Raw genomic sequence first — 72,089 nt, forward strand, 5'->3', positions numbered from 1 at the left:
GATATAGATCCCTAAGATATCCTACTCAGAAAAAAAGTAAGGTACGGCTACTGTACTATGTATAGTATATGTGATGTTTCATGTAAATATGTGGCAAGGAGGATAAAAATAAATCGTCATATTTGCTTGTATATTCTTAAGGAAATGTAGAAGACTATAACAAGCTAACAACATTGGTTGTTTGTTTGGAAGAGTTAGAAATTGGGTGGATTGGGACAAGGTGAGAAGAAGATTTTCACTTTTCTACAATTTGTTTTCATTGTTGAACTTTGTGAATGTATTACCTATTGAAAAATTTTTAAATGACTTAATCTTTTCTTATCTTACATTATTTTGACATTGCAAATAGTTAAAGATTGTAATACAGATGTGCGTATATATTCTGATATATATATATGGTATTCCATCTGTGTGTATATATATATACTATATATATGCAGTATATATATACAGTATATACAGTATATATATATATATAAACTGCTCAGCCTAAGATACAGACTACTATATATAGTTTTAAATTCTCTTGCATGTCTCTGATTTCCCCTTGAGGACCTCTGATTTCCACTTAAAGCTAACTATCCCAAATTACGTTGATTATTATTTTTATTTTTTGTATAGCTTACCACTTACATGTATATCTCTAAAAAATACCTATGCATGCTTGAACTTTACATAAATGTCTTATTATATGCATTTTTCCACAACTTCCTATATTCGCTCAATAGTATGTTTTTGAGTTTCATTCATGATGCTGCACTGAAGATTATACATTTTCACTCCCGTAAATTTGATTATCCAAAAGAGTTCATGTAAGATTGGAATGATCACTTCTTTGAATGTTCGACAGAACTCAGTTAAATTACCTGGGATTGGTGTCTTCCTTATGGAAATATTTGAATTATTAATCTCATACCCTCCATGATTTTAGGACTAGTATTATTTTCAGTTTCTTGTTGAGTACATTTTGTTATTGTATTTAATTTTCTAAGAATTTGACTATATTCACTGAATTTTAAAGTTATTGCTTGCATTTTATAATATTCTCTACCTTTGAAAATATAAATGCTGCATTTGTCTTTATTGCTCCTTTCTATTCTTCATATTATTAAATTTTTAAATTAATATTTTAATTAATTGAAGCCTTCTCTATATAACTTAGTTGAAATTCTTGTACCTTTGCTTCCTATTCACTAATTCCACTATAATCTTTATTATTTGCTTCTTTCTTGTGTAAAATTTTGTGAATCTTGTTTTTTTTTTATAATTTCCTAATTTGGTTCTAAACTATTAAATTTAAGTCTTTCCTATTTTCTAATAAAAATTTTTTGAAAGCAATGGATTTTCCCTTGGGAAATGATTTTTTTTCAAAGTATTTTACATTTTTGCCTTTCATATTTAATTCCAGACCTATGTGGAATTGATATTTGTATGCAGTGAATGGTACAGATCAAATACTGCTTTTCCCCCTACTGACCAGAAGATAGTGTAGCCTGAGGTAATCATTTATTGTTCTGTGTTTCAAATGACCCAGCCCTGCTTTATTCTGTACCTTCAGTAACTATTCAAACCAAAACTTTAGATGAAACAAAGTCAGCAGAAGATCCAGCTCTGTGGCTGTCATTGGTCTCTGATATCCTTCCTTGGATTCTTAAACCTCTCTTGTATTTATAAAGTGAAGATTTCCCTTATTTTCTTGCCAGTTAAGCTTTATTTAAATAGTGTGGGGTTTTTGTTGTTGTTTGTATGATAGCATTTCTACTTGTGTTGTTGAAGGAGAAGTTGATAGTGTATTACATATGAGTAGTACAAGAAATCTATTAAATTGATTGTCATTATAAGAACTTGGAACTCCCACAGAATAAAGCCTTTGGGATAATGAATGTAACTTAGTTTTAAAGAAATTTACATTAATGTTGCTAATCCCTTTATGTGTTTTTTTAATCATCAACACTTTTGACGTATGTCTCAAAACAATGTGTTCCAATATTGTTCATTCAAGAAAAGAAAATTATGGGAGTAGGATGCGAAATAGCCACTGATTTAAAAACATATATTCTAGACATTGTAGGTGCACATTAAGTAAGGTATTCCATATTGGTTGTAATTGACAGTAAGTTTTCTTGGAATCACAATTGCTTCATCATTTATTTTTCTCTTACAGACAATTTATGTATTGGCATAGGCAAAAAGCTTTGTCACCTGGTGCCTGTGTACTCTTCCATAATATTAGGCAGCACTTTCTGAGGGCATGGATACACAAAAAATATTCAACAAAGAGTCTGTCATTTCTGGATTTCTTCTTTTTAAACAATCACGTATGAGAAATGAATTAATTTTGGGGTTATAGGAGGCAATGTTAAGATAACCAAAATAATTGGGTAGGCTTCTTTCTACTTCTAATTTTTCAGAACCAGGTTGTCTCTAAAGCAGTTTATTAACAAAATTATTTTATACCTTCTAGAATGAGTGGTCCAGAATTACACAATTCTCTTACAAAATTTTTGCCTTATAAGATTTATGATGGTCTCTTACAAGATTTGTTATTTGTGGACCAACATGAAACCTATCAAACATTGCTCAGAACCTAGGGTGACTCTTAGATTCCTAGTTTTCTACAATTGTCTGGATATAAAGGTTCACAGTGGGTATTAATAATATGAATAGACTAAAACAACTGATACTTATGAAAAAATCAGGGACAAACTAAGATAACCATGAGAGTAAGCCCTGATACCCTAGAATGGTGGTTAGGTGGTCGCTCAGATCAGACTCTTGAGTTTAAGTCCTTTGTATTAGCTTACAAGGGCAGCCATAACAAAATGCTAAGGACCAGGTGACTTAGACAACAGAAATGAATGTCCTTACAGTTCTGGAGTCTGGAACCTAAGATCGAGGTGGTTTATTCTGAGGGTTGTCTCCTTGGTTGCAGATGATGCCTTCTCAATTCCTTCACATGGTTCTCCCTAGTGTTTTCTGTGTGTTCAAATCTCCTCTTATAAGGATACTGGTCAGTTTGCATTAGGGCCCATCCTTATTGCTTCATTTTAGCTTAAATACCACTTAAAGGCCCTATCTCCATGTCTTAGTTCATTTTCACAGGCTGCTGATGAAGACATACCCAAAATTGGGAACAAAAAAATGTTTAATTGGACTTACAGTTCCACATGGCTGGGAAGGCCTCAGAATCATGATGGGAAATGAAAGGCACTTCCTACATGGTGGCAGCAAGAGAAAAATGAGGAAGAAGCGAATGTGGAAACTCCTGATTAACTCATCAGGTCTCATGAGACTTATTCACTATCATGAGAATAGCATGGGAAAGGCCAGCCCCCATGATTCAATTACCTCCCCCTGGGTCCCTCCCACAGACATGTGGAAATTCTGGGAAACACAATTCAAGTTGAGATTTGGGTGGGGACACAGCCAAATCATATTATTCTGCCCCTGGCTCCTCCAAATCTTATGTTTTCACATTCAAAACCAATCACGCCTTCACAACAGTCCCCCAAAGTCTGAACTCATTTCAGCATTAATGCAAAAGTCCACAGTCCAAAGTCTCATTTGGGACAAGGCAAGTTCCTTCTGCCTATGAGTCTGTAAAATCAAAAGAAAACTAGTTACTTCCTAGATACAATGGGGGTACAGGTATTGGGTAAATACAGAAGTTCCCAATGGGAGAAAATGGCCACAACAAAGGGGTTTCAGGGCCCATGCAAGTGCAAAATCCAGTGGGGAAGTCAAATTTTCAAACTCCAAAATGATTGCCTTTGACTCCAGGTCTCACATCTAGGTCACACTGATGCAAAAGATGGGTTCCCATCGTCTTGGGAAGCTCTGTCCCTGTGGCTTTGCAAGGTATAGCCTCAATCCTGGCTGCTTTCATGGGCTGCTGTTGAGTGTCTGTGGCTCTTCCAGTATAAGCTGCCAGTGGATCTGTCATTACAGGATCTGGAAGACTGTGGCCGTCTTCTCACAGTTCCAGTAGGCAGTGCCCCAGTAGGGATTCTCTTTGGGGGCTCTGACCCCACATTTCCTTTCTGCACTGCCCTAGCAGAGGTTCTCCATGAGGGCTCTGCCCCTGCAGCAAACTTTTGCCTAGGCATCCAGGCATGTCCATGCATCTTCTGAAATCTAGGTGGAGGTTCTCAAATCTCAATTGTTGCCTTCTGTGCACCCACAGGTTCAACACCAAGTGGAAACTGCCAAAGCTTAGGGCTTCCACCCTTTTACACCCAAGCTATACATTGGCCCCTTTCAGCCATGGCTGGAGCATCTGGGACACAGGACACCAAGTCCCTAGTTTGCACGCAGCACAGGGACCCTGGGTCCATCCCACAAAATCACTTTTTCCTCCTGGCCTCCGGGCCTGTGATGGGAGGGGCTGCTGTGAAGGTCTCTAACATGGCCTGGAGACATTTTCCCATGGTCTTGGAGATTAACATTAGGCTCCTTGCTACTTATGAAATTTCTGCAGCCAGCTTGAATTTCTTCTCAAAAAATGGGTTTTTCTTTTCTACTGCATCACAAGGCTGCAAATTTTCTGAACTTTTATGCTCTGTTTCCTTTTTAAAACCGAATGCTTTTAACAGCACCCAGGTAAACTTTTGAATGCTTCACTGCTTAGAAATTCCTTCTGCCAGATCCCCTAAATCATCTCTCTCAAGTTCAAAGTTCCACAAATCTCTAGGCAGGGGCAAAATGCTGCCAGTCTCTTTGCTAAAACATAACAAGCATCACCTTTGCTCTAGTTCCCAACAAGTTCCTCATCTCTGTCTGGGACCACTTCAGTCTGGACCTTATTGTTCATATCACTAACAGCATTTTCGTCAAAGCCATTCAACAAGTCTCTAGGAGGTTCCAAACTTTCTCATATTTTCCTGTCTTCTTCTGAGCCCTCCAAACTGTTCCAACCTCTTCCTGTTACCCAGTTCCAAAGTTGCTTCCACATTTTCTGGTATCTTTTCAGCAGCGCCCCACTCTGCTGGTACCAATTTACTGTATTAGTTCATTTTCATGCTGCTGATAAAGACATACCCAAAACTGGAAATAAAAAGAGGTTTAATTGGACTTACAGTTCCATATGACCCGGCGGACCTCAAAATCATGGCAGTAGGCGAATGGCACTTCTTACATGGCAGCAGCAAGAGAAAAATGAGGAAGAAGCAAAAGCGAAAACCCCTGATGAACCCATCAGATTTCGTGAGACTTATTCATTATCATGAGAATAGCACAGGAAAGACTGGCCCCCATCATTCAATTACTTCCCCCAGGTCCCTCTCACAACATGTGGCAATTCTGGGAGATACAATTGAAGTTGAAATTTGGGTGGGGACACAGCCAGATCATATCACTCCAAATATATTCACAGTCTGAAGTCCTGCGGGTTAGGGCTTCAATATATGAATTTTAAGGGAACACAGTTCAGCCCATAACATCCGTCCTTGTCATTTAGCAGCTGGAGAGACATCAGGCCATTTTTTTTCCTCCTTCGTATTTCTTAGGATTGTTGTGACTATTAAAGGAAAAGGCACATGCTGAGCACTTAGCTTAATGCCAGGTAAAAGCAAATGTTGGTGACTGGTTTTAATTATGATGTAATAGAAACTTCACATTTTTACATTTAGGTGAAAAATTATAATATACAAAGAAATAAGATAATAGTGTGAAGTGTCTTGTTAATGTAAAGGAGGGCATCTAAAACTGGAGGTCATAAGCCTAGTGCCTCTTTTGCTCCAAATTAGTCTTTTATATTTATAAGTGTAGTAGGTTTTTCCCAGGTCCTCAAACCCCATTTGAAGACAGAAGAAACAAAAAGTGTTTCTGACCTGTGTCTCTTGCCTTGTAGACCACCCATTTCTATCTTCTCTTACCAGAGTAATTCTTGCCCCTACCCCCCATCAATGGGAGGTTGCAGCTTACAAAGGGCAAATGGGAAATGGAAAAATGTCAGCAGAGTCATGAAGTTGAACTAGAAGATGGGGAGACAAGCCTTTTCAGTTTGAGATGAGTATTCTTAAGCAATATTGAAAACTATGTCAAAGAAAAGTCTCAATAATAAATGTTGAGATAATATTGGTCATTATGTTCACTAAGCGTTGTTAACAGTACAGACAACGTAACTAATGATTATTGAATTATTAAGTCACTAAACACTGAATTATTTTACTTTATTATTGAATATACAACAGCCTACTTTTTAAAAATTTTTAATAAGCATGAAATAATGGAGGCCATATTATGTGCCATGTACTTTTTAAATGAAAGGTCGTTATTTTTATACTTTATTTTGATGAAAGTAAAGATTTTCTGAATATGAGTTCAGAGTAATAAGTGATAGAAGCAGGATTTTTTAAAAAGCACTTAGTCATCTAATACCTAAGATATTTCCACTACAGCTTTCTGCTACCTACATGTACCTTGATGTTACCAGAAAGTTAATTTAATCAGGATATTCTGCTTTTTAAAGAATTCTAATTCATAGAGATTTTGCAATATGTGTTATACTGTGCAGCATATCAAGCATGTTATATATAACATGTTTTGTGTAATCTACACAGATTAGTTGTTTAACTGCTAATGGAAATGATCTTAAGTCATTTTATAGTAATAAAAAATTTCTCTCTGTTGTGTTTATTTACAGCAATTTGGCTTTCACTATTGATATATTTGTAAAATGTGTCAATAAAAGCAAGATCTAAAATACACAGAAGATCTTTCCCATAAAAACAGTTCTATCTACATATTTTGACAGATTTTTAGTGCAATGTAATGACTAGTAATGTGAAAATTATGGTGTGTGAATGCCATTATTTCTATATCAAAGGCAAAGCTGAATGAAATATATGAATTGAAAATAAGAATGGACATTCTCAAAAAGGAGATTCATTATTGGAAGTGCATATTAAATATAAGCCTCTTGGAAATAATCACCAGGAAGTGGCTTCTAGTGTTCTGTGAAAATAGTACAAATGTGGCATGTGCATTACATGTGTTAGAATTTTTTAAAGTTTACTTTTTAAGCAAAATCACTTTATAGGCTGGGCATGGTGGCTCATACCTGTAATCCCAGAACTTTGGGAGGCCGAGGTAGGCGGATCACTTGATGTCAGGAGTGTGAGAACAGCCTGGTCAATATGGTGAAACCCTATCTCTACTAAAAATACAAGAATTAGCTTGGCATGGTGGTGCACACCTGTAATTCCAGCTACTCAGGAGGCTGAAGCAGGAGAATCCCGTGAACCCTGGAGGCGGAGGTTGCAGTGAGCCGAAATCGTGCCACTGCACTCCAGCCTGGGTGACAGAGCAAGACTCCATCTAAAAAAAGTTTTAAAAGTCACTGTAAAAAGAAGAAAAGCGTGAGAAAACTATCTCTAATGTTTTGTTATTTGCAAACAAGTGAGTTTTATTAAGGTATACATGATCTCCATTGCATGGGGCGTGGCTCTCCTTTCTCCGGACAGGCTTGGCAAGTGAAACGGACAAAACACATGGCATAAGGAGCATTAAAATGCTCATCTTCATCCTTATCTCTGTTAACTAAAAAAAATCTCTTATGCTGGCTCTGTTTGTCTGATCTTATCGTATTACTTATTCTTCGAGACGACATAGTGAAAGAGACGTTGAATAGATTTCTGGGAACTCTAACAACTAAAGCCTACCGTTACTTGGTTGATTAGATTAACCATATGCCTCCTACCAGTTTCCCATAATAAATAGCAACAGACGTTTTGAAAAAATTAAAGAAGTATAAAGAGAGAGATGAGAAATATATAAAATAAAATTTTAGTTGGTTAAATTTCTGGATGAAGCCTTCTGGAATGAGAAACAAAAAATTGCATAAAGTGAATCATTTGATTCTTTCTATAGCTAGATAGGTGATATAAAGGATCTTTATAGGACACAGAATGTTCTTTATGGAACAGGGAAACATTGACATATTTTGAAAAAAATTAAATTGGCCCAGCTCTCACTCCCAAGTGGTGGGGGTGGAGAACATTGCTTGATAGCACAATATCTCAGTTGGGTATTGCAATTTACATGACAAAAGTGATTTGGCTGCCAGTCACAGTCGATGGAAATTCTGAAAACTAATAATTCATAGTGCAGTGCTGTTTATGGGGCATTATTCCTAATTTAAAACTCTTTAATTTGCCTCCCATGTGATTCCCAATTAGAAAGAAAATGCACAAAAACACTGAAAAGAAAACAGAAACCATAGGATACAGAGTTTTTGCTAATTGTTTTTATAACATAAATCCTGCTTTTCCCAATTATAGTAAATCAGTGAGTCACTTGATATATAATATTTATAAATAGAAAAACAGGATATTCATTTATAGCAACACGTACAAGCAACACAACTAGAATGGGTACGATACTTAAATTTTTTAAAATGAATACCTGAGCAAACAAGAAAATAAAGGAAATATTCAACATAAAATGAAAGTACTGAAACACTTGCATTAAACTGGGTGGTGGGTGTATGGAATGGAGAGGTGGGAAGTTGATAGAGAACTTTGCTTTTTTTGGGTGAAAGAAAAGGGTGACAAATCAGAACTGAGATCCTACACTAAGGTAGGTCCCACAAAGAGGTGTACTCTCAGTAAAAGGTCAGAATAGAAAGAGCCCACTCACCCACAAAGGTAAACCCACCCTCATACGGAGCCTGGTAAGCCTCAGTCTGGCTTCTTGTGTCAAATATAAGTCTCCTTTGAGAATTCATAACCATCCACCTCCTTCTCGCTCGTGTGGACTACAGGTTCCAATTTATACTACATGAGTGGTCCAGAAAACCATAATCAGAAATCCTATTTAAAAAGTAGTCCCAACTGGCAGCACCCCTGGAAGGCCTGTCAAAAACAAAAGCACCATTCTGGAGACATGGCCAACCCATGTTCTCAGGATTTCCCCAGAGAAAAGCTTCCTGAAGAGAAGTTCACCATCCAGTTTTAAAATCTAGGAGGAATAAATTTACCATGAACAAGAATCATCAGATATAAGAAACTGTAAAAAGCACATCATCTCCCTGAAAGTTTTAGATATTAAACTATCAAAGATTATAAAATAGGTAAGTGTGCCTACTGACTTATTTATTCAACATTCTTAATAGATTCACACACTTGTTTTTGCATTCAATAAATTGAGGACTTGAATATGAGAATAAAACAAAAATTTTAGAAGAAAGTACAGAATATCTAATGCTAGAATAGGAAAGAATTTATTAAATCCTCCTTCCAAATAATTGTAAAGTGAGAGATAAGTTTGATTATATTAAAATTAAAATCCCCTATACAGAAAAAGATACCACAAATAAATGATAAGCTAGAGACTAGCGAAGGCTTTTTGTGAAGAACATATCCAACAAAGATTTGAATCTGGAATATATAAATAACTTCTGAAAATAAAAAAGAAGAGGTAGATAATGCAGTAGAAAAGTGAGCAAAGATTGGCCAGGCGCAGTGGCTCACGCCTGTAATCCCAGCACTTTGGGAGGCTGAGGTGGGTGGATCACGAGGTCAGGAGATTGAGACCATCCTGGCTAACACAGTGAAACCCTGTCTCTACTAAAAATACAAAAAATTAGCCGGGCGTGGTGGCAGGTGCCTGTAGTCCCAGCTAATCGGGAGGCTGAGGCAGGAGAATGAAGTAAACCCGGGAAAATGGTCCACTGCACTCACCTGGAGACAGACGAGACTCCCAAAAAGTGATTGAGAGAAAAAAAAGAAATCTAAATTGCCAAAAAAAATACATAGAAGATTCTCACTAGATATTAGAGAAATATGAGTTAAAGTAACGTCATGATACTATAGCACACCTGAATATTAGGAAATTTCAAAATATTTTATAATACCAAGTTTTGCTGAGGTTTCTGGAGAGAGTATAATTAGTGTCACTTTTTTGGAGAGCAATTTGGCAATATCTGATAAAATTGGAAATGTGGAATCCTTTCACTCTCAGGGGTATATTCTAGAGAATTTCAACATGCACACAATGAGATTAGGTACAACAATTCTCCTTGTATGATTTGTAGTAGCTAACAAATTAAAAACAATCTCAACATTCATCAAGGGAAGAACAAATAGTTACATTGTGATATATTTCATCCTGGAGTGCTACAATTATAAAAAATTTTGAAATGATACCTATATTATTATGCAACTTATGTAAAATTTAATAATAAGAAAAAGAGTATTCTATTCATATAAAGCAAAGCTATAACAACATAACAAAGTCAAAAAATTGATTACCTGTGGGAAAGTAAAAAAGGAAGTATGATCAAGCAGGAATTTAAAGTAGCTTTAAATAGATGTATTTTTAAAAAAGAAATGCATATTTTAAAAATACGTATTTTTAAAAAGAATTATCTTAATTTCTTTTAAGTTTTGATCAAGAAGCATGGTGGGGTATGTGAGATTTATTATTCTTTAAAATTTCTTGGATGTTTGAAATATTTCACTATAAAAAGGAATGTGATAATTTTGGCCTACTCCACCACTATATAAATATTGTCCTGACAATTACATAATTTTGATGAAGTGCCATTCTGTTAACCTGCCCAAAAGGCCCACATGTGTCCATGTTTTCCAGGCCCTGTAAAATGTGGTTAAATTAGGTCCAGGTGCCATTTAAGGTGAACACTGTTCTCTGTGCAAGCTGCTTATAGGGTAGTGTTTACCTATCTCAGTTCCACTAAAGAGAGTCAGAGAGATTGATCCAAATTAAATGAATAGTCTGCAAGACTGTTTTTATGGACTGAATTGTGTTCCATAACCCCCAATATGACTGTGGTTGGAAATAGGGCCTCTAAAAAGATAATTAAAGTTAAATGAGGTCATAATGTGTCCGGAATTGGTGGGTTCTTGGTCTCACTGACTTCAAGAATGAAACCGCTGACCCTCGCCGTGAGTGTTACAGTTCTAAAGGCGGCGTGTCGGGAGTTTGTTCCTTCTGATGTTCGGATGTGTTCAGAGTTTCTTGCTTCTGGTAGGTTCGTGGTCTCGCTGGTCCAGGAGTGAAGCTGCAGACCTTCGCAGTGAGTGTTACAGCTCTTAAGGTGGCGCGTCTGGAGTTTGTTCCTTCTGATGTTCGGATGTGTTCGCAGTTTCTTCCTTCTAGTGGGTTCGTGGTCTCGCTGGCTCAGGAGTGAAGCTGCGGACCTTCGCGGTGAGTGTTACAGCTCTTAAGGCGGCGCGTCTGGAGTTGTTCCTTCCTCCTGGTGGGCTCATGGTCTCGCTGGCTTCAGGAGTGAAGGTGCAGACCTTTGTGGTGAGTGTTACAGCTCATAAAAGCAGCATGGACCCAAAGAGTGAGCAGTAGCAAGATTTATTGCAAACAGCGAAAGAACAAAGCTTCCACAGTGTGGAAGGGGACCTGAGCGGGTTCCCACTGCTGGCTGGGGCAGCCTGCTTTTATTCTCTTATCTGGCCCCACCCACGTCCTGCTGATTGGTAGAGCCCAGTGGTCTGTTTTGACAGGGGGCTGATTGGTGCGTTTACCATCCCTGAGCTAGACATAAAAGTCCTCCACGTCCCCATCAGATCAGTTAGATACAGAGTATGGACACAAAGGTTCTCCAAGGCCCCACCAGAGCAGCCAGACACAGAGTGTCGATTGGCGCATCCACAAACCTCGAGCTAGACACAGGGTGCTGATTGGTGTGTTTACAATCCCTGAGCTAGACATAAAGGTTCTCCACATCTCCACCACACTCAGAAGCCCAGCTGGCTTCACCCAGTGGATCCCCCACCGGGGCTGCAGGTGGAGCTGCCCGCCAGTCCCGCACCGCGGGCTCACGCTCCTCAGCCCTTGGGTGGTTGATGGGACTGGGCGCCGTGGAGCAGGGGGTGGCGCTCGTCTGGGAGGCTCGGGCAGCACAGGAGCCCATGGAGGGGGTGGGAGGCTCAGGCATGGCGGGCTGCAGGTCCTGAGCCCTGCCCCGCGGGAAGGCAGCTAAGGTCCGGTGAGAAATCGAGTGCAGTGCCGATGGGTCGGCACTGCTGGGGGACCCAGTACACCCTCCGCAGCCGCTGGCCTGGGTGCTAAGCCCCTCACTGCCCAGGGCTGGCAGGGCCGGCCGGCTGCTCCGAATGGGGGGGGGGCACCAAGCCCACGCCCACCCGGAACTCCAGCTGGCCCGCAAGCACCGGGCACAGCCCGGTTCCCGCTTGCGCCTCTCCCTCCACACCTCCCTGCAAGCTGAGGGAGCCGGCTCTCGCCTTGGCCAGCCCAGAAAGGGGCTCCCACAGTGCAGCGGTGGGCTGAAGGTCTCCTCAAGTGCCACCAAAGTGGGAGCCCCGGCAGAGGAGGCACCGAGAGCGAGCTAGGGCTGTGAGGACTGCCAGCACGCTGTCACCTCTCAATAAGGGTGGGGCCCTGATCTAATATGACTGCTGTCCTTATAAGATCTTCTTATAAGGGACATGAGAGATGTGCATATGCAGAGGAAAAAGTCACAGCAAGAAAGAGACTGTCATAGGAGAGAGAGCTCAGGAGCAACCAAACCTCCCAACACCTTGATCTTAGACTTCCAGGCCTTAGAGCTGTGGAAAAAAATGCATTTTTGTTGTTTAAGTCAATGAGGTTGTGGTATTTTGTGGGATGGAATTTTGTGGCATGAAATTTTATGATTTGGAAGCCCTAGCAAATAAATACAGCTATTATAGCATGAAAAGATATGAGATTGAAAGCCCAGAAATAGATGAAAGACCAGAAGTAGACAGGTTAATTAGGCTATGAAACTGAAGACATTAAAGGAATACCAAATGGCCTTTTCAGCAAAGTTGCTGGCAGTATCAGATTTCCTAATATAAACATTTCCTAGCAGCATCAGGTGGGCCATGGCCTTATTCTAACATCAGGTGATTGTCAGCATGGCTGAACACCCAAGTATAAGTCATGTCTGCAAGTAGAAATTGATTTTTTTTTAGCTATTGTTACAAATAGCTTTCTTTGTTTTGAGTTTTATACTTTGTTTATATTATTTCTCACACAATACCCTATAAATTCTGGCATATTAGTAATTACTCCAAGGTTTAGTGCCCAACTGCCTAATTTAAGTCCATTTCTGTTGTTAAAAATTAGAAACTATAGGAAAAAAAAACAAATTAACAGAAACAAAAGCACAACCAGGTCTTACGTGGGCTTTGGGTTACATTTTAATGATATGTTAGTCTTCGAGTGTTTTTGTTTGTTTGTTTTTTGTTTTTTTTTTTTGAGATGGACTCTCACCCTGTCACCCAGGCTGGAGTGCAGTGGCGCGATCTCGGCTCACTGCAAGCTCTGCCTTCCGGGTTCACGCCATTCTCCGACCTCAGCCTCCCGAGTAGCTGGGACTACAGGCGCCCACCACCATGCCCAGCTTATTTTTTTGTGTTTTTAGTAGAAACAGGGTTTCATCATGTTAGCCAGGATGGTCTTGATCTCCTGACCTTGTGATCTGTCCACCTTGGCCTCCCAAAGTGCTGGGATTACAGGCGTGAGCCACCGCGCCTGGCCTAGTTTTTGAGTTTTAAAAAATAACGTTAGTGTTACCCATTACTGCTTCTTCTCAGACATGAGAAAATTTTGTCTTTATTCCTTTTGGATAAATGGATTGTTTCGAACAGAAAGAGAAGATTTGAGATAAAGGGGCATGCTGAAGAGAGTTAAGCCTAAGGGAATGACTAAATAAGAAGAATGAATGAAGATAGTGACAGCTAAAAGAACATTGGATTACTATGGAAATAAGACAATTAATATAACACTCATAATGATATCTACCAGTTTTTGAGCCCTTATATTACACCTGGGTCTATGCTCTGCCTTTTATATATTTTATTCAATTTAATCTTTAAAACCACCCTATAGAGTGGATACTAAGATTAGCCAAAATTCTCAGATGAGAAAACTGCCATTCAGTGACATCAATTAATCTGCTCAAGGACAGTGTCAGGATCTGAATCCAATTCTTTCTGATTCATAAATCTAGGACTTTGTCTTAGTCCATTTGGAATGCCATAACAAAATACAACAGATGGGGTGTCTTATAAACAACAGCAATTTATTTCTCACAGTTCTGGAGGTTGAGAATTACAAAATCAAGGCACCAGCATATTCAGTGACTGATGATGGCAAGCTTTCTCATGGACAGCTCTTCTCACTCTAACTTTACATGGCAATCCATAGAGGAGTCTCTCTAAGGCCTCTTCTATGAAGGCCCTAATCCCATTCATGAGTTATCTGCCCATATGACTTAATAACCTCCCAAAGACCCCAGTTTCTAATACCATCATTTTAGGGGTGAAGATTTGAACATACAAATTTTGAGGACACATAAACATTCAGATCATAGCAGCATCTTTAACCACTGCAACATACTGCTACACAAAAGACAGATACTTCTTTTAAGAAATTACAGAAGTCAACGTAAAGCGTTATAATTGAAATCTTGTACATTATCAGCAGTCAGAAGACAGCAAAGCTGAAGACTGACTCTGTTTCGCCCTGCATAGTTTCAGGACACCTTGTACTTCAAATCATGTTTGCTGATGACTCAGTGTGGCTGACATCTCCATGACACACAAATTAGACCAGAGAAGCAAGCCTCTCCCTGAGCTGGAGCTGGCCCTCAAGGTAGTGTATACCAATCAGATATATCCTTGGAGGACTCCATAATCAGATTTGGGAGGTCTGGAGGGAGCCCAAACTTTCTGTTCAGCAGGAGTGGGCTGAGATTCAGCTGTAAATAGAAGAGAAACGCTGCCATAGCAGTGGAAAATAACTATGTAGCCCTGGCTTGTCCATTTCGCATAAATGCCGCAATGATTCATCTTTGAGTTGATAAACATGTTTTCCTAAGTGAAAGTGAGACAGACAGGATGTGATTCCCAGCTAGAAGGGCTTCATTACTAAAGGATTATAGAGAGAAGCTGCTCAGCCTATGCCTTTGCCATGCTGGAAATTGATTTTTGCTAGGGGCACAGTTTTTCCTTTCAGTGAAATGCAGATAAGGGGAAATTCTGGCAGTTTATTGTAGTGAGTCTTTAGTCTTACTTTCCTTTTAGTTCTCATAGTGACACAGGTCCGGTGTCATATTCAGGGCTCAAGTTAAGAATATAAGCAATGCTCACTGACTTCATTGACATAGTCACCAATGTATTTCCAAACCTCAGGGGGAAAAAAAACACCACAGATTCAGGATTTGAAATATAGATGACACTGTTAGACTCAGGATCTATGTTTAGAAAGAAATTAGGCACATAGCCACCAGATAGATGCAAGGAAAATACCACACCTCAGTTATTAAGGCATCAAGTTTACTTACAGGCTCTTGTTTACAAGTACAACCCAAGTTCACCACCATCACCCCACACCACCCCAGACTTTCAAAAACCACTTTATAATTCCCAGGGGAGAATTATAAATCAATGATGATTGATTGCTCTGTAGGATATGTAAACAAATAAAACCAATGGGCATGGGGAGCCCAATTCACTGCTTCCCTTGTGAGAAGATTCATTTCAAGTCAACCCAGCACTGAACAAACATATATTGGGCATGTAATATTTGGTGGACTCCATCTGGTTGCTGGGATAGGAGTATGAATAAGAAACAGCTTTTACTTTTGAGGGCCTTACAACCCAATAAGGGAGACAGAAGCACAAACATAAGTCAGTGTAATGTGGCATGAGAAATTGTAGAATTAGAAAGTATGTTGAGAAGAATAATGAAAGAATAATTTTTTCCTGACTGAAAGTAGAGTTAGGAATGAAAACAGAATACAGAAAGCTGGAGCTAGGATCTCGATAAGGTGTAAATGTGTGTCCCCTCCAAATCTCAAGTTGATATGTGATCCTAAATGTTGGTGGAGGGGCCTGCTGGGAGGTATTTGGATCATTGGGGCAGATGGCTCTTAAATGTCTTGGTGCCCTCTCCGTGGCAATGAGTTCACTTGAAAGCTGGTTGTTTAAAGACCCAGTACCTCCCTGCTCTCTCTTGCTCCCTCTCTGACCGTCTGACACAATTTCTTCCCTTCCCTTCTGATTTGACCAAAAGCTTCCTGAAGCTTCACCAGAAGCTGAGCAGATTGCAGTGTACAGCCTGTGCGGCCTGCAGAACTGTGAGCTGAATAAACCTCTTTTCTTTATAAATTACTCAGTCTCAGGTATTCCTTTATAGCAACACAAAATGCACTAAAACAGAGATGATATTGTGATAGGTTTTAAAGCCTGAGAAAATCATTTTTCAGGTAGACTAGTGAAATAATGTATTCTAAGCCTGGGGAAGAATATGGGCAAAATCATAGCAGAGGGCCTGTTTGTGGTATATTTTAGGAATGGTGACACATCAGGCATGGCTGTAGAGTGAGATTTTGTGAGGACAGTGTGGAGGCAAAACTAGAAAGGCACATTTCAAGTAGGTTGTGGGGTAAGTAGGGCAGGTTGTGAGTGGGAGTGGGGAGGTGGGGAGTAACATTGTTGCCTTTTTTGCTGTAGAAGGTGGAATACCAGCAGAGGCCTTTAAACAAGAATCTGACAGGATCTGCGTTCAGATATAGATAAACCACCTCTATCCATTTATTTATCTTTTATTAAATTATTCTGCATTTTTCTTGTACGTAAAACCTGCTTTTCATAAGGCCATATTTTAATCAGAAGTGCATTTATCAGGCAGCACCATCAAAGTAGAAGACAGAACATGGGAGAATGGAAAATCAGGAGAGCAATTTTATCTTCAGGAATGAAAATGAGCATTGAAAGGTCATTGTTCTGTCCTTTGCCTCTTGAGGCTGGCAAATCTGGACACAAGGAGTCAGAGTTGGTATTCTTTCTGGCCTTAATGATAGTAACATCAAGATTCTTTCAAAGCACAAAATGACACTCATAATAAGGATCCTACCTACCAGACAAGCCTCATTCTTCAGCACTGCCATGTGGGAACCCCCGGCTTCTGTCTTTCAGCATAGGTTTCAGGAGACTGAATTCACCATGATTTCTTCTTTCTGTGCTTTTTCATATTCTGATACATACTTAAAATAGTCTTTCATTTAATACCCTTCTTTACTGGATGATTCGTATTTATTCTTTCAGCTCATATATAATCTGCTCCAGGAAGCCTTCCTTGAACATTCTGAACCTGGGTTAGTTCTTCCCTTATGTGTATCAATGTTATCTCACATATATTTTCATTATACCAATTTTCCCATTGTATTAAATTGCTTAACTTTTTCTACATCAAATTGCAAGCTTTTAGTAGGCAGGCACTTTATCCTACCACAGTATTCTTAATGTCATATACTTAGAAGATCCTCCAAATATTTGTTAAATCTAATGCAACAGAATGAGAAAAAGAAATAAATTTAATTATTTAAAGTCAGATAAGGAACTCTTCTATAGCCAAGGCCTGGATGGTTTTAGCAAGTAAATATAGGTAGATCATAAAGAAAGCCTTTTCTTTCTTTAACATGGCAGAAAAGTTAAATAGTTGAAGAGCTGGGCCAGCATATAACGGAGTAAAGGACAATAAATTAGCAGTACGTGACAAAATGTATATGTGCTTGAAAAACAACGTGGGGTTTAGGGAGAAGGTCATTAGCCTCTCAATGGCCCATTTTCATTTCCAATGAGGAAGAATCAAGTTTATGTGTAAATGGTGCCTGTGGGAACCTAAGATAAACATCATTATCTCTATATCCTTGTTTGTTCCTTAAAACCTTAATAAGCAATGGTTACTCCATACAGAAAATACTGAAATTTTAATGTTTAACAGGCTTTTCGGGTGACACCTACTGAAGAAGAAAAAGTTGTTACCCTTCCAGAAACAGAAATTCATTGACTTGGATTTAAGTTAGGGATAGAAGCATGGTGCCTCAATTTTAGCTCTTACACCTCTCTATCTACACAGCATCCAGTTACCAAGTCATGTTGATTCTGCCTGCTAAATAGTTCTCAAATCCATTTACTTTTCTATGTCCTCCTCCTTAATCCTAGTTATGGACTATCTCAATAATCTTTTATTTGACACATTCTTTTCAAGTACAAGACTTGAGTGTACCAATCCTAAAATTAAAATCCTTCCAAAGAAGTCTTCCTAATATTTTGGGATTAGATATAAAATGTGGAGTGTAGATCCTCCATTCTGGGCCCCAGCAGCTCCTGTCTGTGCTCTCCTTCTTGCACACTTTTACTGCTACCCACCCAATCTCTGCCATGGTGATGTCACAAACTACTTCTCATTCTTAACATTTTCTTCATCTGTGTGCTTAGAAAATATCTATGGGTTTTCTAATGCCGTGTAATACATCACCACAAATTTAGCAGCTTAAAACCACAGTTTTCAAGAGTCAGGAGGAGTCTAGGCATAATTTAGTTGAGTGTTCTGCTTAGGGGCTCACGAGGTTGCAATTAAGATAAAAGCCTGGGATATGATCTCATCGAAGCTTTGGGTGCACTTCCAAGCTCAATGGTTGTATGCAGAATTCAGTTCCTTGTGACCATAGGATTGAGAACTTCAGCTCCTAGAAATCACCACCATTCCCTGCCACGTGGGTCTCTCCACAGCATGGCGATTTGCTTCTTCAAGGCCAGCAGGAGACTATTTCTGCTCCTTCAAGTCTGAATTCTAGATCATCCTTGAAAATGCTGACCTGACTAGTACAGGCTCACTCAGGAAAAACTCCCTTTTGCGTCATTTAAAGTCAACCGATTAGGATTTTCATTACATCTGCAAAATCCCCTTACTTTTGCCTTGTAACCTAACCTGATCAAGGGAATAACATTCAAGCATATTCACAGGTCCTACTCAAACTCAAGAGAGGGGGCTTATAGGAGTATAACTCTTTGGAGGAGATCTTAGAATTTTGCTTAACTCCCTCGGATATATAATTTCATTTTAGTTCATCTTTCCTCATTCTAACCCTTACTGAAACTGTAATCAAATCAGGTATCACGAGCTCAGATGCCTATAGTGACTGGCAGGTTTTGTTAATGTAACAGTAAAGAGTGGTAGTAAATGTGGTGATTTCAAAGGCTTCTGGCCACTAAAGTAACCCAAATCTCCTCAACTCTAATCAATCATTGCCTTGCAGAATTATGGCCCAGCAGCCTTATCTAATTTTTTCAGATCAGCCAGGAATCCAGATGTGTGTGTGTGTGTGTGTGTGTTTGCGTGCTCACACATGTGTAAGTACGTGTGTGTGTCTATTATGCAGTGTGTGTCTGTTATGCAGTGTGTGTCTATTACGTGTGTGTATGTACGTGTGTGTGTCTATTATGCATATCTTGAAGCCTGATTCCCTGATGTGATAGTATTTGAAGATGTGGATTTGCGGAGTTAATTAGGTAATGAGGGTGCAGCCCTCATTAATATTTGTGCCTTTATAAAAGGGATCTCAGAGAGCTTGCTCTCTTTCTGCTACATGAGGATACAAGGAGAAAACAACCATTTGCAAACCAGGAAGAGTGCCCTTATTATATACCTTATCTGCTAGCACCTTGATCTTGGATCTTCCAGTCTCCAGACTGCAAAAAATAAATTTCTGCTGCTTAAATATTCTGTTTTAGTAGTTCTAACTAACTGACACAGTGTCTGAGTATAAAATATTCTGATTTACAAGTGTTCTAATTAATTCTAATAATAAAAACTCTCCCCAGGCCAATAGTATGCAGAATAAATAAATATATTTGCAGTCAGGATTTTTCCTTGTGCTATTACTTTGAAAATTTTAAGTGATTCCATCAAGATTATAAGTTATATGTATCTTTTTCAAGACATTTTTACCCTTGTAGACTATAACTCCATGAGAACCTGGATTGTATCTCTTATTCATTTATATATTTCAGCACTTAACACACTGAGGACACCTAATGGATGATCAATACATACTTATTGAATGGACTAATAAATGGAAACCTTGTGAATTCTCAGAAAGATAGGCCTGGGTTAAAATTTTAACTCGCCAACTAGGCAGTTTGATCTTTGATGAATTGTTAACATTCTGAGCCTTATTTTCATTATATACACAATGTCATTATATATAACTACTAGTTTTATTGTGAGGACTAACTGGAATAATGAATATAAATTACATAGGATAGCAGTTTCTCATTGTAGGATGATTTTTCTTTTTTAGAGATGGCTCACAGATATGAGTGAATGAGTGTACAGTATGTTTTAGCATTAAATACTTCAACCATATACTTTTGTACAATTTCTCTGTTTTAGAGTTACAGTGGTGGATGGTCTTATCAAATTCAAGTGTTATATAGGAAAATTATGTATGTATGTTACTATATATACATAGAAGATATATAAATTACATTGTATGTATACAATTTACATATCTCAAAGGTTGATAGTTTTGGTTAAGGTAATAGAGTTGGATCTTTGGCAAGGAGAGCAAGGAGCAGGGAAAGATGTGGTGCTGAGGAGAATGAGGCAGTATGATATTGTATGCAGAGCCTCTTTTCTGCCTCCCACACAGAAAGCATGAAGAAAGAGCTACTCTCTAGTAACAATATTCCTTTGAAATATTTTCAAAGGAAATGAAACCACAATTTGTTCCTAACTGCTTTATTTCACAAACACTATCAGGAAGGGAAATTCCTATTGTACTTAGTGGATGCATTAAATTCTGGACGTTAGTATTGTGCTTTTTCCAGGTATAGTTACAAGCGTTTTCATAAGTAGACAATTATAGACAGCTTATAATTTATTATTGTAGGGTTATAAAATAAAGGAACAAAAAAGAAAAAAGTCTTCTTTTAAAATAATGAATGATTTAGTTAAAATGATCAGATAAATCCACATGAGCAAAGAAAAAAAAAGTCACGGGAAGCACTTCTGCAGAAAGATCAGTCCATCATGTTAGGAATATTCAGTGATATTGTCCTTATTTCATTTTTTAGGCTTCTACTGTGTCTACAATGGAAGCTATTTTATTTTGTTGTACATCAGAAGATGAGAATGTGCTTAAGGGAATTTGATCCAATTAGTATTTCATTGCTGACCTTTAGTAAGGAACATACCAAATGAATTCAAGAGTAGAACTGAAATATATTGGTTGCACGTAGCAAATATTCTAAAGGTTCAAGAGTACCAAAAATTTAACTTTGTAATTACAAAGCAAATGCATTATAAGATTTTAGAATCTGAATTGTTCATAGCTGTAGGGAATCATTTCAACAAACGATTCTTGGGGAAGAAGTACAATCAAATGAAGCTGAACCATATAACAATTAACAGTATGCACTTGGTAAACTCCTTCTTACTAAATGTGTTAATATCATCAAAGACAATCTCTCCTACCATCTGCAGAAGCAGTGAGAACCTGCAAGAGTAAATAACTCCCACAATTGTTCAATTTGTTATTAACAAACTTGTAAAATTATTTTATAAATTTCTTTCTAAGACATTATCTTTTATAATCATTAAGAATTTTACACTGCTATTTGGTGTATTTTTAAATGTAGATGCAAGCAAAAAAAAAATCTAGCTGCAAAATAGACCCAAATACATTTCTGCTTTTTATTTTTTTCAAGGTCATAATAATTCAGTTTTTACCTTTTGCAAGTACTACACTGGAACTAACCAGAAAAAATATTTTTGACTACATAAAACAGGACAGATTTGGGATTAAGAAATAGGGAGTTTAACACATGTGGACTTTGTTTTACATAGTAAAAGTATTTCCAAAATTATATATTAATGTGAAGCAAGCAAGGAGTTATTTATGCATGTAAATGATAGCTGAACTTATATAAGTAAATGATATTGCCCAGGGAATATTAATATCCATCCTAGTGCCAACTGAGATGCCCACATTTATTCCTTAGTCAGTGTAAGAAGGCATGCTCACAGTGGCCCGTTTGACTCACAGGGTGTTGTAGAAAATATCCGCTGCTGCTCTAAGCTAAGAGCTGACAATTTTGAAAGGAAACTCAGGTGTTAAGCTGGGGTGGCCTATATGACCTGACTTTTGCTCCAGGAGCTTGAAAATATGGCACTCCTCAATCCTGTGTACCCAGATCAGACCATTTATGCCCTTAACATCTTTCTTTGTGTGCTTGAATCTTGGCATGTATTGCCTTAGTCAAGGACTTCACTCCAGTTTTCCCTTCTTCTTGTATCACTTTCTTTTCTTCTCATTGGATCATTCACATCAACAAAAATATATACTGTTGTTTTCTCCACCTTCAAAAACAGAAAACCTCCTTTGACCTCACATTCCTTTCTAGCTACTCCTGAATTCTCTGCTCTCTTCTAGAGCAGATCTCTTTTAAAGTACTCTTGGTTTTTGCAGTCTCCACTTATTCATCGCAGTTGTTTCTTGAATTTGTTCCAGATTTTTATCTCCACCTCTCAACAAAAATTGCTAGTGTCAAGGTCATCAATAACCTCCATAGCAATAGATCAATAAATTCAAATTTCAGCCTTCATTTTTGTTGATTTTTCAGCAACATTTGAAATACTCTTTCCTTCTTGTATTAAACATTGTCTTGTCTTGCCTTCTGGAAGAGCATTCTTGTTTACTTTCAATTGTTCCACGTGGATCGAATCCATCTTCTTCACAACTAAACATGTCATGCTCCAGGCTTAGTTCTCAGCTATCTTCTGTTCTCTAACTGTATTTATGCTCCTTCATTCTCAGGATTTTAATATCATTTATATATGGGTGACTCTCACATTCATGTCTTCAACCCTGACTTGCCTCCTAAGCTATATATTTTTATCTCCAAATTTATACTTGATTTTCCTTTAAGATATGCAACACTTATCCCAAATTAGCTTAGGTTAAAATAAATTCTTGACAATTGTCTTTCAAATATCTTCCTTCTTTAGTCTAAAATAGTGGTTCTGGGGAATAATTTTATCTCCCACAGGACATTTGGCAATGTCTGAAGATACTTCCAAGTGTCACAACAAGGGGTGTATGCTACTGACATCTATATTCAATATCCAGCCAAAGTGGAAAACTTCATTCTCCTCTTCCTCTCACCCTCATGTTCAACCCATTGGCAAACCTTGTCAAATCTACTTTGAAAATATATCTGGAATTCCTCATCAATTCCAGTGCTACTTCTCCATTCTATGCCACCATCAACTCTCACCTGGATTAATTCACCTCTCATCCCAACTAGTCTCCCCTTTTCTACTACTGCAGGTGAAAGTTCTACACATTAGCCAGAGCAATCCTTTTAGAACACTTAGGAACCTCCAGAGACTTCTTGTCCACCTCAGAATGAAATTCAAAGCTTTTACTTTTCTTCATAGCCTATTTACATTTGTTTTTTTTAAATTATTTGTCTCATCCTACCAACAGTATAAACTTAAAATAACAGTGACTGTTTTGTTTATTGCAGTATTCCAGAGCCTAAAAGAGTATAGTATACATAGTAGGTACATAATACATATTTGTGGATTGAATAAATATCCACAAGGTAAGTGTATTAGTCTGTTTTCATGCTGATATAAAGAAGTGCCTGAGACTGGGTAATTTATAAAGAAAATAGGTTTAATTGACTCACGGTTCCACATTGCTGGGGAGGCCTCAGAAAACTTACAATCATGGTGGAAAGCAAAGGAGAAGCAAGCACCTTCTTCACAGAAGAAGAGAGGGTGTGGGGCAGGGGCTGAAAAATACCTGTTGGCTACTATGATCACTATCTGAGTAGAAGGATCATTTATACTCCAAATCTCAGCATTACACAATAAGCCCATGTAACAAACCTGCACATGTATTCCCTAAATCTAATCTTCTTCACAGGGCAGCAGGATGGAGTAAGTACAAGCAGGGGAAATGCCAGGTGCTTACAAATCCATTGGATCTCATGAGACTCACTCACTGTCACGAGAACAGCTGGGGAAACCACCCCCATGATCCAATGACCTCCCATCAGCTCCCTCCCTAACATGAGGAGATTACAATTTCAGATGAGATTGGGGTGGGGACACGGAACCAAACCAGATCACTGAGTCATGCTTGATAACCCAGTTAGTAAGGATCTTCCAAACACTTTTGAGTGGACAATACTAACTGCAGAAAAAGCCATGAAGTTGTATCAGAATGTGCTTTAAAAATATCCCTTCTTAGCCAAATAGAATGTTTGTAGCCCTATGGTAGCCCCTCATTTAAAAAATAAGTATTCATGTCTTATAAAATTCAAGTTCTGGGGATCCTGGTATAGATTTTTATAAAGTCTTTCCATCTCCATTTCTCTTTCCACAACTCTAAATTAGAACCAAATTCTTTCCTGTATAAACTACTACAACATCCTCCTGACAAGTCATTAACTAACTTAAATTCACCATTTTCTGATTAAAAAGCATTTGAAAACTAACCCATTGCTTGTCAAATTAAGATAAAGAGTCTCTTTTTGGCATTGATATTCTTGATGATATAAGTCCAAATAAATTTCCAATTTTAGTTTTCACTATTCCTTCAGACAGATTTGCCAATGAGCAATTCTAGGTTAGCTTTTAAGTCTATGTTTTTTGAATTCCATGTCTTTACTTAACCTGGTCTCTCTAGATAAAATGATGGAATTCTCTTATTACTATCTGAACACCCCACCCTTTGGTATTCTACAGAATCCTTGAAGTTCATTTAAGATGACATTTTTCCTTATAAGACCTCCCCTATATTCCCTGAGAAGTGACTTTCCTTCCCTTAAATGCCACAGAACTCAATTAGTACTTTCTTTATGTTCTAGTCTTCCTTCAACCAGGCATTGAAACTTACAGATTTGTCTTTTCTCTTAGATGGCACATTCTTGAGGAAAGTTTTTTCTTTTTTTAAATTTTTATAGCTTTCTTAAAACTTATCAAAATATATTTGGATTTAATATAATAACATATAATGTGTGTAAGCTTCACATTTTCAATAGTATTTAAGTTCCTTAAAGTCTAAAATTGTGCCAGATCTTTTTGCATTGTATAAACTATCTTTTGAATACCATAATTCCTAGATCCATAGTAAATGCTCAATAAGCAATTATTGAACAAAATGCCTGAAAACTTTTAACATTTGTAATGAAAATAAGTGTGTTAAAAATATATGTGTTTATACCTATGATAAACTGAATTCTAAATTTTATTTGTGAATAAAGACATACAAAATATAAGACCTTGCTGTTTTTATTTATGAACATTTTAATTTACAATAATATTTTGATGGCATTAGTTTTCCTTTTAACACAGCTAAACAAAACCCATTTTGGGACTCAGAAGTCATCATTATCCTATGAACTGGATGTATTGAATCTTTCCCATGTCATTCATTCTCTTCTCCCTGCTGGGATAACTTCTATGAATTTCTAAGAATAGCTTAAAATGTTTTTATCAAGAAGCCTTACCTGAACTTCTCAATATAATTCTGATAGAAGACTCTATCTAACTGCTTTAAAATATTAATAAAATGCTGTTTTATTATTTTTCTCTATCTCCAAACATAATTGAATGTCTTATATAGCTAACAAAGTAAACATATGGAAAAATTAGCACACCACTGATGAAATATATTGTCTTTGTGTTAAAAAATTGAAACTATGTATCTTGGCTATGAAGAATTGTGCTGACTTTCTGTGCAAATTCTCACACCAGGCTAGGGTCTCTCTCCTGCCTAAAAGATCTGATCTAGGTATACACACCCTTCTGCATCATCCATTTTTCTCTTTACTGAATATTCTCCCCAGAATATAAATATACCAAGTCTTTCCTATTCTAAACAACACACCACCCCTACACACAATTGCCTTAAAATCCTCTAGTTCCTGCTTGCTCCTCCCAAACCTTCTGAAAGAATAGTTAGAACTTCCTTTCCACTTCCCCAATATTCTTCAAACCAAGGCATTCTGGCTTTGATCCTCATGATGGTTGACTCTATGTGTCAACTTATCTAGACCATGTATACCCAGGTATTTGGTCAAATATTATTACAGATGTTTCTGTGAAGGTATGTTTTTTAGATGAGATAAACATTAAATCAGTAAACTGAGTAAAGCAGATTATCCTCCATAATATGAGCATACCTAGTCCAATCAGGTGAAGGCTATAAAAACAAGACTGACCTCTCAAGAAAGAAAGGGAATTCTGCCAGCAGACTGCCTTTGGACTGAAACTGCAATGTTGGCTCTTCCCTAGGTCTCCAGCCCGTTGGCTGACCATGCAGATTGTGGACTTGCCATCCTTCAAGATTGTATAAGCCAATTCCATAAAGCAAATCTCTCTTTCTCTCTCTCTCTCATATATATATGTCATATATATGTGCATATATATGACATATATATGTATATATATAACTACCAGTGACTTCCTCTCTACCCACTCCTTTCAGTCAATTTTAAACTTCTCCTACTCTTTAAATATTTCTAGTATTAGATTCTTTTTATTTATATGTTTTTCATTAAATCTTATGGGTTTCATTGCCACATGCATATGGATAGTTCCAACATCCATCTTAGGTCTCTTTCTGCGAGCATGTTTATATACGCTGGTGTCAAATAATTTGCTTTTCAGTTTTTTCCTCTTCCTATCCTTTTGAATTCCAGAACTGTTCTCACCAACCACTCCAAAATTGAAGTTGAAAACATGTTAGATGTTCACAACTCTTCATCAGTTTCCACCTCCAAACAAATATCAACTTCATTCACTTTTATTTATGTGTTTGTGTGTATTGGAAGAGTTTTAGATTTGTAGTTATTTTTTTCCACAGTCTAAAGATATTTCACTATTTTCTGGACTCTATTGTTCATTGATAGGTCATCTGCCATTCTTGCTGTTTCTCTTGAAAATAATTCAATAATTCTCAGGGTACATTGAAGATCTTTTTTTTTTGTCTTTGCTTTTAAGCAGTTTTACCCTAATGCTCTCAAATACAGGTTCTTTTAAAAAATACTGCCAGTTTTGGAAAATGTTATGTCATTATCACTTAGTTATTTATCTGTCCTATCCTTTCTCTTTCTGAAATTTTTGACATGTATCTTAGACATTTTCATGAAATCTCGTAAATGACTTAGGCTCTTTTTAATGAATTTTTATTGTTTTCTATTCATGCTTCAATTTGAATATTTTCTATTGACCTATTTTCCAATTTAGTAACCTATGACTAACAAGCTGACACACATCTATTAAATCTTTTTTTAAATAATTTCAACTTTTTTTTTTTTTTAGATTTAGGGAATACATGTTCAGGTTTGTTACATGGGCTTATTGTGTAATGCTGAGATTTGGAGTATAAATGATCCTTCTACTCAGATAGTGATCATAGTAGCCAACAGGTATTTTTCAGCCCCTGCCCCACACCCTCTCTCCTTCATCAGTGGTCCCTAGTGTCTATTATTTCATCTTTATGTCCGTGTGTATCCAATGTTTAGCTCCCACTTATAAGAAAGAAAATGCAGTGTTTGGTTTTGTGTTCCAGTGTTAATTCACTTAGGATAATGGCCTCCAGCTGCATTCATTTTGCTGCAAAGGACATGATTTTATTCTTTTTATGGCTGCATAGTATTCCATGGCATATATGTAACACATTGTCTAGTGAATAGTGCTGCAATGAAAAAATGAGCACGTGTCTTTTTTATAGAACAATTTCTTTTCCTTTAGGAATATACCCAGTAATCAGCTTCCTGGGTCAAATGATAGTTTTGTTCTAAATTATTTGAGCAACCTCCAAGCCACATTCCATAGTGGATGAAACCATTTACATCCCCACCAGTGGTGTATAAGTGTTCCCTTCTCTCCACAGCATTGCCGGCATCTTTTCTTTATTTGACTTTTTAATAATAGTCATTCTGATTGGTGTGAGATAGTATCCCATTGTCATTTTGATTTGCATTTCTGTAATGATTAGCAATGATGAGCATTTTTTCATGTTTGTGGGCCGCTTGTATGTCTTCTTTTCAGAAGTGTCTGTTCATGTCCTTTGGCCATTTTTTAATGAGGCTATTGGTTTTTGCTTGTTGTGTTGTTTAAACTTCTTAAAGTTTCTGGATTTTAAACCTTTGTCAGTTGCATAGTTTATGAATATTTTCTTCCATTCTGTATGTTGTCTGTTTACTCTGTTAATAGTTTCTCTTTCTGCACAGAAGCTCTTTAGTTAAGTCCCGATTGTTAATTTTTGTTTTTGTTGCAATTGCTTTTGAGGTCTTAGAATAAGTACTTTGCCAAGAGTGAAATCAAGAAGAGTATTTTCTAGGTTTTCTTCTAGGGTTTTAAAGTTTGAGGTCTTACATTTAAAGTTTTAACCTATCGAGTTGATTTTTGTATATGGTGAAAGGTGGGGACCCTGTTTCATTCTTCTGCATGTGGCTAGCCAGTTATCTTAGCACAATTTATTGAATGAAGAGTCCTTTCCCCATTGTTTATTTTTGTTTCCCTTGTTGATGATCAGATAGTTGCAGGTGTATGGCTTTATTTTGGGGTTGTCTACTTATGTCCCATTGGTCTATGTGTCTGTTTTGAACCAGTACCATACTGTTTTGGTTACTGTGGCCATATAGTATAATTTGAGGTCAGGTAATGTGATGCCTCCAGCTTTATTCCTTTTGCTTAGGATTTCTTTGGCTATTCAGACTCTTTTTTGGCTCCATAAGAATTTTAGAAATTCTTTTTAAGTCTGTGAAAAATAATGCTGGTAGTTTGATAGGGATAGTGATGAAACTACAGAATGCTTTGGGCAGTATGGCCATTTTAATGATATTGCTTCTTCCAATCATGAGCATGGAGTGTTTTTCTATTTGTTTGTGTCATCTATAATTTCTTTCAGCAGTGTTTTGTAGTTCTTCCTGTAGCGGTCTTTCACTTTTTGGTTAAATATATAACTAGGTATTTGTGTGTGTGTGTGTGTATGGCTATTGTAAATGGGATTGCATTCTTGATTTGGCTCTCAGCTTGAACGCTATTGGTGTATAGAAATTCTTCTAATTTTTCTACATAGATTTTGCATTATGGAACTTTATCGAAGTTGTTCATCAGTTCTAGGAGCCTTTTGGCAGAGTCTTTAAGGTTTTTTTAGGTCTATAATCATATCGTCAGTGAAGAGAGATAATTTCACTTCTTTTTCTTTTTAGATGCCTTTTATTTTTTTTCTCTTGCCTGATTGCTCTTGCTAAGACTTCCAGTACTATGTTGAATAGGAGTGGTGAGAGGGAACATCCTGTTCTTAAGTGGAATGCTTCCAGCATTTCCTCATTCAGTATGACATTGGCTGTGGGTTTTCCATAAATGGCTTTTACTATTTTGAGGTATCTTCCTTTGATGCTTAGTTTACTGAGGGTTTTTATCATGAAGGGATATTGAATTTTAACAAAAGGTTTATCAGCATCTATCAAGGTGATCATAAGGTTTTTGTCTGTAATTCTGTTTATGTCATGAACACATTTGTTTATTTGCATATGTTGAATCAACCTTGCATTCTAGAATAAAGTCTTCTTGATCCGGATGAATTAACTTTTTGTTGTGTAGGGATTTTTGCATCCATGTTCATCAGGGATATTGGCCTATAGTTTTCTTTTTCTATTGTGTCTTTTCCAGGTTCTGGTATGAAGATCGCTTCATGGCATCATCCCTCCTCCTGAAGGCTGGATTCCCTCCTCCATTTTTTTTTTTTTTTTTTTTTTTTTTTTGAGAATACTTTAAGTAGAATTGATACCAGCTCTTCTTAGTTCAACTGTTAAAATATGGCTGTGAATCCATTTGGTCCAGGTTAGTTGGTAAGTTATTTATTACTGATTCAGTTTTAGAACATGATATTGATCTGTTCTGGGTTTCAGTTTCTTCCTTTTTTAATCTTGAGAGATTGTGTGTTTCCAAAAATTAATCAGTTTCCTCTAGATTTTCTAGTTTGTGTGCATAGAGATGTTGGTAATAGTCTTTGATAATCATTTGTATTTCTGTAGGATCAGTTACAATGTCCCTTTTGTCATTTTTTATTGTGCTCTCTTTTTTTCTTTGTTAATCTAGCTAGTGGTCTATTGATCTTGTTTATTCTTTCAAATAACCACCTTTTGGCTTCATTGATCCTTTGTATGGATTTCTAGGTCTCAATTTTGTCCACTTCTCTGTTTTAGTTATTTATTTTCTTCAGCTATTTTTGTTGTTAGTTTGTTCTTATTTTTCTAGTTCCTCGAGGTGTGTTTTTAGATCATCTGTTGGAGATCTTTCTATATTATTGATGTAGGCATTTAGCGCTATACACTTTCCTCTTAACACGCTTTTGCTGCATCTCAGATATTTTGTTATGTGATGTCTGTTTTCATTAATTACAAGGATTTTTTTATTTCAGCCTAAATTTCATTGTTTACTGAAAAGTTATTCAGAAGCAAGTTGTTTAATTTCCATGTAATTGTATGGTTTTGAAAGATCTTCTTGTTATTGATTTCTATTTTTATCACACTGCAGTCTGCAAGTATGGTTGGTATGATTTTAAATTTTTGAATTTATCAAGACTTGCTTTGGGGCCAAGAATGTGGTTGATCTTAGAGTATGTTCTGTGTGCTGATGAGAAGAATGTAAAATCTGTGGTTGCTGGGTGGAGTAGTCTGCGGATATCTATTAGGCCTAATTGACCAAGTGTCGAATTTAAGACAAGAATTTATTTGTCAGTTTTCTGCCTTGTTTCACCCAGGAGAAACTGCAGGTACTGTAGCCTTCCTCCTGCCCCAGACCTGCAACAGGGAAGAGCACATTCCAAGACCTATTGCTGGGGCACCTTCCACACTTGCCACACAATTCTGGCTGTTTAGACCCCCACCCTACTTCAGAGCCCCAGTGTTCCAATCTCTGTCTTGAGACTAAAATGTCTGTGTGGCCATGCTGCCAGATTGCCAAAGAATGACTGATTTGTATAAGCCTGGATTATACAGGTCTGGGAAAATGCCTGCAGATTTTTCTGGTATTCTTCCCGCTCATTGTCTTCAAGCCTCCACCCAGGTTTGCACCAGAGCTTGAAAGAAGAGTTCTCCCATGGCCTGCATTGCACAGAATGCCTGGGGAAAGGTGGGTCACAGAGAGGGACACTCTGCCTGTCTTACATTCTGGGGCTTCATTAATTTTTATCAGCTAGATGCTGTCGCAGGAGCTGTTTGCCTACCTACTTCTATAAGATTTCTGTGTTCTTTGCTATTGTAGTAGATTCCAGCTCACAGTGTTGGTCCTTATGCATGATTTTGCTATTTCCAAGTGGCTGAGGCATGTTAGATGCCTCCAGTCCGCCATCTTGCCCAATTAAATCCTGAATTTATGTTGTTATATTTCTTGTTTTAGAATTTCATCATCTTTATAGATTCCAGATTTCTGATGAAATTTTATATTTTATCATCTTTTGATCTTATCATCTATTTGAATATATTAATCACGTGTAGTAGGCTCTTGCGTTACTATAAATAAATATCTGAGACTGGGTAATTTACTTTTTAAATTTTGTTTTGCCATTCTGAATTATTTTATTTTATTTTATTTCAAGTTCCAAATTACACATGCAGGATGTGCAGGTTTGTTACATAGGTAAACGTGTGCCATGGTGGTTTGCTGCACCTATCAACCATCACCTAGGTATTAAGCTCAGCATGCATTAACTATGTTTTTCTGATGTTCTCCCTTCCCCCAACCCAACCCCACAACAGACCCCAGTGTGTGTTGTTCCCGTGTTCATGTGTTCTCATTGCTCAGCTCCCACATATACGTGAGAACATGCGGTGTTTGGTTTTCTGTTCCTGCATTAGTTTGCTGAGGATAATGGCTTTCAGCTCCATCCATGTCCCTGTAAAGGACATGATCTCATTCCTTTTTATGGCTGTATAGTGTTCTTTGACATATATGAACCCTGTTTTCTTTATCTAGTCTATCATTGTTGGGCATTTGGGTTGTTTCCATGTCTTTGCTATTGTGAATAGTGCTGCAGTGAACTTATGTGTGCACATATCTTTATAATGGAATGATTTATATTCCTTTGGGTATATATCCAGTAATGAGGTTGCTGGCTCAAATGGCATTTCTTGTTCAATTCTTTGAGGAATCTTTACACTGTCTTCCATAATGGTTGAACTAATTTACATTCCTACTAATAGTATAAAAGTGTTCCTATTTCCCCACAGCCTCTCCAGAATATGTTGTTTCCTGACTTATGAATAATCACCATTTTGACAGGTGTAAGATGGTAGTTCATTGTGGTTTTGATTTGCATTTCTTTAATGATCAGTGATGTTGAACTTTTTTTCATATGTTTCTTGGCTGCATCCATGTAACAAAAGTCTAATATCCAGAGTTTATAAGGAACTTAAACAAATGTACAAGAAAAAACAAACAACCCCATTAAAAAGTGGGCAAAGGACATGAACAGACACTTCTCAAGACTGGGTAATTTACAAAGAAAAGAGGTTTAACTGGTTCACGGTTGTGCAGGCTATACACAGGAAGCATGGCTGTGGCATCTGCTCAGTTTCTGTGGAAGTTTCAGGGTGCTTACAATCTGGCAGATGGCGAAGCAGGAGCAGACACTTCCCATGGCAAAAGCAGGAGCAAGAGATAGAGAGTGGGGGTGGGGAGAGAGGCTACACACTTTTAAAAGACCAGACCTCCAGAGAACTCAGAGTAAGAGCTGACTTATCACCAAGAGGATGGCCCAAGCCATTCATGAGGAATCCACCCCCCATGACCCAAATACTTCCCATTAGGGCCCCACTTCCAACATTGGGGATTATATTTCAATGTGAGATTTGAGCAGGGACAACTATCCAAAGTTTGTGTTTGTGTTATTTCTAAGTTTGTGTTTGATAACTCTAAATGTGTACCAGTGTATTGGTCCTTAATCTGTTGTCTAGTTTTGTCATCTTCTTTTTCGTAACTTGTTTTCCTTGATAATATCATACACATTGCCATATTATTATATGAATAATTAGAGTTTCTAGGTGATTTAAAGGTGATTTTCTTTTAATTCTAACAGAAAGTTAAGAGTAGAATTTTTTATTATTATTATTTTTATTTTTTAGATAGAGTCTCACTCTGTTGCCCAGGCTGGAGTGCAGTGGCATGATCTCAGCTCACTGCAACCTCCACCTCCTGGGTTCAAGCAATTCTTGTGCCTCTGCCTCCCCAGTAGCTAGGATTACAGATGCACGCCACCACATCCAGCTAATTGTTGTATTTTTAGTAGAGACGGGGTTTCACCATGTTAGTCAAGTTTGTCTCAAACTCCTGACCTCAAGAGATCTGCCCACTTCAGCCTCTGAAAATTATATTAATCCAGTCTTAGGTAGCAGTGATTAAAGTCTTGGCTTTCTAGGTATGAATTGATCTATTTTCAGTTTTCCCTTGCTCCTATGGTGTATCCTTTCAGGTGACCATACTGATAGCCCAAGTTTTATTTTTCTCCCTCATTAAATTCTTGATTGAAAAATGATTTCAACAATGTACAAGATGGTTTTCATAATGATAATGTGATATTTACTGTAATAACCATGGAAGCCTACTTTGAATAAGGTAGCAGTGAAAGCAAAGAGGAGCATTAGCTAAAGAACCAAGTAGAGGCACTAAATCAAAGGGTTTTTTTCTGTTTTTCTCGTGAGAATAAATTCTCCTCAGAATAAATAAGGTGTTGGGAGCATAAGGGAAAAGACACAAAGGAGAAGTTTTGCTGGAAAATTTAAGTAAAGATTAGAGATACAGTTGATAACTTTTATATCCAAAATTAAACTATCACTTTATCCCCCCAAGACAACAAGTAAAGAAAACATTCTCAAGAGTTTTCACTTTCTGTCTGCCAGAAACGTCCCAGGAGTACAGATTTCCTACATTGCATTATTTCAGAAGCAGTACAGAGTTGTCTCTACGGCTTGTAGAGCAAATGCCAGCCCTACAAGCCCTAAAAACAACTGTAAGACTTGAGAGATATCTTAAAACAAGGATAAGAGGTACCCTAAAACAAGCATAAGAGATATCCAAGCCCTAGACAACGCTAGACATAGGCCTCTTATTCTGTTTTCTTTCATAGCAATATATACGAATGTAATTATTTTGTGTATATGTGTGTGTGTTCTGTCTGCTCAGGTTGGAAAATAAGCTAAATACATGCAAATGATAGTATTAGACTAGTTTTTAATCAATGAATGAATATCTACGTTGTAGAGATTCAGTAATGTTAATAAAATTTCTCTGCCCCAAAATATGTACATAAGCACTGATAATAATACTAATTTGCACTCCTAGGAATGGTTTTCCTTGGGAATTGAAGATTATTTTGATCAGTAAGAATCTCGATAATACTCCTGAGAAATACATGTTACTATTGAACAGCTGGCATTATAAGGGGAATTATCTTGCTTCCTAAATTACTGGCAATTATGAGAGCATATGCTACTGGGACTGAAAAGAAATGTGCCTCAGGTGGAGAGCAGGATTATTAGAAAAGAAGGGAACAATGGCAAAGACAACTTGATCCATTTCAAAATTTTGCTTAGGGCTGCCTGTGAAAAATGATGTTATTGACGTACTGTAATTCTCCAGGCTTAAAATATAGTTTTAGAGGAAAGACCATGCATCTAAGAAGCCACTACTCCTGTATTTACATAGAAGCAATGAAGGGTAGTTCCTGTCTTATTTCTTTAAGGAGTTAGTGACCATCTTCCTCAACACTTTGACTCTTATATTCATGATGATTTGTACAAAACAGATGTTTCCTTGGTAAAGAACTTTGCCTATTCTTTACTAAAAACCTTGCTATAATCTTTTTCTACATTAAGATGCTTGAAATAGTCAACACTCTTTTAGAATTCATTAAATACAACCTGTACTATAACTTACTTAATATTTTTCTGTAACTTGATTTAAATTGACCCAATTTCTTTACATAGTCTTATCCTAAGACTTAAGGCTTTTGTAATTTCTATAAAATTATTAGCTGTGTATGTGTGTTTGTACTTGTGTATGTGTGTGGCAGGGCATGGTTTATCGTGCATATATATGTATGTAGATATGTATCTATAGTGGGCAAATTAAAATATATAACATATATAAATTAAGAATTGTTATATTATGAAATTATAGACTATATTGAGAGGTGAAGCCGGCTGGGCTTCTGGGTCAGGTGGGGACTTGGAGAACTTTTCTATCTAGCTAAAGGATATAAACACACCAGTCAGCTGTGTGTCTAGCTAAAGGTTTGTAAATGCACCAATCAGCACTCTGTGCCTAGCTAAAGGTTTGTAAATGCACCAATCAGCACTCTGTGCCTAGCTAAAGGTTTGTAAACGCACCAATCAGCACTCTGTAAAAATGGACCATTCAGCAGTGTGTAAAATGGACCAATCAGCAGGATGTGGGTGGGGCCAAATAAGGGAATAAAAGCTGGCCACCTGAGCCAGCAGTGGCAAACGGCTCCCATCCCTCCCGTTCCATGCTGTGGGAGCTTTGTTCTTTGGCTCTTCACAATAAATCTTGCTGCTGCTCACTCTCTGGGTCCACACTACCTTTATGAGCTGTAACACTCATCGCAAGGGTCTGTGGCTTCACTCCTGAAGTCAGCGAGACCACGAACCCACCAGGAGGAACAAACTCCAGACACACCATCTTTAAGAACTGTAACACTCACCCCGAGGATACGCAGCTTCATTCTTGAAGTCAGCAAGACCAAGAACCCACCAGAAGGAACCAATTCCGGACACAATATCATACTACATTTCAACAAACATTGTGCTGCAATATAATGCGTTTAAAATATTTGGACTTTTTCAAACTTTCAACTTTTAGAAGACTAACATTTTCTTTAAAATATGTGTTGCTTTTCTCTGTTATTTATGGGTTATTTAGCCAACAATTTGTGATTGAAGCTGTGTATCCAAGCAATTGGAGTTTCTGCATTTAATAAAAACAAATCTTCACCATTTGGTTTCCTTTATTTAGCACAATGAACTACTGTGCCGTTAAATGCTTTTTTGACATACTATTTAAATATTTTATTGACATATTATTTAATCTGTGTAATAATCCTATGTATAGGTCATATAACACCTATTTTAAAATGAAGAAATAAGGCCCAGAGAATTTAAATAAATCGCCCAAGGTTACACAGACAATCAAAAGCAGAGCTAAATTTCTAACCCAGTTTTGTCTAACTCCAAAGCTCATGCTCTTAATCACACTGTAGTTTACATTGCATTATTTAAATGAGTGAGTATCATTATTAAGTGAATGAGTATATAACTTATTTTCTTTTAGCCATTTCAAGGAGTCTATTTTCCGTCACATGGAAGATAATTTCACAATAATATGACTGTTCTTCTCTCATAGCCATAGATGATGAAAATAAATCATTTAAAGTACATTTTCTTAACTAGAAATTTCTTTTGTTTGGCAGAATGATTATAATAACTGTCACTTATTCACTTAGGAAAATAAAAGTAGTTGCAGAGGAGAATAACTTTATAAAGTGATATTTTCAGCAGCAAGGGTGGCTTTTTTCTCTTCTCTTCAACACAATTATTTCTAGTTAATTTTAGTGAGGGAGGGAATTTCATGAATTTTGTACTCTAGTGACCAACATTTTTCTCAAGGTGCTAATTTTCTATTAATGAGCAATTGCTGTGGTTGATCGGCATTATAAACTGAAGTTTATAAACTACTTTAAAAAATTAGTTAAAATATCTGATTGTGATCCTACCAGAAGGTAACATTAGAAACCTATTGAAATGATCCATAGCTATTTTTTTGTTAAACATAATTGTATTGCTTGATAATCTGTACTAATCATCAAGAGTCATAGTAAACATATAAGCTACTCACCAATTGAAATCTTGTGGCTCAGGGGAATTTTTTGTTTTGTTTTAATAAGCAGTCTCTTTGCAAATTAATAGATTTTTAAATTGTCGGGATAAATATAATGGGGATTATCCTCATACATTCATACATACTAAAAACTGCTTTAGGCAATTTTTTGAAAATATTTCCACATTATATGCAAGCTTTGGAAAACAGGAACCACTGCTATAAGCATATCTGCTATGTTAGAACATGAAGCAAATGTTAATTTTGACTTAATGTTTCCTCCCAGATGGAGCTTCTACCTAGCTTGTCATCAACATCTCCATTTAGTGTGACCAAAATGAATAGTGACCAAATCAGAATTCTAGAGTTTATAGAAATGTTGAGTTCATCCTCCAGCCTCTAAGCTGAAATGTGGTTAATTCTCCCCTGGCCCAAGTCCCTTTCAATGTAATGCTGTTCATTTCCCAAAGATTTCTTCTTCTTCCCTTATATAAACACGACTGACACTTACAAAGATACATTGTAGGAGCATCCCCACTTATGCAATGTTGGAATGAAGCAGAGATTGGCACCTCATATCCTTTTTTTAATTATTAGATTTTGGAGAAATCCCTATTCTGAGCTTCACCACAAAAAGAAGATCTCGGGTGCTTTTCTTGCCTTGCAGCACCAATTCCTCTTTGTTAATATCACATATATTCACTTGAGGAAAACTCTCCTCCCAGACATGATTTAGGTGGAATTGATCCGATTTCCACTTCCTTCACTTGAAAGGAAAACACACACACCAAGACCTAATAAACAAGTTCTTAAGTGCTTGGCAGATAAACCCAAATTTGCAGGCTTCTAGAGCTCACATTCTTGATCTGACCACCCCAAGATTCTAGTTTACAGGTAGTCATATGTCACCTTCAGGATATTCGCCACAGCTAAATACCACCTGTTCTGTAATTTACTTAATCTTTTTTCTCCACTTTGATTTTGTTAAGTAAACTTTCTATTTTGAAATGATTTTAAATTGACATGCATTTGTAGGAAATAATACAGAGATGCATTTGTAGGAGATAATAACATGCATTTGTAGGAAATAATATACAGATCCTTTTACCTGGTTTCCCTCAATGGTAGCATCTTGCAAAACTATAGTACCACATCCCAACTAGGATATTGACATTAATACAGTCTACCAATCTTAGTTGGATTTTGCTGCTACCCAGTTTTACATGAGCTTTGGATACCAGATACATAGATTGACATGTCCTCATTTGCATCAATTAGGATTTGTCTGGCACAAATATGAGCATCTTTGCTCATGGGTATGCATTTGTTTTCTAAGTCTCAGTAGATTATACATTTTTAATTTTTTATCACTGACTTCTAAGTTTTAGTCTGATAGATTTTCCTAGTTACTTTCTTGCTATTTGGTAACTATTGATCAGAGTGGCTAGTCACCCATAAAGAGTGCTGTTGCAAAAAATCTAAAAAGACATATCTCCTCAAGAAAACACAGTGGGGACAAGACTTTGCTAGCAGCATATGGTTGGATTACAACCCCATTTGTCTACTCTGCCAGTTAGCCGTGTGCTGGGCATGGCTTTCACAATCGTATGTGACAATAGTGGGATTCTACAGTTATTGTTCTCCTTTTTTGGTTGATTTTGTTTTATTTTCCACAAGTATTGATATATAGCATTTTCTACAAAATTCAATTCTAAGTATTTTAATTTATATTATGTTTATCTCTGATCTACTGGTTACCAAAAATATGTATTTTAAAATTTCCAACTTTACAAAGCTTGTTTATTCTTTGTTAAATAAGGTTTCTAACTTAATTTTGTTAAGATCAAAGAACCTGGTCTGTATAATAGCAATTCTTCAAAATTAATTTAGTCTTGAGATAATGCAGTGCATTCTATTTTCTTGTATTGCAGTCTAGCAGATGTTCAGATTTTGAAAATGTCAAAGCATTCTTAAAGTCTCTTTCCGTGTTTTTATGTCCACTAAACAAAATTTGTTAGCTTTGTTACTCACATTTTCTAAATCTTTACTAAATATTGCTTTCTTGCCCTTGCAATAGAGAAATAACTGTTAAAATTTTTCATTATGAAAATTCTTAGTTTCTCCTTGTAGTTCTATTAATAATAATTTGTGCATCACCTATTAATTTTCACATCATACATTTTGAGGCTCTTTTATCGGTGCATGGAAGTTTACAACTGTCATATATGGAGACCTTTTACATTATACAAGTACTCTTTTTATCCTTAAAAGTGCTTTCTTAAAAAATTCGAGTAAATTTTAATTTTAACATAATATTAAAGTCACCCATATTAACAGCCACTCCAGATTTATTTGACTAGTATTTGCTTCATATATCTTTTTCCATTCTTCTATTTTCAGACTACAAGTGTTTTATGATTTAGGTGTGCCTCTTCTTTATAACTTGTGACCTACTTTTTAAAATCCAGAGCGCAACTACTGTTTTTAGATGGATATATTTAGTACCTTTATATTCATTGTGAACACAAATATATTTAGACTTACATTACTATTTAATTTTGTGTTTTTATTTGTCATACATTTTCTCTGCTGTTTCTCTCTTCCCCTTCCCTGCCTTTTCTCCCCTTCTTTTGTAGTAATTTTTTCCCTTCTGCCATTTCTCCCCTTCCCTATTTTATACATAATAAATGTATTTCTATATTTCTAGTATCTATTCTTGAAATTTTATGATATATATTGCTCTCAGTATAATTTTAATTTTTTCGTAAATAATTTGTCTCTTATCTAGTTTTTTCAAAGATATATAAAATATATTCAATAGCTTTGCTATAATGTGTCTAGGTCTAATTTGTTTAATGTTTAATTAGGAACAATTCTCTCTCTATATATATATACATTTAGAAAAGTAGCAGAATGACCACTTATGAATTATAAATATTCCCACATTTGCCAATTATCAACTAATGGCCAATCTGGTTCATCTTCATACTTCTCCCATTCTTCAGATTATTTTGAAATGAATGCAAGACATCATATAATTTAATTTACAAGTTATCACTACAACATATGAGCATTTTTTAAATAAAAGCTATCATATCCTTAACACACATAAAATTATAGAAATGATTTAATGTTGTCAAATATTCGGTCAATTTAGAAGTCCCTGGTTGTTTATCTGTCTTACATGCACACACACACACACACACACACACACACACACACATTCCTTGATCAAATCCAAATCCAACTGAAGTCCATATATTATATATTAAAATTGGATAATATGTGTCTTAAGTCTCAACTTTCTAAACTATTTTGAGATATAGTCACAGGCAGATTTAAAAATTAAAACTGAATGCAGTCATCTTCTTTGTTATTCTTATTTAAAGGTAATTCACACTTTTCCCAGTAAACATTATGCTTGTTACTTTTCAATAGGTATTCTACGTTAATAGTGTTTCCTTCTATTTCTTATTTGCAATTATTTTATTTAAAAACCATGAATTGTATTGAATTTTGTATCACATTTTATTGCATCTCTCTTTTCTATTATTGAGATAAACATGGGTATTGCTTTTATATCTGCTGCTACATTTAATTACATTGATTTTAAAAATACAAACATATCTAGCTGAGTTGCTGAGTGTGTGTGTGTGTGTTGGTGTTGTTCTTTAACTTCTCTGAGTCTTTTTCTATTGGCTATTGTTTGTTCTCTTTCATTTTGCCTTATTTCCTCCTGTGCCTCATTAGGTTTCATTTTATGTTGAACTTTAAAAAATAATTTGTATAAACGATTTCATTCTAATCTTATGTTATTGTTCTCCAGGCAGGATTTTCCTTTGCTTCTGTCAGTTATTGTGGGCATTAGCAATCTGGAACCACCATAATCTAATCTCAGGACTTGTGCTTATCTGGTCTACCCAGTTGACTCAAAGCTGAACTGTGGTCTAGGTGAAGTTGGCTAGCTTCCAATTCATTTTTAACTCTTGTTGGGTTGGAGCCCTGCATTTAAAAATTAATTTCTGAATTTCCTATTATAAATGTCGATTTTTAAAGTTTCCTCTAGAAGTAACGACACTCATGAATTATACTGTTTATTTTAATTTTTGATGTTTTGTACATGTAATACTTTTCTTTCCTTATACAATAAAAATTTTGGTCTCAGGAACAAACGGAAAACTCATATTGAAATGTTTTAATTGTAAATACAGTCACGTACCACATAATGATGCTTTGGTCAATAATAGACTGCATGTACAATTGTGGTCCCATAAAATTTTAATAGAGCCTAAAAACTTCCATTGCTTGGTGATCCTGTAGCCATCGTAAAGTGTAGTGCAACACATTACTCATGTGTTTGTGGTGATGGTGGTGTAAAAAACCTACTGCATTCCCAGTCATACAAAAATATAGCACATAGAACAGTATATAATACTTGGTAATGATACTAAACAACCATGTTACTAGCTTATGTATTTATAATACTATACATACTTTTATCATTGTTTTAGAGTGTGTTTCTTCTACTTATTAAAAGGAAAAGTTAACAGTAAAACAACCTCAGGCAGGTCCTTCAGGAGATATTTCAGAAGAAGGCATTGTTATTTTAGGAGATGACAGCTCCATACATGTTACTGCCCCTTAAGACCTTCCAGTGGCACAAGATGTGGAGGTGGAAGACAGTGATATGGTTGATCCTGACCCTGTGTAGGCCTAGGCTAATGTGCGTGTTTGTGTCTTAGTTTTTAACAAGAAAGTTTAAAACGTCAAAAACTTTTAAAAGTTAAAAATAGAAAAATGCTTGTAGAATAAAGACATAAAGACTATTTTGTACAGCTCTGTGTTTTAAGTTGTGTTATAGCAAAATAGTAAAAAATAAGAAAATTTTTAAAATTAAAAAGTTTATAACATGATAAAGTATACTGGGCACAGTAGCTCATACCTGTAATCTCAACACTTTGGAAGGCCGAGGTGGGAGGATCTCTTGAGTTCAGGAGTTCACAACCAGCCTGAGCAACATGGTGAGATCATGTCTTTATAAAAAAGTAAAACAATTCACTGGGCATGATGGTACATAGCTTGTAGTCTCAGCTACAAGGGAGGATGAGATGGGAGGATTGCTTCAGCCTTTGGGAGGAAGAGGCTGCAGTGAGCCATGATCCCACTGCACTCTAGCCTGAATGACAGAGGGATACCCCATCTCAAAAAAAAAGTTACATTAATCTAAGGTCAGTTCATTATTGAAGAAAGAAAAATAGTGCTTTAACAAATTTAGTGTAGTCAAAGTTTACAGTGTTTATAAAGACTACAGGAGTGTACAGCAGTGCCCTAGGCTTTCACATTCACCCACCACTCACTCACTCACTGACGTACCTAGAGCAACTTCCAGTCCTGCAAGCTCCATTCGTAGTAAGTGCCCTATAGAGGTGTGCCATTTATTGCTTTTATACTGTATTTTTACCATATCTTTTAAATTATTTTTATATTTATAGACACAAATACCATTGTGTTACAACTGCCTACAGTATTCAGTACAGTCACGTGCTTTACAGGTTTGCAGCATAGAAACAATGGGCTATACCTGATAAGCCCAAGTGTGCAGTAGGCTATGCCATCTAGGTTTGTAAGTACACTTCATTATGTTTGCACAATGACTAAATCACCTAACATTTCTCAGAATGCATCCCTGTTGTGAAGTGATGCATGACTGTAGTTTGGATATGTCTGTATGTTATCAATTAGGAAAGCCTTATATCCCTAATAGTCTCAAAAATAATATGGATAAAGAAAACAAAACTGTTTAAAGTCATATAAAAAGGTAAGCTTTAGCAGCTTAAACCCTTTCATAGTAATGTATGTTGCAAAGTTCTCTGTTGATAGATGTCATTGTGAAGATGTTTATGGAACTACTTGTATCTAGTAAAAGTTACCGAAAACCATATTTTGTTAAACTTTTATATTTACATACAAAGCCCCTTGCATCTTCCATTTTATTTTTCATAGAGAAGTATTGTTATAATTGTATTCAACATTATATTTTGTGATATTTAAAGTCGTCACACATTGATGTTAATAGTTAAATGACATCTACTACCCTTTGTACTGCTGTCTTTCCTCCTTATTTGCTGCTACATGCAGCACTTTCTCCCAGATTTTTTTTCTCTTGCAAAGCTTGTCTTTTCTGTGAGTGTTTTCAGATGGTAAACTAACATTTTTTTGGACTGAAATTGTATCTAGGTGGGTATAGATTATTAACCTGACAGTTGCTTTTCTTCAGCACTTTAAGATACTATTTCAAAGTCTTCAGCTGTCTTCAATTGCTTATTAGAAAAAAGCCCGAATGTCAGTATAACTGTCCTCATTTTTTTTTCTGGTAGCCCATGAGATTATCATTTTTATGCTCTTCTGTAATTTCAATGCTATGTGTCTTGATATAAAATCATGGTTTGATTTTGTTTGACTGTATGTGTATGTGTTAATTAATGCCAGAAAATTCTTGCTTTCTTGTTTTGTTTTGGATGTACTTCTTCGATTTGAATTTTTTAATTTTTTTCTGTTCTCACTTCCTGGGGGATCACAGTCAATAATCCATGTTTACTAAGTTCTTTTTCTATATTTCATCTCTTTTCCCTTTGTGTTATATTTATATTAATCTCCCTAAACACTAATTTTATTTTCCACTATTCTAGTTTACTCTTTAAGCCATCTTTTACTTTTTACTTAGATAAAAATGTATAATCCTATTTTTAGAATTTTAAGATTGATTTTTATTCTACCATAAATATTCTTCTTTTAAAATACCTTTCTTCTACTCTAGTACATCAGAAATTAAATGTGCTGTACTTTTTAGATCTGTGGACTGTTTTCCTTGTTGTTGAATTTCCTAATGTGCTGTGCAATTTCTGTTTGTGAATTAATCTCCAGAGTTTTCTTCTGTTGCATGCCTTATTGTGGAAACATGCTCCTAAGAGGAGCCTTTGGGGTTCCAAAAAAGTTTTATATTAGTTTATTTATTTGGGATTTGCATACTTTGGGGTAAATTCAAATTTGGATTCAATTTCTTGATAATTATTTAGGCCCAGGCTTAAGATATTTTATAAATACTGTTTTCTATTTATGGCAGTGCCTTCCAGTTCTCCTGCATGAATGAGTTATAGTTCTCTGCCTCATACTGGACTTGAAGCTTCAATGCTTATCTCTGCTCTAGTATTAAAACATCAAAGCATGTATCAAATCCAGGTACCACATGGGGACACAGCATCATGTCTATTTCGCCATTATTGGTTTCCTCTTTATTTCTGGCTTCTGGTAATGCTTTTTTCTTGGCTGAGCTCTAGGCTACCAATAGTCTTAAATGTTTAATTTTTATTTGCTCCTTTGTTTATATATGTATTTATAGCAGCAGTTGGTGTGTAGATGGGAAGAATTCCCATATTTTCTAATGAACAGAATTACTTTACTTACCTTTTTCATTTACTTTTTAAAAAAAATGTTCTGTGATAAGCTCTTAGATTAAAGAAACAATCCCTGATCCTCAGCTTACACTAGTGGACAAGACAATCTAAATAATCACAAAAATACAATGTGGTAGGTACTATGACAGGGGCTGGAAAGGTTTCTACATAGCAGAGCCTCCTGGGTCAAGCTGAGGAGTGTAACAGAAAAGATTTTCTAACAAGAGTAAGTTTTTTGAACTGAGGATAATGATGTTTTCCCAGGGAACAGAGAGCTATGAGAAGGTTTAAGTCAGAAAATAATAGGTTACATTTTGGATACGCTGCACCTTAGGCCCAGGTAGGATATTTAAGTGGAAATGATGGTAGGTTTGAGCTTGGGAGAGCAGATTACAGGATCATCTCTCTGTGGCAGTTGTACCTTTGGAGTGTGAGATAAGTGGGAAAGAGAAAAAGAATGATCCAGACAGAGTGCAGAGTGGTAGTGATGAATGAGATTTGCCCAGTGTCTTTAAGTATAGCTGGAGGGAAACTGCAGGCTGTGGAGAAAATGGATACAAAACAAAAGAAAATGTGCATTCTGTATTTGGATCTCGTCTAATGTTTTTGAACCATGTGAATAATAAATTAAATTTTTATAAATTAGATGTGTTCAAATACATATCTTGAGTGTAGCATTCTTGGTACAAAGCTATATACGGCTCTGACTCGAAAGAGTTATTTTGAGAGACATATATTTGAAAGGATTTATCTGGAATCAGATAAGCATATTTTCATATGATCGCCTGTATATGGGAACAATGATGCAAAGGGAAAAAGATTATTTAAACTTGATCCGTGATGGCCACTAAAATGTGTATGCTGATTTAAAGAGACACTGTGAAAATGATTTCAGGCCAGAAAATTGTCAGTTCTAAGAAAATGCAGTGCTCTGGTTGGGATGTACTATCAGAAGGGTCAAATCTATGCAACACTTGTGTAAGTTAACTAAATTGAATAAGACTAAAATATTTCCCTCTAATGTAACAAGCCGAAAATTAATTTAGTCCTTCCTGCATTCAGGCAACTGCAGGATTCCTTGACATACTGAAGTCATTTTTGCATACAGAAAGGGAAGTCTGGTTTGCTTGGATGGATTTTAGAGTTTCACTCAGATTTACAGGCTGATGCCAACCCTAGAGATTTAGCTTTGTTGTAGGACTCAAAACAAATGTGGCTTAGTCACCAGAACATGTTAATTCCTACAAAAATTCTGGTATATTTTCCGAAAGTACTGTGCCAAATTCTAGATATAAGGCCTTTAATGGGGCTTAGGGAATGACACATTAATAGTGTAAAAATAGACAGTTTCAGGTATAGAGAAATATCCATATCTGTATACGAAGAAAGTACCTGCTCAAAAGTTATTATTGGAATCAGTGGCAAAAAAGTAGACATTAGAGTGAATATATGGCAGGGTAGTCAGTGGAACTTGGGTAGTAAATCTCTTACTACAGTGTCCAAGGGCACATGCACTGTCTCAACAGGCCATCTGCTGAGCGGCAGGAGAGGGAAACTTGGGGGCTCATAAACAGCTCAGTCAAAGCTGTCTAGACGCTTTTCAGTCAACAGTAAATAAGCACTGACTACATTAATAGCACTAGGAGGTCCTCCAACTCTTATTGTTGTTGAAGGTTATCAGGTCTTAATAAAAGTAGGTGGTGTAATCAGCGTTCTGTTAATAGAATCCATTCTTAAAGTTTAGACCTAAGATGGACTTAGGAAGCTGCAATTAACTCGATTGCCACTTGAATGAAAATCCCAGGTAAGCAACAGGGCAGTCCTGTTTGGAGGAAAGCCAGGTTGAGTACTTAGCTGGAGACTACACCCAGACATTTGCTTCTAGCGTTGCAGGGTGGTAATAAAAAGTAACTTTATCACAGAGAGTAAGGGGTGAGTAAGGAGAGAGAGATGATCCAGTGCTTTACTACGATGTGATGAAGCCTTGTCTTGGGCAGGAGAAAGGGGATATTGTTGAGTGGGGAGTTGGTGCTAACAATGACATCTTGGCTTCCATGGAAATTTTTCCACTTTCCCATATGCCAAAGAGGGTTTAATCTGATTACTCAGGTTCTTCTTTCCCTCCCTTCTCAGCACTGAATATGGTAATGTTTGCTACTCTAGATTCTTTGATTTTTTGATGCTGTAAATTGAAATAAAATGGAGAAAAGGATCTATGACTCTAAAAACTAGATGAAACCAAGAGTGACTTAAGATAAGAGGCTAAATTGATATACACAATGAAATACTGAGAAAGTGAAAAGTCATTAGGAGGAGGAGAGAGAGAGACTGGGGGAAACTTGGGAGATGTTTTTTACAAAGAATACGTTAGTGGAGTAACTACAGGGACCACAAGAAATAGTTGGGACAGGAAAGAAAATATGTACAAGTGGCAGATCATATTTCCCAAAGATGGCTGCAACTTCTTGCATCCCACATGCTCTTCTGCAATATGACCTTGACATTACCTCCATCAAGAGGGGGAGCCACATGTCTAATCTTCTGGGATCTGGACAGGGTCTTGTTGCTGTCTGACCAAGAGTACAGTACAAAGGATGTTATGTGACTTTTGAGGCTAGATCAGAAAAGGCTAAGTGGCTTCCACCTATTAATCTGGGGACGTTGTTCAGAGCCCAGCTGCTCCCTCTCAGAACCCAACTGCCATGCTCTGAGAAGCCCAACCACACAGAAAAGTAGCAATTTTTTGCCCAGTAGGAAATCTCAGCTAGGCCTAGTCTTTGAGTCATTTTAATGAAGGCATTAGATATGAGAAGCTTCCAGGTTATTCTAGCCCAACGCCAACTCTGCTTTATTGCAGAGGTCTTCACAGTCAATAGGAGTTTCTTGCAAAATCTTAAGCAGTAAGTCAGCATTCACAATTTAGTTTTTGAGCAGAGGCTGAAGGTCACAGACAGAGCATTAAAGGAGCAGGCTAACATCATAACACTTAGTGTTATACTGGGATCACTGGATATCCACGGTAAAGGTTTTTCCTTATTCTCTATTCAGCACCAACTAGAATCAGGCTATTTCATTGCACATAGAATTATGCAGCTAAATTTCCAGGCTTTTTGTGAAATATTAAAGCTTTCTATGTTCGTAAGTTTCTGAATCCCCTTCGTTTATTTAGGTTTTTATGCCTGTGAGCAGAGCTGTCAGAAGAAGTTAGTTTTTAAAAGATTACACATAAATGCGAAAGCAGGAAGCCAGAACAATCAAGTCAGCATCGTTTTTTATTCAACCATACAAGGAATGATATTGTTAAGGATCTCGGAGTGTATTGCCTACAGAAAGGGAGAGTGGAAAAAAAGCATTTGATTCTGCTGGAAGAGTGTTTAAAAGGAGGCATTCCCTTTTCTTTCAGTTAAGAAATTCATCTACATATATTTTATAACTAAAGGTTGCCTGTAATGATGACTTTTTTACAGAAGTATGTAATTAAATGATGCACACTATAAAAATAATGACTGAAATAAAGAACGAATTCACAGTTTGGGGATTCTCTTAATAAATCCTGTGTGACAGGTGCCAATTATGATCATTGCAGCTGCCTAATTTGCTTTCATGTTCTTCTCTATCTCACTTTTCACTCACAGTTTTGGCATCTTGTCCTTTTTGTGTACATCTTTTCAATTATCTCTGGTTTGAATCATTCCCCAATCACGAGAAGGATCAGCCTAGTCCCAACCCACATTCAAGAGACATCTTTGAAATGTCAACTTCCCTAATCAAAGAGCGTTGAGGAAAAATCTCAGCCAAGTCTCCCAAGAAGGACAAGCAGCACTCAGGCCTCTTCTCTAAGTCCTCCATGATTTTCTGGCTTCCTTAAGGTGATCATTCTCTAAGGCTCTCAGGACATTCCCCTGCTGCAGGACTTATTTTTAAATAATATTGCAGTTGTCTGTTTACTTTCCCCTCTTCCTATTATACTTATGCTCTAAGAGAGTAAGGATTATGTGTTTCCTTCATTGGGATATTTGAAATCCTAGCACCTATCTGTGTCAAACATATAGTAAAGCTCTATAAATATTTGTTGAAGAATGGAATGAGGGCATTGATTAATCAATTAGCTAATTAACTAGGAAGCTACTGGAGATAATACCTTTGGAAACTGTTTACTCTCCTGACGTGTAATTAGGGACCAACTGAAACTGTTTCTAGCTCATTTCATCTGTGTATTGACATATCAGGTATAACATTCATTTGTTCATTGACAAGAAAAGGTATTACCTATTATCCAGCAGGAACTATTTTAACCCATTTATGCCTATTTGTTCATTGACAAGAAAAGGTATTTATTGAGTACTTATTATGCAGAAGGAACTATTTTAACCTATTTGTGCCTGAGGTGCAATTTTTTGAATTTTTGCAATCAGACCTTGGCACTGACCTTGAGCTGTAGGATATAAATAACTCTCACATGCTTAGTGCTCCAATAATGGAACACTAGGCTAAATGGGTGGTACCAGGGAAAGAATGGTCAACAAAATGAACCAAATGTCCTATCTTCAAGGAACCTAGAAATGGTTTGGCAAAAATTAGAATAATAATGTAGGAAATCATAGAATATGGTACTTTTGATTGTGAGTTAGTGTGAGGCGTCAGGGAAGATAACTATTCGAGCAGAGACCAAAATGAAGGGGCAGACCAAGTGAACATATAGGGGAAGAAAGTTCTCGGCTTTTGTCCAGAGAAAGATAGGAATCTTTGTAGGGTTTTGAACAGAAGACTACTGTGATATGATTTCCACTTTTAAAGGATTCTTCTGAATATTATGGAGAACAGAATGACATCAGGAAGACTTGTAGAGGACTACTACCATCGTTTAGAAGACAGCTGAATGTTTGGTGTGAAACTGCTGTAGTGGGGGTGGCAAAATGTTGTAAATGTAAAATATATTTTGAAGATAGAACCAACAGAATGGACTAGATATGCAATATGAGATAAAGTGGAGTCAATAATTCCTCCATTTTTCTTCCTGCTGAGCAATTGGGGTGAATGAAGTCGGCATTTATTGTGATTAGGAATGCCAGGGAATTAGGAGTCTAGTTAGTTTATGGTTAAGTTTGAGATGTCTATTTGACATCATAACGGAGATGTTAAGTAGGAAGTTTATTATGAAGCTAGAGTTCAAAGTTAAAATCTGGGCTGGAGATATAATTCCTGATGCCATCTGCATACCAATATTGCTGGAGTAGAAAGATCACCACCAGGGAAATGAGTTTATTCATGATCTCTAGTGAAATGTTCTGTGCTGTTTTTGGACCTTTTAATTTTTTTCTTGGCATGATTTTTCATCCCAAAGACTAATTGTTTTCAACCTCAGTTTAAATGTCATTTTCTCATGGAGGCCTTTCCTGACTTTCTAGAGATGAAATACAATTTCTATAAATGCCAGTATCACTGGTGTAACTGCTTTGCCCTGAGTAACACACATTGCATTTCTGTAACTTGACAAAAAGTATTATGTTGCATGATACTTGAAGTCAGGTGTTGTTTTATTTTAGTGTACACAGTTCCTAATCCAGTACAAGTGTATCATCGGCCTTCAGTAACCTTTTTGTTAAACTCAGTTGCATTGTGATATAGTTTGGCTGTATCCCCACTCAAATCTCATATTGAATTATAGTTGCCACAGTCCCCGTGTGTCATGGGAGGGACCCAGTGGGAGGTAATTGAATCATGGGGGCGGTTACCTCCATGATGTTCTCATGATAGTGAGTTCTCGCAAGATCTGATGGTTTTATAAGGGGATTTTCCCATTTTGCTTGGCACTTCTCCTTGCTGCCACCAAGTGAGGAAGGACATGTTTGCTTCCCCCTCCACCATGATTGTAAGTTTCCTGAGGCCTCTCCATCCCTGCAGAACTGTTAGTCAATTAAACCTAGTTCTGTTATAAATTACCCCGTCTTGGGTATGTCTTTATTAGCAGCATGAGAATGGACTCATACAGTAAATTGGTACCAGGAGAGAGTGGGTTGCTGCTGTAAAGATACCCAAAAATGTGGAAGCAACTTAGGAACTGGGTAACAGGCAGAGGTTGGAACTGTTTGGAGGGCTCAGAAGAAGATTAAATGTGGGAAAGTTTGAAACTTCCTAGAGACTTGTTGAATTGCTTTTACCAAAATACTGACAGTGATATATGATATACGACAATAAAGTCCAGGCTGAGGTGATCTCAGATGGTGTGATGGTTAATACTGAGTGTCAACTTGATTGGATTGAAGGATGCAAAGTATTGTTCCTGTGTGTGTCTGTGAGGGTGTTGCCAAAGGAGATTAACATTTGAGTCAGTGAACTGGGAGATGCACACCCACCCTCAATCTGGGTGGGCACCATCTAATCAGCTGCCAGCATGGCTAGGATAAAAGCAGACAGAGGAACATGGAAAGAGTAGACTGGCTCAGTCTTTGAGACTACATATTTTTTGCATGCTGGATGCTCTCTGCCCTTGAACATCGGACACCAAGTTCTTCAGCTTTTGTACTCTTGGACCTTCAACCACAGACTGAAGGCTACACTGTTGGCTTCCCTAATTTTGAGGTTTGGGGACTTGGACTGGCTTCCTTGCTCCTCAGCTTGTGGACGGACTACTGTGGGACTTCATCTTGTGACTGTGTGAGTCAATATTCCTTAATAAACTCCACTTTGTATATACATCTATCCTATTAGTTCTGTCCCTCTAGAGAACCCTGACTAATACAGATGGAGATGAGGAACTTGGTGGGAACTGGAGTAAAGGTCACTCTTGCTATGCAAAGAGACTGGTGGTATTTTGCCCCTGCCCTAGAGATTTGTGGAACTTTGAACTTGAGAGAGATGATTTAGGGTATCTGGCAGAGACATTTCTAAGCAGCAAAGCATTCAAGAGGAAGCAAATCATAAAAGTTTAGAAAATTTGCAGCCTGACGATGTGATAGAAAAGAAAAACCCATTTATGGGGAGAAATGGAAGCCTGCTGCAGAAACTTGCTTAAGTAATGAGGAGCCTAATGTTAATCACCAAGTCAATGTGAAAAATGTCTTTGGGTCAGTCCCTCCCATTACAGGTCCAGAGGCCTAAGAGGGAAAAATGGTTTTCTGGGCTGGGCCCAGGGCCCTTCCGCTGTGTGCAAACTTGGGACTTGGTGCCCTGCATTCCTGCTGCCTGGTGAAGAAGGTACCTTGCTCCCCCTTCACATCCTGCCATGATTGCAAGATTCCTGAGGACTTCCCAGTCATGCTGAACTGTGAGTCAATTAAACACTTTTCCTTTATAAATTACCCAGTCTTGGGTATGTCTTTATTAGCAGTATGAGACTGGACTAATATACATTGTTAACCAGAAACCAATCTCTTTTGACTTTTGAGTAAGCAGTCTCTTATCACACAAGATTATTATCAAATAGTTGTAATTGCAGAAGTACTGCTTAAGTCTTTAACAGAAAGTGCAGTTCTCTTTATCCACACTTTCATTCCATTGCCATTCCATTCCAGTGCCACCCTGATTGAACAGTGCAATTAGATAGAGTGTTAATTGTCTGCTAATAGGAGGAATAATGTTAAAATTGCATAGTTCATTCATGTAATAACACCCAAATTACTGTTTTAGATCCTTTTCTAATTTATAACGAAGTTCAGAGATGCTGACCCAATCTTTCACAAACACATTAGCAAATTGTGTTGATAGAAAATATTGTATTGAAATTCTGAATTTAAAATGCATACTAGGCTTGCATTAGGGGATGATCTAAAAGGAAAGAGTATTCAGTTTTACATTTTTAAAATCCGCATTTAAAATACCTTTGTAAACATTAAACCTAGAAAGATATATAGCAGTTTCTCCAGGATTTGCTTTTGGATTGACTGGAGGTTGTCAAAGAAAGAAAAGCATGCAGAAAAAACTTGTTCAACAATGAGCATTCACTAAATGCAAATGGGGTTTCAGTTTAGAAAGTGTTATAGGAGAGGTACTGAGGTTAGGTGTTCATCTACATTGACTGCATTTATCCTAACGTTCCGCTGATTTTTATACTAGTCACATTTTATTTTTAACAATTATGTTGTTTATATTTTCTCTCCCTACTTTTTTTTTTTTTTTTTTTTGCTCTTGTTACCCAGGCTGTAGTGCAATGGTGCGATCTTGGCTCACTACAAGCTCTGCCTCCCGAGTTCAAAGATTCTCCTGCCTCAGCATCCGAAGTAGCTGGAATTACAAGCATGCACCACTATCCCTGGCTAATATTTTGTATTTTTAGTAGAGACGTGGTTTCACCATGTTGGCCAGGCTGGTCTAGAACTCCTGACCTCAAGTGATCCACCTGCTCAGCCTCCCAAATTGCTGGGATTACAGGTGTGAGCCACTGTGCCTGGCCTCTCTCCCTACTTTTAAAGATTCAAAAAAAGCTAATCTTCTTATCATATTCCTTAGAAGTATGTAAAAATCTAATATATTTCATGCTATTAAACTGTAAATAGTTCAAATAATCATATTTGCCTATGATAGCTTAATCCTTTTAAAACAACACTACTCCACTCAAAAATTTATCTTGGTACCCATTGCTTATGAATAATTCCTGAAATCAAGGCCCTTTGCAATCTGAGTTTTACTATAATTTTGCTTTCACATTAATTTCCCACTATTTCCAAGCACAAACCATTTAAACCTCACAAAAATAGACACTTCCAGTTTTCACTCAAACATACTGCTCCTAAACCTTGCTCTATATTTTACTCATGCTAACTCCTATGCCTAGAATTTCTTTCTTTCTCATTTGGATTTCTCAGCTCTATATAACCTCTAGGATGAAAATCATGAACTTATCTCCTTACATTTCAACTTGTATCTTTCTCTGGTCATGAAGCCACCATAACTTTTGTTATTTTAATTATTATGTTTATTTATTCTATGCATATTTATTGACCTTTCCAGTTCAAGTCAAAATTTGTTGATTATTTTTCATGAGCAAATGTGGTTTATAGGTACTTCAAAAGTAGGGATCGTGTCTTATTTTTCTCTCATGATTTTCATAGCATTTGCTTTATGCCCCATAAATATTTGTTGACTGAGTAGATTAATTAATGTACATTTATAGATTTTGTACCCTCTCATAAGACCAAGGTAGTAGATGTCATTAATGTTTTGGCTGGTGACCCATTACCCACTGCAGCAAGAGCCTTTCCCAGTGTCTAATGACTTGCATGTGAAACCTTGTCCTAGACTTGCCCTTGACTTATGAGTTCAACCTTAATTAAGGAAACCTGGAGATGAACTGCTTGATTCATCAGTTGGTGGTCAGTTTTTTGTAAGAAGCAAAAGAAACTCATCATTATACTTATGGTGAAACATCAGATTTCATACTAAGGGACTTTGTGAGGTTACCTAGCCTCTCTCTTACTTTCTGGAAGAATCCCTGAGCATACTCAAAGTATAATTATTTATTTACAGATTGGTATAACTGTTCCTAGTGTAGCAGATCCCCACAGACGGACATTCTACAGTCTTCCCATGTAAGTTATTTCATATTCTGGAAGCATTAAAAATTTAGGGGCCTATCTTGATTATTTTAGTCATCTTTACTTGAATTTATAATCATGATTGTTAACAAAATGGTCAATTGGTGCAAAATTTGCTTTTTTTTTTTTTTTTTTTTTTTTTTTTTGGAGTCTCACTCTGTGGCACCCAAGCTGGAGTGCAGTGGCGCAATCTCAGCTCACTGCAAACTCTGCTTCCCGGGTTCAAGCGATTCTCCTGCCTCAGCCTCCTGAGTAGCTGGGACTTCAAATGCATGCCACCACACCTGGCTAATTTTTTGTATTTTTTAGAAGAGATGGCATTTCACTGTGTTAGCTGGGATGGTCTCGATCTCCTGACCTCATGATCCACCCGCCTTGGCCTCCCAAAGTGCTGGAATTACAGGCATGAGCCACCATGCCCGGCTCATGCCTGTAATAACAATAACACATTATTGTTAACTATTGTCACCACATTGTGTAATAGATCTCTAGAACTTATTACTTCTGTCTAACTGAAGCTTTGTACACTTTGACTAACATCTCCCCTTTCCCCATCTACCCCACTTCCAGCCTCTGGTAACCATCCATTTTACTCTCTATAATGAAATACTATTCAGCCTTTAAAAAGATAGAAGTTTTGTCATTTGCAACAATGTGGATAAATCTAGAGGATATTATGCTAAGTGAAATAAGCCAGACACAGAAAGACAAATCCTAAATGATTTTATATGAGAAATCAAAAAAGTAGATGTCCTTATTTGTAAAGACATTTTTAGGCAGATGTTTCATTACTTCCAGTTAAAGACATCCTAACTGAAACAGAATTAATCTATTTCTCACTTAGGGTGACATGGTACAACATGTATTTATTTTATGTTGAATTCTTCCTACAATTATTTAAATAATCCTTTATTTTGAATTCTTCCTGCAATTACTTTAAAGAATCTTTATCTAATTTATGCCTGATTTGAGGTTAAGAAATCTATGACACTCAGCCAAATTATACCCATACTGTAAGGTTTATAAATACAAGTTTCTATTCAGACAGATCCAAGTTTTCATTCTAATTCTGGAATTTATTGAATGTATGATACTGAATCTCTGTTTGAAGCTTCAGTGCCATCATCTTTAAGGTGAGCCAAACAATACCTACATTTTAGGGTCTTATCAGAACTGAATAAGATGGTGTATGTAAACTATTTAGCAGAGGAAAAATGGTGGCTAGGAGAAGTGACTAAGGTGCAGCTCCTGCTTGGATGGATAAAACCGTGCCTGGAGACTCACAGTGTGAAATTTTGCTCCAACAACCACCACAGGAACATGCCAGGAGAACCAAAAGAAATCACAGGGCCTTTGAAAGAAGTGGCTTGTTGCTGCAAACACCATGAGACAGCTGAAAAACTCCAAAGCAAAGGACAAAGGCTCTTGGGAGCTCTATGGCTCCGCCCATTGCCTGAGAAAGCCTAGTACTCATCCTAGTCAACAGAGGACAAGATTTTATCCCCCCCTTTATAATACTACTGCAGCTGGCACTCTCTTGAAAGCACCACATCCCCACTGAAGGCCAACCAACTCCAGCCATTACAGCAGCTCATAACAGAACAACCCTCCTCCAAAAAAGGAGAAAATAATGGCTAATTTCACTGCCTGCAGCACCCTGGCTAACCAGAGGTCCTGAGTCTATCCATGTGACAACTTCACTGTTAACCAGCATCCAAGAAAATCTATGCACTAAACAAAACTACAACCAAGGACTCCCACAGAGTCCACTTCACTCCCATGCCACCTTCACCAGAGCAGATGCTGGTATTCATGACTGGGAGACCAGAAGATGGATTACATTACAGGACCCTTTGCAGACATTCCCCAGCACCAGCCAGGAACCCGGTAGCCATGCTGAGTGGCTAGACCCAGGAGAACAATAACAATCACTGCATCTGACTCTCAGGAAGTCCCAACTTTAGAGGAAGGGGGAGGGCACTACATCAAGGGAACAACCCATGGGAAAAAAGAATCTGAACTGTAGCCCTTTAGTTCCAGGTCTTTCCAATGAAACAGTCTACCCAAATGAGAAGGAACCAGAAAAAGTAATTCTGGTAATATGACAAAACAAGGCCCTATAACACCCCCAAAAGATCACACTAGCTCTCCAGCAATGGATCCAAAAAAGAAGAAATCTCTGAATTGCCAGAAAAATAATTCAGAAGATTAATTATTAAGCTGCTAAAGGAGGCACCAGAGGAAAGTGAAAACAAACTTAAAGAAATTTAAAAGACGATAAAAATGTGCATGAAAAAGTCTCCAGAGAAATAGATAGCATAAAGAAAAGACAATCACGAACTCTGGAAATGAAAGATGCACTTAGAGAAATGCAAAATACACTGGAAAGTTTCAACAATAGAATCAAACAAGTAGAAGAAAGAGCTTCACAGCTCAAAGACAAGGCTTTCGAATTAACCCAATCCAACAAAGACAAAGAAAAAAATTTAAAAAGTAAACAAAGCCTCCAAAAAATTTGGGATTATGTTAGATGACCAAACATAAGAATAATTGGTGTTCCCAAGGAAGAAGAGAAATCTAAAAGTTTGGAAAAGCTTATCTGAGGGAATAATTGAGAAAAATTTCCCTTGTTTTGATCTATATCTGACATCCAAATACAAGAAGCTCAAACATCATCTGGGAAACTTATTCTAAAAATATAAGGCACATAGTCATCAGATTATCTGAAGTCAAGATGAAGGAAATAATCTTAAGAGCTGTGAAGCAAAAGCATAAGGTAACCTAAAAATGAAAACTTATCAGATTAATAGCAGACTTCTCAGCAGAAACCCTGCAAGCCAAAAGGGATTGGTGTTCTATCTTTAGCCTCCTTAAACAAAATAATTATCAGCCAAGAATTTTGTATCAAGTGAAACTAAGCTTCATAAATGAAAAAGAGATAAAGTCTTTTTCAGACAAACAAATGCTGAGAGAATTTGCTACTACCAAGCCAGCACTATAAGAAATGCTAAAAGGAGTTCTAAATTCTGAAACAAAACCTTGAACTACACGAAAATAGAACCTCCTTAAAGCATAAATCTCAAGGACCTATAAAACAGTAACAAAATGAAAAAAGAAGCGAGGCATTCAGGCAACAAATAGCACGATGAATAGAACAGTACTTCACATCTTAATACTAACATTCAATGTAAGTTGCCCAAATGCTCTGCTTAAAATATACAGAATGGCATAGTAAGTAAAAATTTACCAACCAAGTATCTGCTGTCTTCAAGAGACTCACCTAATACATATTGACTCACATAAACTTAAGGTAAAGGGGTGGAAAAAAGACATTCCATGTGAATAAATATCAAAGTGAGCAGGAATAGCTATTCTTATATCAGACAAAACAGACTTTAAAGCAACAACTGTTAAAAAAAGACAAAGAGTGACATTATATAGTGATAAAAGGATTAGTCCAACAGGAAAATGTTACAATCTTAAATATATATGCACCTAATACTGAAGCTCCCAAGTTTATAAAACTATTACTACTAGGCCTAAGAAATGAGATAGCAAAATGATAGTAGGGGGTGTTTTCAGTACTCCACTGACAGCACTAGCCAGGTCATCAAGACAAAAAGTCAACAAAGAAACAATGGACTTAAACTACACCCTAGAATAAATGGACTTAACAGATATTTACAGAAAATTTTACTTAACAACTGCAGAATATACATTCTATTCATCAGTACATGGAACATTCTCCAAGATAAACCATATGGTAGGCCACAAAAACAAGTCTCAATAAATTTAAGAAAATCAAAATTATTTTTTGTACTCTTTCAGGGTATAGTGGAATAAAATTGGAAATTAACTCCAAAAGGAATACTCAAAACTATACAAATACATGGAAATTAAGTAATCTGCTCCTGAATGATCTTTGGGTCAACAATTAAATCAAGATGGAAATTTAAAAATTATTTGAACTTAATGCTAATAGTGGCACAATCTATCAAAACCTCTGGGATACAGCAAAAGCAATGATAAGAGGAACGTTTACAGCATTAAATTCCTACATCAAAAAGTCTGAAAGAGCACAAATGGACAATCAAGGCTACACCTCAAGGAACTAGAGAAACAAGAACAAACCAAACCAAACCCAACAGAAGAAAAGAAATAACAAAGATGAGAGCAGAACTAAATGAAATTGAAAGAAAACAAAGAAGATAAAACAAAAATCTGGTTATTTGAAAAGATAGACAAAATCAATAGACCATTAGTTAAATTAACCAAGAAAAGAAGAGATAAGATCTAAAGAACTTCAATTAGAAACAAAGCAGAAGATATTACAACTGATACCACAGAAATACGAAAGATCATTCAAGGCTACTATAAACACCTTTATGCACACAAACTAGAAAACCTAGGGGAGATGGAAAAATTCCTGGAAATATGTAACCCTCCTAGATTAAACCAGGAAAAAATAAAAACTCTGAATGGGTCAGTAACAAGTAGCAAGATTAAAACAGCAATAACAAAAATTACTAACAAAAAAACTCCAAGACCAGATGGATTCACAGCTAAATTCCATCAGACATTCAAAGAAAAATTGTTACCAATCTTACTGAAACTATTCCACAAGATGGAGAAAGAGGGAATCCTCCCTAAATCATTCTATGAAGTCAGTATTACCCTAATACCCAAAACAGACAATTACAGACCAATATCACTGATGAACATAGATGCAAAAATCCTCAAGAAAATACTAGCTAATGGATCCAATAGCATATGCAAAGACAAAACACCATGATCAAGTGGGTTGCATGCCAGGGATGCAGGGTTGGTTAAACATGTGCAAGTCAATAAATATGATACACCACATAAACAGAATTTAAAGCAAAAATCACATGATCATCTCAATAGATGTAGAAAAAGCACTTGACAAAATGCAGCATCCCTTTATGATTAAAATCTTCAGTGAAATCGACATAGAAGGAAAAAATCTTAAGGTAATAAAAGTCATCTATCATAAACCCACAGCCAACATTATACTGAATGGGGAAAAGTTGAAAGCATTCTCCTTGAGAACTGGAACAAAACAGGAATGCCCACTGACACCACTTCTTTTCAACACAGTACTGGAAATCCTAGCCAGAGCAATCAGACAGAAAAAAATAAAGGGCATCCAAATCAGTAAAGAGGAAGTCAAACTGTCACTGTTCACTGATGATATGATCGTGTACATACAAAACCATAAAGACACATCCAAAAAGTTCCTAGATCTGATACATGAATTCAGTAAAGTTTCAGGGTACAAAAATCAATGTACACTAATCAGTAGCACTGCTACACACCAACAGAGACCAAGCTGAGAATCAAATCAAGACTCAACCTCTTCTACAACCCCTGCAAAATAAATAAATAAATAAAACTCAGCAATATACCCTAACCATGGAGGTGAAAGAGCTCTACAGGAAAACTACAAAACACTGCTGAAAGCAATCACAGATGACACAAACAAATGGAAATACATCCCATCCTCATGGATGGGTAGAATCGATATTGTGAAAATGACCATACTGCCAAATGCAATCTATAAATTTAATGCAATTCCCATCAAAATACCATCATCACTCTTCACAGAACGAGAAAAAAAATCCTAAAATTCACGTGAAACCAAAAAAGAGCCAGCATAGCCAAAGCAAGACTAAGAAAAAAAGACCAAATCTGGAGGCATCACATTACCTGGCAAGGATATAGTTACCTAACATACTGCTCTGCAGGCATGTAGACTAATGGAACAGAATAGAGAACCCAAAAATAAATCCAAATACTTACAGCCAACTGATCTTTGACAAAGCAAACAAAAAGGACACCCTATTCAACAAATGGTGCTGGGATAATTGGCAAGCCACATGTAGAAGAATGAAACTGGATCCTCATCTCTCACCTTATACAAATATCAACTCAAGATGGATCAGAATTAAATCTAAGACCTGAAACCATAAAAATTCTAGAAGATAACATTGGAAAAACCCTTCCAGACATTGGCTTAGGCAAAAACTTCTTGACCAAGAACTCAAAAGCAAATGCAACAAAACCAATCATAAATAGATGGGACTTAATTAAACTAAAAAGCTTCTTCACAGCAAAAGAAATAATCAGCAGAATAAACAGAAAACCCAAAGAGTGGGAGAAAATCTTCATAAAATATGCATACAACAAAGGACTAATATCCAGAATCTACAAGGAAATCAAACAAATCAGCAAGAGAAAAACCAAATAATCCCATCAATTCTCAGAAGAGACATAAGTGGCCAACAAACATGAAAAAATGCTCAACATCACTAATGATCAGTGAAATGCAAATCAAAACCATAATGTGGTATCACCTTACTCCTGCAAGAATGGCCATAATCAAAAAATCAAAAACTAATGGATGTTGGAATGGATGCAGCGAAAAGGGAACACTTCTACACTGCTGGTGGGAATGTAAATTACTAGTACGACCACTGTGAAAACAGTATAGATACTCTTTAAAAACTAAAAAGAGAATTACCATTTGATCCAGCAATCCTACTACTGGGTATCTACCCAGAAGAAAAGAAGTCATTATATGAAAAAGACACTTACACATACTTGTTTAAAGCAGCACAATTCACAATTGCGAAGATATAGAACCAGGCTAAATGCCCATCAACCAAGTGGATACAAAGGCATAAGAATGACATAATATACTCTGGGGCCTTGGGGGGAAGGTTGGGAGGGAAGTGAGGGATAAAAGAGTACACATTTGGGTGCAGTGTACACTGCTTGAGTGAAATCTCAGAAATCACCACTAAAGACCTTATCCATGTATCCGAACACACTACCTGTTTCCCCAAAACTATTGAAATAAATTATTATTATTATTATTATTTTGAGATGGAGTCTGGCTGTGCTGCCCAGGCTGGAGTGCAATGGCATGATCTTGGCTCACTGCAACCTCTGCCTCCCGGGTTCAAGCGATTCTCCTGACTCAGCCTCCAGAGTAGCTGGGACTACAAGCGCACACCACTACACCCAGCTAATTTTTGTATTTTTAGTAGGGTGAAATAATAATTTTTTTAAAAAGTGTTTAACAGAGTTTTTGGTACAGGTCAAGCAGTTAAAAGAGATAATTTTAATGAGTGAAGTGGAGATGGAAATTCCACCACCATTGTAATCGCCATGGCAGTGTGTCAATATATAATCTAGTTGTAGTTTTCAAACTCTATAAATGCTTAGCCCTACCTCAATCATTCCCCAAATTTGGAGATCCTAAATTAAGCCTCCAGGTGATAATCTCTACCAGCAGGTCTCAATTACTGATGGCAGTGTGTCATATTACTCAGGTGTACTAGGCCAAAACAAAGAGAATCACAGTATTACTAAATCCACTTATTATTTCTAGGTTCTCATTAGCATGATGACATATTTAGATATTTGTAAACAAACATTATGCTAACATGAGGTCATTCGTGTTATGTCTCTTCTTCTTCCCCTATCTTTCCCACTCAGTCTTGGTTTCTAGACCACTCAGTCTTTCTGTAACCTAACTGGATACATTCCAGTTTGTTAATATCCCTTTCAAAATATACTGGAACTGAAACCAGTAATTCCTCTCTAGGTAGCATAAAGAGGAAAGATCAGCAGCCCTTGTATTTTTCCTCCACTGAATGTTATGTTTCTGGAAATGTGCCTGCAGCTTCGGGCACTCTTTTAGCACTGTTGTTACAGCCACCATTGACTCACACTATGCTTGTATCCAAATCTTTTTTATATGCTTTTCTAAGCCAAAAATCCCATAATGCACATAAGGAATAAATGCAGGGATTTATCTTTATTTTCAATAATATTAATCTCACTTGTTTTAATTCATTATTCCATCTTAGTGAGATACCTTATTTACCATTGCTTATTTTTTTCGTAAGTGTATTTCTGATTACGTACATAATACTTGTGCAGTAGAAAATATATGTGAAATACAGATATAGTAAAATATTAAAATACTTTTCTCCTCAGATCACAGCGATAAAACTCTCATTGCCTGTTTGTACATCTTTCCATGTTTTAATACTCATATATGTATGTAATTGGCTTACTAGGTCACATAGTTTTATTATTTGCTCTTTTTAATGTAATACTTTTGATACATATTTTGGTACTACGTTTGATTATGTCCCAGCTTTGTGTTGTAATCAGCCTTTGCTTTAAAGGCAACCCATTCTTAATTCATCAAGTTCAGAGTTAAGAAATATTGAAAGAACAGAATCAAATAGAGAGATTGTTACACACATTATATCCTTCATTCAGGTTGACATCACTCTATTAATCAACACTTTGAATGCAGCAGTGCTTTCACATACTTAAGCCATCTTTCAACATGTATATCTACATCATGTCCAGAAGAATGATGTTCAGTCAATCACTTATTCATTGGTTGGATTAGTTTATCCAAATGGAACTTGAGAAAAGTTCCATGCATTGTGTCAAGCATTGCACTCAGGTCCACAGATACAAACTGAATAAAACGTATTTTTATGCCTTTAACATACACACAGTCCACTGGGAAAGGGGTATATTTAAACAAATTTTGTTGGCGTATGTTGAATGCTAAATGCACGAAGAGTTATGAGGATTAAGGGGAGAGAAAATTAGTATTCCTGAGAGGATTAGGAAAGGCTTCATATTATTTGAAAGATTCTGATCAAATTCCAGAATGAATTCTTGATATAGATTGAGAGCAGAAGTCAGAGTAAAGGATTTTAAACTGTTATTATCTTTGTTGCCAATGGAAAGCAAAAAGAAAATGAAAAGTAAAGATTAAAAACTCTGTTTTTATTGTAACCCTAACTTTTAAAAAAAATAGCCTAAGTTATTTAAGCTATACCAAATAAAACTAAGTTCAGATTAAATTGAGGAGTATTCAAAAAAAATTGTAACTGATATTAGTAGATAAGGATATTTGTATCTTGACGGTAAAGACCTTTGAAAGTTTGTAAAAATATTTTGAAACACTTCTATAAAATAAATATATGAATATAATGACATTTTTGTTATTAGTAAATATTTTCTGAGATATGTTGTGATATTTATATTATATAATGTATTTATAGAATAGGTACCAGTCCCTGCCTTGATTGATTCGTTTGCGTTAGTTTCTATGGTCCTCATTACGTCAAGATAAGGGAAGTGATAATGGTAACTTACCCTTGAGGAAATTTCATCTATAGTAATCAAGTTACTTGCCCATTGTCCTATGGCTAACAAGACAGATTTGGGATCTAAAGACAGCAAGTACCTTCTATTCGCTATGTACCATCACTCTGTAGTCCTTAATGGCTGCATTTTAATAACAATGGCCTAAACTCCCTGAGGAAAAAATAATCTAAGTCATATTTGGTCATCTCTAAGTCATATCTGGTCATATTTATTTTGTATTGCTATTATGACAAAACATACTTATATGGTTATTATTTTCTCTGATTCTGTAGTTGAGAACTCTTATGTGGATTAATTCTTAGTTTTATTTCTGGAGGTTTAGGTTGCTTGGGCAATTTTAAAAAATAACTTTCCTCAACAGATTTTCTAGAAGCCTGGGAGTCATTTATACTCACTGGTCATTTTTAGAGCCTTCTCTGCTGGCCATTCTCTGCTGAGCTATTTGTAGCTCAGATGCAATTTTGAATGGACCTTTAGGCAAAGAGAACCTGCTGAATATCACCATAAATTTCACTACTTGGCACTGTCATGGGGACTGAGGAATATGCCAAGAGCATTAAATACATTTATTTAAAGAGAGTGCTTAGTCTTTGATCAATTGTTGTAAGAATAGAAGAGAAAACAACAGTGTTTAGAAAAGGAAATTCCTCTGGAAAAGGTGACTAAGCTTGCTGTGGGAAGGATGTGTTAAATTGGGGAGTCCATGCTTTTAATATGAAGGCTTTTTAACAGAGGTGACAGCAGACCACCTTGCAGACAAAATAATTGAGTTAGTCTCTACTGCGACATGACTAGATCAGATAGGCAGCAAAGAGCAAGCTTCTCTCTGCAGCAAAATCACTTTGATATATCCACAAGCAGAGGACTCAGCCCTGGAAGACACGGGTTCAAACTCAGTTTTCTTGCCTTACCAGATTTTTGTCCTTAGGCAAGTGACATACGTAGTTTGATCCTCAGTGTGGTCATCTATACAATGCTAATAATTTCCCTAGCTCACCTGATCTAATGAGATGATATATATGAAATATAATACAGTAAAATACTATACCAATGCTATTAATATATTTAAAATTGTTATCTGTGATACAATATATTTCTACTTTTCTCATAGCTCTAACATGTGTGAATTGAATGTTGGGTTCTAGACCAGTGACTGAAATCTAGCCTTTATTATTAGCTAGCCTTTGAAAGCTAGCATTTTTATCTCATTTACAATTTTACAAAATTGTGTCAAACACCTTTATATTTCTGTAGTTTGTGAGGAAATTAATGGCAAAACCGGTGTGTGTGTGTGTGTTTACTAATTTCTGCAACAAATAAATTAGAAATTACTAATGACCACTGGATTATTCTGTATGGAGGAAGACAGTGGTGCCTAGTCAAAGATTGGCTTTGTTATAAAGTTAAAATCAATTTATATTGCAGCTTCAACAAATACAATGTTTGGGAACTTAAAAATGTATTGTGGCATTTTCTGAAACTTGCTTTTACACCTGTAAATTGAAGATGATGAGAGCTGGTTTTCTCATCTCAAAGGAATTTATGTGCCACAACAAAGAATGAGTCAGAAACAAGTGCCTTGAGTAAAACTTGGAGCTATTCTCTCATTGTTCAAAGACCATTTACTAATTGTTTACTACGTAACAAGCCCTGGAATTTTTCTCAATCAAAAAGCACTGATTGATGGTTACTAATATATTTTAGAACTGATTTTTCTTTTTTCTCCTCAAAAATTGGAAGACTCACAATCTTTATATAGAATGTAAACTACCTAGTTTTACCCAATGTAATTTGTAAAACAGTACTGAAAATAAAAATCTTTATTTTTGATCTTATATCCTGTTCTTGTGTTATCAGCAATAATAACAATCACATTAAAACTAGTAGATAAGTCCAGGCATGGTGGCTCATGCCTGTAATCTCAGCACTTTGGGAGGCTGAGGTGGGCAGATCATGAGGTCAAGATATCGAGACCATCCTGGCCAACATGGTGAAACCCCATCTCTACTTAAAATACAAAAATTAGCTGCGTGTGGTGGCATGCACCTTTAATCCCAGCTACTCCAGAGGCAGAGGCAGGAGAATTGCTTGAACCCGGGCTTGAACCTGAGCCAGGCAGCATGGAAGGAAGAAATGGCTTTAGTTGTTTGTGATAACAATATATTGATCTCTTACACTGCAATAATTTTCTGTGCCCTTTTACCCTAAAAACTGGTTTTCCTTGCTTTTACACACATTTATCGGATTCTTTTACCATTTCTTTTTCTCTTCCTTTGCAGTTTATATACTAGATTTTATTGTATAAATGTGAATGTGTCATGAGCATGGATGGGGGAATGTATTGTGTGATTTATTCTGGAAACTGTTTCTAGGGAAGGTGTTTTTTTGAGAAATCTCTGTCTTATTTCATGATTGCTTTGGTCTTCTTTATCATCAGGGTATGCTTTTTGCATTCCTAAGATCAATCAGAACAAAAGCTAGTTAGTTGTACAAAAAAAATACGTTACCAAAGTCATCATTTTTAATGTACCTTCTTCAAAGATTGTAAGAAACTTTAGAATCACAACTAAATAAAGTTCCTCTAACTTTGCAATGATTTTTACAGCAGAATAGATGTTTTCCCCTTTTCAAAACCATACATAGGCTGGGCACAGTGGCTCACGCCTGTAATCCCAGCACTCCGGGAGGCCGAGGTGGGCAGATCATCTGAGGTCAGAAGTTCGAGAGCAGCCTGGCCAACATGGCAAAACCCCATCTCTATTAAAAAATAGAAAAATTAGCTGGGCCTGGTGGCATGCACCTATAATCCCAGCTACTTGGGATGCTGAGGCTAGAGAATTGCTTGAACCCGGGAGGCAGAGGTTGCAGTGAGACAAGATTGCACCACTGCACTCCAGCCTGGGCAACAGTGCCAGACTCTGTCTCAAAAAAAAAAAAAAAAAAAGCACCATGTTTACATTAGATGCCAACCAGTAGAATTTAGAGATGCAGTCATAGCAGATGATAAGCAGTCTTTTTCCCCAAAGGAAAACTTTAGATGGAGAAACTAGTAGATGTTTGAATTGTACCTTATTATAAGCAAATATAATCTCCAGTGAGAAGCTGTAAGAACAAGTGTAAAAGAATGAGCATTATTTTCCTACAAAATTTGATTTCAGGATTATTTAAATTAGGTTTAAATATTATCATAGGTTGACAACTTGGAAGCCAAAAAATGAAAAGCTGTCAGATTCTGTAGGAAAAGTCATTTTGACCAGAATAACATTTCAAATGTTCAAAATCAGTTTGCATTTTATCCACGGAAATAGGTCTTTGTCTCTTTAGGGTTTCAAAGTATACGTAGGGTGTGTGTGTGTGTGTGTGTTTGTGTGTGTGTGTTATTTAGTGTGTATGTGTTGGTTTTGTTTTGTCTCTATTAAACATAATCACCATGGAAAAAGACACGGGTAGCTCAAGATACTAATTTTTTATTATATTAAATTTAATATTTAATTAGTACGAGAGTTCTTACTACATCACATAACTTAAAATCCACGGATTCATCTGAAAGCTTCTTGGTTAGCATGAATTATGTTAGATGTTGCATGAGTGTTGTATGGGTGAGGGAAGTGTAGATAACTATTATGTCATCTCAGGTTGTAGCGATAACATGTTAAACATATTTACACCTCCCAGAAATTGTTTACCTTCAGTTGAACATCTATTTATCTTCTTGGAGGCAATTAAATATTTGCCTGACAGCCAACGCGGCTCGGAATCTTTGGGTCAATGGTGTTCATATGCTCCTCCCTTAATTCATACAGCTGCATATGGTGTTTCTCCTGAGAAGCCAATCACACCTCTGGGCAGGTTGAACATGTTACAGGCACTAGGATGTTGACTCAATTACACTGAGTGAATATCTTACCTAGTTTTGAATATCAGGGTGGCCTTATTTGTTTTTTACATTTAAATAAACTTCCCCACCATTTGTGAAACGTAATTAGTTTTTTTTTTTTTTTGGAGTATTTTCTTTTTTTTTCTTTATTTCTTCTCAAAAAAACCAAAACGGATGCATGTACAGAACATACAGGTTTGTTACATAGGTATATGTGTGCCATGGTGGTTTGCTGCGCCTATTGACCCATCCTCTAAGTTCCCTCCCCTCACCCCCACCCCTCAACGGGCCCTGGTGTGTGGTGTTCCCCTCTCTGTGTCCATGTGTTCTCAATGTTCAACTTCCACTTATGAGTGAGGACATGTGGTGTTTGGTTTTCTGTTCTTGTGTTAGTTTGCTGAGGATGATGGCTTCCAGCTTCATCCATGTCCCTGCAAAGGACATGATCTCATTCCTTTTTATGGCTGCATAGTATTCCATGGTGTACATAATTAGTTTTAAAATTTGTTATTTGTAGCCTGAAATCACGTGGGTAGCATTTTTGAAAATTATAAATCTGACTCAGATAAATGCTTTGTGAAACTCTATTCAACTCCATTCTAAAGAAACGAAAAATATTTATTTTTCTTCCAACCATATTATCGATAGATTTGGAGAAATGGTTTAGTTCTATACTCTACCTCAGTGTTTCTCAAAGTGCACCCAAAAAGCAGAAATTCACTTTTGTGATTTAAATAAAAACTATGGGATTTCAATAGTAGTTACACAAAATAGTTCGGGGAATCAATGAAATGTTGGGTCAAACAAAGCTAAATAGGTTTTACCATAATTTATCACAGATTTTAACAATTATTATATTTCTAATGAAAATAATATTAATTTGTTATTGTATACATACTATTTGCTGGTTGCTATTCCAGTCTTTTACATGTGCTAACACATACTTCCCTCCATTGACTACAAGAAGGAAGTATTGTTATTATTTCTGTTGCTATGGTACAGAATCTGAAGTATGAAAAGGACAAATAACTTACTCAAAGTAGCATAGCTGATATGTGGCAGAATTTGAATTCAGACAGAAAACGTGACTCCAGAGCCTATGTCTTTTTTTTTTTTTTTTTTTAAGATGGAGTCTCGCTCTGTTGCCAGGCTGGAGTGGAGTGCAGTGGCGCAATCTCGGCTCACTGCAACCTCTTCCTCCCGGGTTCAAGTGATTCTCCTGCCTTAGCCTCCCGAGTAGCTGGGACTACAGGCGCCTGCACCACACCTGGCTAATTTCTGTATTTTTAGTAGAGATGGGGTTTCACCATGTTGGCCAGGATGGTCTGGATCTCTTGACCTCGTGATCCACCTGCCTCGGCCTCCCAAAGTGCTGGGATTACAGGCATGAGCCGCCCTGCCCGGCCTGAGTCTAGGCCTTTAAATGAAGAAGTGTATTGCTCTAGAAAATACTTTTATCGTACTGATTCAAATCATAACTCTCAAAAAGGGAATATTATGTTTAACTGTGAATTCATTTCTCACTGAGAATCTGCAAGCACTAATATACCTTATGTCACACCACTGGGAATTGGTGATTTATGAATACTACTAATGCTGCAGTTGTTTGTGAATAAATATGTCAATTTGTGGACATCTTTATTCCACTCATGCAAATAGTAGAGGTCACATATTCTCTATGTATCAAGGGAATGATACTTTTAGTAACATATCTGCTTAGCCACGTCATTTGAATCTAATCTGCAGTGTTGAAGAGGAACCAGAAAAAATTGCTACATGAGGCTTATTTTTATGCAATTTTATTGCTTCATTGAAATATCCAGCTACCATTGAAGGCTACTGTAATTGCTATCAGTCACTACTATTTTCCTGGCATTCCATATATTTGCATTAATCAGTCCATAAGAGCTTCTCATTTCTTTTCTACCTGTATATGGTTACAGGTCTGAGCCTATCTTGCATATAATTATGGACAGTATATAATATAAAATACATATATACACACACATATATAGATATACAAGTATACAAATATATTTGGTAAAAAATCATAAATTTAGTCAGTACTTTTATTTTATTTTATGTTTTGAGACGGAGTCTCGCTCTCTTGCCCAGGCTGGAGTGCAGTGGTGCAATCTCAGCTCACTGCAAGCTCCGCCTCCTGGGTTCACACCATTCTCCTGCCTCAGCCTCCCAGCTACGGATTACAGGCGCCCACCACCCGCCTGGCTAATTTTTTGTTTTGTTTTTTTTAGTAGAGAGGGGGTTTCACTGTGTTAGCCAGGATGGTCTCAATCTCCTGACCTTGTGATCTGCCCACCTTTGCCTCCCAAAGTGCTGGGATTACAGGCATGAGCCACCGTGCCCGGCCTAGTCAGTACTTTTATACACAGCCTTATTAATTTTCAATTTTTTCCATGTTTTTAACTATAAAACTCCCAACTCATCTAATGCAGAAGTGAAGAGAAAGTTATTTTTAAAATCTCTATAAAATTAAAATTAGCTGGCTGGGTGTAGTGGCTCACAACTGTAATCCCAGCACTTTGGGAGGCTGAGGTAGGATGATTGCTTGAGGCCAGGAGTTCAAGACCAGCCTGGGAAATATAGCAAGACCTTGTTTCTAAAAAATAAAATAAAATAAAAATTAGCCAGGCATGGTGGTGCATTCCTTTAGCCCTAGCTACTCAGGAGGCTGAGGCAGGAGGATCACTTGAGTCCAGACATTTGAGGCTGCAGTAAGCTATGATAGTGCCACTGCACTCCAGCCTGGGTGACACAGTGAGATTCTGTCTCTAAAAAGTAAAAAAAGAAAAAAGTAAAATTATCCTAAAAGCTTAATAAACTCAGAAACCGAATGGATTTAAGATGCGAAGTTAGAGTGATAGGGAAGACAAAAGGGAAAAATTATTGCTTTTAGAAACATGATACATTATTTGCAAATATATGGAATCATTCCATATACATTGTGAAATCAAATCTGGCTCTGTTCATACTGAGATTTTAAATATCTTCTATGAATATAGAAAAGATAAAGAAAAGCAACAAGTGCTCTAGTAAATTTAATTGATAACAATGAATCATTCAGGACCTCTTTCCCAGCTGGAATTCTGGAGAGCCAAGTGCATTCTATCTGCAGATTCATCAGATGCTGAGGAGATATCAATTTTGTGTCCAGAACTCCTTGTGGTACTAAGGATGAAGCAAGGAACATGGCCAACAATATTCCTAACCTCATGGAGATTACACTCTAGGAGGACAAGGCAGACCACTAATACCAGCAATTTGTTCAGATTTCAATTACTCAGTGAAATCAACCAGGTGGGGGTGGGAGTGATTATTACATGGATACTAATGATAATCAAACAACATCAAAATAAGTTTCTCTTTCCTGCCTCAAAATTTCTCAGTAGCTTTGTAATTTTTAAAGGCACTTTTCATTTGTATATTTTTCCTTCTTTCTCTGCTTTCTTTCTCACCCTGTTGTCCTCTTATGTTTTCCAGCATACTTAGATGTTAACTGGCTTTCATTAGTGTTTTGCCATCTGGAGAATCATGCTTTGGGGTTTTGTAGAAATATTGTGATTTTTTTATATTGTTACAGATGAAATTCTGAAGTACAAAGAGGAGAAATTACTGGCTCAAAGTAATATAAACACATCTCTGTTTCCTGTATCCTTAGCCCTTGATATGTATGGTTTGGCTTTGTGTCCTCACCCGAATCTAACCTTGAATTGTAATAATTCCCACGTGTCGTGGGAGAGATCTGGTGGGAAATAATTGAATCATGAGGGCAGGTTTTTCCCACACTGTTCTTGTGATAGTGAATGAGATCTGATGATTTCATAAAGGGTGTTACCCTGCACGTGCCTTTTTTGCCTGCTGCAGTGTGAGACATCACTTTGCTCTTCCTTCATCTTCCACGATGATTGCGAGGCCTCCCCAGCCATGTGGAACTGTGAGTCCATTAAACATCTGTCCTTATAATTGCCCAGTCTTTGGTGTGTCTTTATTAGCAGCATGAAAACGGACTAATAAAGACCTCTTACACCTATATATGAACTGATTTTCAAACATTAGGTGGGTAAAAACATGATGGGATGGGTGGAGACATTTATGTGGTACAGAATACGAGAGAGAAGCCTTTCTCCTCCAGGAAAAGCTTCAGTGCTCCCTAGTCATGGAGGACCAGAAGATGCACCCTGTGTTGCCTTGTTAAGGTACAAGTAATAAATGAGTCAGCATGGAATAAACAGATCTCTAGTTAGAATAAAATAAAATCACTTTAGAAATGTAAAGGAAAAAAAATAAACTCAATTTTTGAATTACGGGAACACTGAGACATGTGATAAGCCTTCCCTCTAATTGTACTATGTTTTCTGAGCTGCCTCTGTGCTGTACTGGTAAATACAGAAAATTAGACTGACTCTATTGCTACAGTGGAGACAGCCAAAGAGGAATTAGTACTTCCTTTGCTTTGTGGCACCGGTAAGCACTTAGGAGGTAGACCAAAAAAAAAAAAAAAAAAAAATAGAAGTCAGCACCAGATGGCTCTTAGCAAAAATGTTCTTAATCACTGAATTGTCCCAAGGAGAAAGCCAAGGAGAAATGCTTTTGAAGGAGGTTGTTACTGAAATTTCATAAATCCATCTGTTTTCTTGGCCTAGTGTGTATGACCCAGGCCCTATAACTTTAGTTATAGTGGCCGGAACCTATAAACCTATACTCTAGCTCAGCTCCCTGGATCTATCATAATACTGTTTAAGGCTGTCTCTTGCAAAATACACACACACACACACACACACACACACACATGCACATTTCAAATTTTAACAATATTAATGCCTACGTGTACTCAGTATCAAAATTAAAAATATCATTCAAGAAGCACCCAAAATATGCAATAAGACTTAAAACTAGTATCATTTTGTGGTAACATGTTACATGTTTACATGACATTGTATAGTTAACTCACTAAGCCATGATAAAAAATATGCTGAGCAGATGGCTTTGATTCTTGCCTGGTGTTTAGGTGATGGAGATTCAAGTATACTATGATAATATCTCAGTAACATGAAAAACTACAACCTTTTGGATGAAATAACCTTGGCGGTAATAATAAAAATAAAGCTGAACAGCATTTTCTGACTTAATTCCAACATCAACCTCATTAGATAATATTTATGATTATCCACATGTCCAAATGAGGAAACTGGGAGTGAGTCTAAGTATCTTACCTTTAATCACACAGCTGGTAAGTAGTGTAACCTA

The sequence above is a fragment of the Hylobates moloch genome, unplaced genomic scaffold (assembly GCF_009828535.3).
Source record: "Hylobates moloch isolate HMO894 unplaced genomic scaffold, HMol_V3 SCAFFOLD_2, whole genome shotgun sequence".
NCBI lineage: Eukaryota > Metazoa > Chordata > Mammalia > Primates > Hylobatidae > Hylobates > Hylobates moloch.